A 72089-nucleotide genomic window follows, 5' to 3' on the forward strand; every position below is an offset into this window, starting at 1 on the left:
ACATTTTTTCCGAACAAATTAGTTTCCATAACTTGCCTGATAGAGGGGGCAGATGCAATTCCTCCTCACCATATCAATTTTAAAAATAAAATGTAGGATTTTACAACAACAACAAAAAAGGGCCTCAGGGTCTGGGTATCCCTACCCTGCTCCCATGTGTCCTTTTTGAAAACATTTTCAGGACAGTGGACAAGGTCACCAGATCCTGTAATGAATGCTAGAATATTTCTCTTCAAGTTGTGGCTAGCCAATCAGAGCACTCGCTTAAAAAAATGCTATCAGCCATTCGGGAGCCTTGAAGTTTTAGCCCAACTGCCAGTAAATCAATACATTTTAAATTCTTCAAAACTACTGAACAGATTTTCACCAATTTACAAAAAGCACAATTTCTGGATAAAGAGCTAACTTTCTGCCAGATTTGATGCAATTGCATTCATATGTTTTTACTGTAAGGCCATCTAGAATTTGCTATTGAAATTGCACTGAAAAATTGTGCATTGGGCCCTCCCATTTTTCTTGGCCCCTTGTTGATTGATCAACCCAAATCATTCCAGGAAAGAGCTGAGGTGGATGCACTTTTTTGGGGAAAAGTTTCATGAAGAGTCATCAAATCAAAACAACGTGTTTAGCAAAACAAAAACACTCTTACCTATGGAAAGACTGACCTATCTATAACTACACAGTAGTAACTAATTGTATATGAATACTCTCTGAACATTCCCATTTTAGTCCTATTTCAAATTTTTGAGGGGTAATTCATAAAGGTAGGTAAGAGCAAGTAAATGAGTACCTTTGGATTATTACTTAACATAGTCCAAAGTGCCTTCTTACTTAACATAGTCTAAAGTGTCTCAATTATTGAGAGAATTTCTAGGATTTGGACCAGTTGTGTTCTGTGAGGCCACAGCAAGTTCATTTCAGAAAATCTTAGGTTGCATAAAAAAGTTAGGGGCATATTTACAAGCCCCTAACTTGGGGTGGCGGTGGTGCAATTTGTGCTCCCTATTTACAAGGACACATAACGCCACCCTGTGTGTCTCGTCGTAAATACAGTCTCTTTTCAAGCAACACTTTGTGTGAAAGGGGCTTGCTGTGGGTGTTGCGACAGAATCCTACACCTCCTCAGGCGAGGCGTATGGTGGTGCAACATGGAGAAATACTTTTATTTCTCCTCAATGTTTCCTCTTTCTATGCATGCGGCATTTTGCAGCATGCATAGAAAGAGGAAAACACCTCCCATGATTGTTTTTGTGCAGGGTGGTGTCCCTCCGTGCACAAAAACAATCATGCCCGCCATACAGGCACCCTTGCGACATGGTACAAGGGTGCCTGCATTGGTGCATGGCAGCCATTTGTGCGCCAGCACAGTGGTAAAAGGTGGTAAATAATGTATTTCTACTCAGGTCCTTTCATTTAGGGCAGATTCAGATTACATGGATGATATCTTCCTTGCCAGCTTTGCACAAGCAACAATGTTGCAGGAGTTTTTTCTTTCCCAAGGCGGCAGATGAGGGGCAGCTGAAATTACACCAAGGCGTAATTTTAAAAACTTTTATTTTGTCTTTAGATTCATTCCAACGCTAAGATACTCTTGAGATTGCAGTGTTACATAGTCGCTGAGTGTAATCCAGCCGTGCGCTCTTTTGGACAGTGTCTTCTTGTCTTCAATAGAGGAAATGATTTGTGCTGATTTTTTCGAGATCTTTTTAAAAGACAAAAGATCAGTGAGGGTGAGGGTGCCCCAGAGGTCTGACAGTCCCAAGATTTGGAGTGATCAACTAAATAGTCTCTGGCAGAGAATTTTCAATGGTGGAGCAGCTCTTCACATAAATTTGAGTTTAAACAACCAACCTCGATGCTGTGAATCTTGTGCCAGGTAGTGACATACACGCTCCGTCTTTCCGGTGTTTGTTTTAACAGACCAAATGCAAGCCGAATTTCTGCTGGAGAAACGTATCTTTGCAAATTGAAGATTGCCCTATATGAGTTTGCTATCACTATATCCAATAGCGTTGCATCCTTTCCTTGAAGGGGTTTAATCCCATATGTAAGGGTCGGCTGTAGCTTTGCTTGCAGGACCTGGAGCAAGGGGTTAAGCGTTAAGTTGTGAAGATTGACCTTTAAAGATTGAACGAGTTCTTGTGGTCCAAAATTACTCTTAGGTATTTATAGGTGGTTAGCAAATACAGCCCTTGTCCATTTAGATGCCAATTGTTTTTCCTTTTTTTCCGATATTTCAGTGCCATGACTTTAGATTTGGCTAAATTTATTTGCAAGTGGTTCCTTTCCGAGAAGGTGTGAGTTACATTCAAGAGATGTTGAAGGCCGAAATGGAGTTTGACTGATTAAAACCAGGTTGTTCGCGTACAACAGATTGGACAATAGAGTTTGCCTTAGTTTTGGTGCATGACAGGGGCAATGATCAAGTTCCCCTGACAGGTCTGCAAGAAAAACATTAAATAAAAATGGCGCTAGTACACAGCCCTGTTTTAGCCCTTTTGTAGTAGGAATCGGTTTGGAGAGATGTGTTCCTGCTCCTAGTTTAACCTTGATCCAGGTGTTTGTGTATAGTGATATCAGTTGATCTAAGAGTCGTTTTGGTATACCCCAGTTTTCCAGTTTCCGCTAGAGTTCATTTTGATCGACGTGATCAAAAGCGGAAGTATAATCAATGAAACACAGGAAAAGGGGAGTTTTGGTCTCTTTTACTGCATCCATCAACAGGGTCAATGTCACGATGTTTGTAACAGTCCCTTGACCCTGGCAGAAGCCTGTTTGATTAAGAGGGAGGATGGAATTTTTGGGCGCCCATGTTGTTAACTCCTCCAATACGGTTCATTCAAAATACTTGGCCTCCACATCTCTGAGGGCAATAAGCTGGTAGTGATTTGAAGGTTTCCTGCTGCCCTGTTTAAAAATTGGGCTTAATACTGATCCAAACCAAGACTCCGGAAATGTCAATGTGTCTTTTATGTTTTTAAAAACCGGTGTTAGTGCTACACTCCAAAACTCAACATCTGATTTATATAACATTGGTGGGATGCCTGGTAGTATGCCCCTAGCTATTTGCCTCTTGATTTCCACTGATGCTTGAGTGGAATGTTCAATCTCAACAGAGGCAGAAGAACTTAAATCTAGCTTTAAATTACCTATGCAGGAAGATAACATGGATCCTTTTGGGTCTGGGTCTTAAAAAGTTCTCATTGTGCAGCAGTTGCTTGTTTTTTCTACTTTACTGGGCCCTTTTGTCCCTACTTCTTCAAGACACTCAGCGAATGTGTTGTTAAAATGCTTGAAGAGGTAACTTGTTCATGCTTCCTCCGATATATTCGAATGTAGGTCAAGATGATCTGGATTCTTTAGTCTTTTGATCATATGTCAAAACCATGAACTATTTTTCCTTTTAGCTTCATACAGGAGCTTGGCCCATAATTCTTCATTTTTTCAATTCTTTTTTCCATTTCATCCTTTTGAGCAGTTGTGTTGCTTCCTGTAAAACTTTTTGTAAATCTTGATTTTATGGATCTTTCCTCATCTGTCTCAAAAGTTCAGTTTAAGATCTGCTTTTGGATTTCTATTTCTGGAGTGGGTTGCATTTTGGTCAATGTTCCCGTTGGATGTGTTAATCTATTTTATGATTCTTTCAATATTTTCTCATCTACAGCTAGGATGAAGTTTTGCCATGCTTCTACCGGTTTTCTCATGAGTATTTCCACTTGAGTGTAAAGAGTTTTTGCCTTAAGACATATAGTACTGATATTACTGGGATTGCATCAAAGCCGCTTAAGATTTGCGTCCACTTCAATATTAATGCCTATGAATAGTTCTTAGGGAGTGAGTTGACTTTTATTGCTACTTCTTGAGGCAAGTGGTCGCTATGTACGCTGGTCTGAAACTTAAACGCCATTACGGTACCAAGCATATTTAGGGATGTGAATGTATAATCCAAATGGGAAGATTGCTGTTTTGAGCAAAATGTTGCGATTGGTGGGTCACTCTTGGAATCACCCATTCAAGGCTCTTAAGTTAAGATGTTCTAGCTGCTGTAATAGGTGATTTGAGCAATTTGTGGATTTCTTAGTGTTTAGGGAGCCCTGGCTTGGCACTTCCCATGCAAAACAAGGGAACCCGAAGGTAGTACACTAGGGACCTTGGGCGTTTCACTTATTACAAAAAACAGTGGACCCTAGTAGTTTGGGGGATCAGGGTAAGAATAGACACAAACTTGAATAGTATTTATGTCCTTTGTCCAGCCGGACAGGAATTTATTTGGCGATGCACACAATCAGAAAGTAATGTCAAGGGGGCACAGCCCGTGACCTACAGTGAACAAGACAAAACAACAAGTACAGGCAAGAGCGAGCAAATCGGTCTGTATACTTGTAATCAGTGAACAGACTCGATTGTAGTTTGAGTGACCATTGTACATAACATTCACAAGCATATTCAGTACATATGATCCTATTGTGTAGACGACGTTTCGATGCCGAAAAACAAGATAAATGGCATCATCTTCAGGACAAGTATATAAATCCTGTTTGTCTTGGAATTATAAACAATTGCCTTTCATGCTACATACAATTGACATAAGTGGGAAAAAAATTAGGGAGAGAAGGAAAAAAAACAATGTGAATACGTGGCCAGGCATGTTGAAAACAAGAAAACATATGGTGGTGCATTTTACTGTTCGCACCTCAAGGACGGTTCTTTGCTGGCATGCTTAGTGCTCGTGCAACAATGTAATACTGTACACTTAAACATCGGTGCAGTGATTTTGGATAGTGAAGTCTGCTAGGCGCAGGCGGCAAAAATAGAAGGAGAAGTGACGGCGCAATGCGAAATGGTGTTGTAATTAAAAGCCAGAGTTCAAATCGGGAACTAGTTCAGAGAAAGGGCGATTAAAACAAAACGTTACATATGGCGCACTGCGAGACAGTATCCAGAATAGAAGTGAGAGGGTCCAGAGTGACTGGTGCACTCTCGATGACTACACAGTGTTGGGTACAAGGTTGACTATACAGTGAGCAGTTTTGTGTAACCCGCATGGTGACATATGAAGGTATTATCACGGCAGATCTTAACCAGGTATACAATTGTCTATACAGTGAACAGTTTTGTGTGACTGACGCGGTGGTATTCAGGGAGAAAGTTAATATCAAGGCTAATCCTTAAGGCGGGGACAATTATCTCTACAGTGAGCAATTTTGTGTAAACGGCTCAGTGATATTAGAGGAGAAGGGTATTACCAAGACAGATCCTTAGGCGGGGAAGTAGTACAGTTTGAGAGGAGGGGTTCGATTAGGACCTATGGAGAAGGTGGCCGTGAAAAGTATTGTGCAGTCATGGCAGATTGGGGGTAAGAAAAAAGGGCAGAGTATAGTTACCAATGATAGCGTGGATTTCAGGATATCCTGCTTTTGAGTCAAATAGACCGTCTAGATCATGGCTCGCTGGGGAAAGGAAGCACGGGCTCAGTCAAAAATGTGTGACAGTGGGGCTGGAGTAAGGTTAAGCGGGTTAGGGTGGGTGTACTTATAGTTGTGCCTGTTGCAGAATCGCAGGACGTGGCATCTCTGGCGGCGATCGCTGTCGGGCTGTTCTATGGGAGCTGCCTAAAAAGGCATGTGGTCTGGAAAAATAAAGGAGGGACTAACGCTGACTGTGTGGTGGCCATATTGGAATGGCAGTCATGCAATTAGTACGCAGTAGCCATCTTGGAGTGGAGAAGGAGATAGCACAGGGCATATGGTTAAAATTAACAATAAAGGAGGGACTAACGCTTAACTAAGCGGTTCAAAGGTTAGGCCATCTTGGAGTGGAGAGTGAAAGGTTGTGAAGTGATAGTGGTGGTGACATAAGTGAAAATCAAGACTTTAAAACAATGTACATTCAAATTATCAAAAGGAGAGACAGATGATCACATTTGAGAGAATATTTTCTATCCAAGGACGGAGACAGAACATTTCTTTGACACAGTAATTTTTCTTTGACACAGTAATTTCTAACCAGGCATATCGTGGGGATGTTTGCACCTTCAGTTAGAGGAGGGTTGTCCGGTAGAGGCACATATGGATACTGTTGGTCCTTAGTATCCAATGGAGCTCCTCCTTGTTAAGTAGTTGTGACACATCCGCACCACGTGGTGGTGGTTTGATCTGTGTAATAATTGTCCAAGTCAAGTCTCTTTCATTGTGTGCCTTTTCCACAAAGTGTTCCGCCAAGGGGGCGTTATCCGTGTTGCATTTAATTCTGCTCCGGTGTTGCCCAATGCTTTATTTTCTGAGTGGTTTGACCTATATATATTTTCATGCATGGGCAAAAGATCGCATACATCACATTTGATGAATTACAATTGGTAAAATGTTTTCTTTTAAACTTGATTGAGCCGGGGATAGGAGAAGCAAGATGGCGGCCGCTACTGCAGCCGTGTGAGGAGCTGCTCGTGTTCTCTCCGGGGATCTGACCCAGCCTGGCGTGAGCGTGGTGCTTGCTGCCGATCGTCTGTGAGCTGAGAGCTGGAGGCTACGCGGTCTTTACCGAGGCACCAAGGAGAAAAGATCGATTTGTTCCCCGTTTGTTTTCACACAATATTGGAGCCGTTGGTCCGAGTTGCAGGACCGAGCTGACTTTTCCCCATTTGTCGGCGGGGGCCCAGGTGCTTCTGAGCGTCCGCGGCGCTTCAACCGCGGTGCTCCAACCGCGACTTATTGCAAATTCGAGTCTGCTGTGAGGCGAGGCGAGGTGAGCTGCTGCGAGGCGTGTGGAGGACGCAGCTTGGGCGTCTGTGTTGGCGGTGTGCTTTGCCTAGCTACACTGTTGCAATTTCGTCTCGAAGGGTACTTCCGGTGCTTCGGACACATTGTGAAGTTCAAGGACGCGACTAAAGGCGTTATCAGCGGTGCTCAAACAAACGGCTGCATTTCCAAATCGCTTGCAGCTAGCAACTGTAGCAGTTTTTTTCTTCCTGGTGCAACGCTCAATGAAAGACACCTTTGGTGAGTGGAGAACATATCTTTTTTTTTTAATCTGCTGCATTGTGGTGCTTGAAAACTTTCGCTTAGCAGCCAGCAAACCAGAAAGTATCGAACTCTCAGAGGTGATTTAAGTGACTGGAAAAAATTCCTCCTATTCTTATTTTTTTTGGTATATTATATGGGATATATCGTTATCCATTTAACATGGCTCCCAAAGGCAGAGTAACAAAAAAAATACCACTAATCTAGCCAACTCCACAAATGCTGCGAATCCTGCAAATGCTGCAAACACTATCACAACAGCAGACCTAGAAAACCGCAATTCACAAACAAATGGAGTTTCTAAAGAGCCCACAATACCTGAGTTATTCAAGAAAAAGCCTACAATTATCCCTAATAAAAGCACTACAATTGAATTGACTCCATCAAAGGCTACAGTACACTCTAACCCTGATAAAACCAATTTAAACCAATTAGCTAAAACTGATGCTGCTTTAGCTCCAGCTGATGAAGATGTTGGTGTAAGAGGGGAAGTCAACGACGATGATGCAGTATCTGAGCTTTGCCTTGCTGTAGAGGGAGTTAGAGTTTCACCTAGACCGAATGACCTACAACAACAACATGATGCAGAATCTGTAGAGTCTGGGGGCCAATTATTTTCAATGTCGGATTTATCAGTTGCATCAGAAGGTGATCTTGAGGAGGAGCTCCTAAATGAGGAACACTCTCAGGTAAAAGATTGGGCGGAGGAGTGTAATCAAATCACAGAGGAAGACATGCTCGGCCCTGACTTTCTAACTAATGAAGGAGCTTCAAATACAGTCTGTAAGGTCATAGAGGAAAAATCTAAGGAGAATATAACAGCAATGAATCAACCTCAATGGGATGGGGCCGGTGTAAATAATGAATTTGATCATGAAAATTCTGAAACTCCTGAGTTATTAGAGGAAACTGAGAAGATCACCTTAAAGTCCATATAAGAGTTACAGGCCTCAATGTATCGTATGATTCTAACTCACAGAGAAGAAACCAAGGCAGAGGGCCTTCGGACTCAGGGAGCAGTACGTAAACTCCAAAATGTTGTTCGACGATTGGCCAAGTCTAGTACGGACACTAACTTGAGAGTGCAAGAGACTGAAACACGTATATCGCCGGTAGAGGATGAGTTAACGCTACAAAAGAACTCAATCAAAGACTTGGACAGTACTAGGCAAGATGTGGACTGGAAGCTAACGGATTTAGAGAATCGTGCTCGGCGCAATAATCTGCGTATCTTGGGAGTTGGGGAAAAATCAGAAGGAAAAGACACTCGACGCTTTGTAATAGACTTGTTTTCGGATGCTTTTCAGGATCTCACTGGATGGGACTGGGATAAGAAAAATTATAAGAGCCCATTGGTTCCCATTTAATCAAAAAACAGACCAGGAAGGGAGGAACAAACATCCAAGAGCTATTCTCATCTGTGTGCAGAACTATCTTCTCAGCGAGATCCTTTATGATTTGGCAAGACCTTCTAAACCCAGAAAAGGTCTGGGGCACAAATTCTTTGTTAGACCAGATTTTTGTGCTGCAACTGTTCAACAACGTTGGAGACTAAAACAGCTTATGGCACCAATGCAAGCTAAGGGGGGTCAAACCTTCTTACTTAACCCTGCTAAACTTAAAGTTGTGCATAAAGGAAGAACCTTATTTTTTGTAGCGGAGATAAAAGCGCAACAATACTTAGAGACTATGTAAGAAGTGTTATAGGAACAAGGTTATGTTCAACATTGCAGTTAGTTTGAATAGGCTGACCCCCTTAGCAATATGCTTTGCTACTTAACTGCTCTCCTTTTTTTTTATATTTGCTGTTTTTTCTAGTCCCAGATGCACTCTATTTTCTTTTGCTATTTTGTCAGGAGTGTCAGACCCGGGTGGAACTCACAGCTGATACTCACATACCATCAATGAGGGCAATAGCCCTTACGCTTCTGGTGGGGGGGTGGTGGGGGAAGGGAGGGGTGGGGGGGAACAAAGGGGTTGGTGGGTGGGAAGAAGCTCTTCTTTTGGGGTGCAAGGTCATACAGCTGGAAGACGTATTTGTTTTTTGTTTAAGATTCATTTTTGGTAGATATCGAATTTCGGCAGTTGTTGCTCATATGTTTGTGTTTAGTCAAGTCCATTTAAAAATGCTTTATAATGGCTAAATTATCGATATATTCTATCAATGTATGTGTTTTTTTTTTTTTTTTAAATGTTTTATTGCGAGATGATCAGGTTTACAAGCAAATAATATTCACAACATGAAAAGAAGATGAAAAACATAATAAAGAAAGAAAGATCGATAAGAAGGAGATGCTTCAAATATACAACAAAGATTATATGTGGAGTACACAATACTATTCATGAATAACGTTGACAAACTGGCCTTCTTAACCAGTTCCTCCCTCCATCCATTGCTCTATCGGTTCCCAAATTTTAATTCCCATTTTCCTCCTTTTACTGCCTTTTGTCCTATATATTGCTCGCTCCATAATATATCTTGCCAGCAAGCGAGCTTGCCATGAAACAAAGGAGGGTGGGTCTGGGCTTATCCAGTCTTGCGTCACACAGGAACGAAAGATCCCAACAGAAATAAATAACAATTTTTTATGATCATCTGTCATAGCTATGTCAGTGGTTCCTATCAGTACAAGTTCAGACGTGAGTATTACAGGTATTCCAAATAACAAAGAAAAAAAATGTTGCATTTCTGATAAGATTCTACTTAAATGTGGGCAAGAAAAAAACATATGTACAGAGTCAGCTGCATGTAAGCCACATCTACTACAAGCGACACCCACTGAGGAACCCCATTTAGCAATTTTGGCTGGTGAGTAATAGAGATCATATAACACCATATAGTGTTGAGTTCTGCTTCTACCCGATAGCAAGATGGAGTTAGCCAAATAGATAGATTCTTCCATTTTAATTGAATTAATACCTAGTTTCTCCACCCATAAGTTTTGCCTAAACAGAATATCATCTGGTTGTTTTGATATCAACTGATTATAAAAGTAGCCAATTTTCCTCCTTTGATACAAAGAGTCGATCAAAAAAATTCGTTGTAGCGACATACGATCCCGATCTGAAAGTGTATAAAAGTAACTATGCCATTGTAAATATTTGAAATAATCAGCATTGGTAAGTTTATATTTTGTTTGAAGTTCGGTAAATGATTTAAGTTTATTATTCTGTAAGAGATCCCCGAGCTGGCTAATGCCAAGGTTATGCCATCTTCTCCCAGTGCTATCCATACCCATAAATGGGAAAATATGAGAGGAGGTCAAGGGGGTGTATCTCGTGATTCTGGGAATGTCAAAGACTCTCTTGATAGCTTTCCAGGCCCTAAAAGCAGCTTTCACAATTTTAAATTTTGTTTTTTTGTAATAGCTGGGCTCGACAAGTTTTAGTAAGCAGCCCCTGGCCTCTGTCCCTAGAACCAGTTCGTAGATAGATGGAGAGTGCGAGTCTAAAATCGGAGCCTCATCACTGACAATTAAGGGAGCGATGAACTGCAGTACTGATGATAGGTAATAAAAAAAGAAATATGGTGTACCCCAGCCCCCCCTTTCTTTTGAGATTATCATTTTTTGATAGGCTCTACGAGGTCGTTTATACCCCCATAGGAATCTTCCTGTCATTTTCTCCAGCTGTTTAAAAATAAGTGTAGAGAATTCTAAAGGAATACAACGAAATAGATATAAAAACTTAGGGAGAATCATCATCTTCAAAACATTATTTCTACCATATAAAGAAAGATGTAGATGATTAATGCGCTCTAGTAAAGTATTAGATTCCTTTATCATGGGTAAGATGTTTATTTCTGGAATCTGTGAGACTGGCGATGTGATTTTAATACCCAGATATGTTGCAACGGAGACTATGTTATTATGTGCTGGGGGATTTACACCTGTACATAGGATTTGTGTCTTAGCCATGTTTAATTTATACCCTGAAAAGGCGCCGAAACAACTAGCCAGGTCTTCTATCCTTGGCATAGCTTTGCTTATATCTGTAGTAAGGACCACCACATCGTCAGCATATGCAAGTGCTCTATAATGTATATCTGCTGCTACTACCGGTGTAATATCATATTCTTGATTCAATTTGTTTAAAAAAACATCGATGGAGATTGCAAAGAGCAAAGGAGAAGCAGGACACCCCTGCCTTGTACCCCGGCAAATTGGAAAGGTGGTCGACTTATTTATTCCAATTTTGATGGATGAGATCGGAGTATTATACAAAGCTTTCAATGCTCTAATCATACTTGGACCAACCCCCTTAAATGCAAGTAATTCCCATAGATAGGGCCAGGCCACTCGATCAAACGCCTTCTCGGCATCTAAAAGAATTACTCCCATTGATGTGTTTGTACCTTCAGCCCGATCAAGCAAGGAGATTACTCTCCGAACATGATCAGTAGTATCCCTTTTGGGTATAAACCCATGTTGCCACCGTGATACTATAGTTGAGATTATCACAGATATCTGACTTGCTAGGATTTTTGAAAAAAACTTGCTATCGGCATTTATAAGTGAAATTTGCCTATATGAAGCTGGATCTAAGGGAGGTTTATCCTTCTTTATAAATGCCATAATGGTCGATTCCGCCCAGGATGGTGGTGTTTCTCCTTTCTGTGCTGTCATGAATGTTGTTAATAGATCTTGTTTTATCAGATTTCTAAACATCCGATAAAATTCTAACGGAATTTCATCTGGACCCATGGCTTTTCCACTAGCAAGGGATAGAAGCGCCAAATTTATCTCTTCCCAAGTAATATCCTGTTCTAAAAACTGAAACTGCTCCATAGAGAGTTTAGACACATTGTCATTTTGAATGAAATTTAACATTGTTTCGCTAGTATGGTCTAAGAAATCTTGGGTATATAGCTTGAGGTAAAATTGTCGAAAGACCTCTAGAATTTCATCAGGTTTAGTATGTATTAGGCCAAGCTCATCTTTAATTGCGCCGATAAAGGTTGATGCCATCTTTTGTCTTGTTCTTTTTGCCAATATTTTGCCAGATTGCTCTCCGAGCTCAAATATCTGTGCTCTCATGACTGCAGATTCTTCTGCTAATTTAACTGCAAACACTTCATAAAGCTTTGCTTTATGAATAGCTAGTGAGGATTTTATGGGTTCAATATTTTGGCTGTTCTTTATAGCGTTTATTAATTTCTGTTCCCAATCGCTAACTAGCTTGTATAACCGATCCATTTTATCCCGGATACTTTTTTGTTTGTTTATTGAATATGAAAGAGTCTCCCCTCTCACACCCGCTTTAAATGTATCCCATACAATTTTCGGGGGGGCAGTACCCCTATTGAATTCAAAAAATTCCGTAATCCAGTTACCCATGTGTTCTATATATTTTGTATCCGCCAATAACTTTCGATCAAATGACCACTGCCTTACATTGATGATAGAATATGATGTTAGCTCTATCATAATTGGGTTATGATCCGATATTACTCGGGGGAATATCTCAAATGTGACATTATCGATGAGTGAGGCTTCAATGAAAAAATAATCAAGCCTCACCATCTTCTGATGAGGAGCAGAAAAAAAGGTATAATCTGGTGAGTGAGGATTCTTGGCAAATGCTACATCCAACAGCCCATATTCTACTATTAAGCCTTTTAAAGCTTTATAAGTCTTTTTCTTTAAGCCCGTATAACCAGCACTGCCATAGAGATCCAGGCCCTTATGTAAATGAATATTGAGATCACCACAGAATATCAGAGGAGATGGCCATTGAGCTAACTCTAAACTTAAAAAATTCAGACTTTCAGGATCATCTATATTAGGCGCATATATTGAGCAAATGGTATAGGTTTTATTATGGATATTAATTTCTAGAATAATCCATCTGCCATATGGATCAGCCTTACTGCGCTTAAGAGAACCCAAACCTCTTCTCATAAGTATAGCTACACCCTTTGTAGTGGTTCCTTGACGGGTACAATCCAGTAGATGCATGCCTAAATCGCTAAAGCAATGCCGGTCATTCCAGGTCAAGTGTGATTCTTGTATACATAGCAGGTCTATTCGCATAGCCTGTATCATCTGTGCACAAATCCCCCTCTTCCTTTTGTTATTTAGCCCACACAAATTCCAAGAACAAATCCTCAATTTACCCAGCATATCCTTTCAAAAAGATAAACCATAAAACAGGAGAAAACAGAAAAAGCTATAATGCACCAATTATTTTCTTGACAATTCCAAAAACCTTTAAAGTTAAGACTGAACTTCAAAACAATGATTATCACATCAAACGTTATAGTCTCTTTTTCCTTTTTAGGAAATTCGCTCTTCACCTGATCAAACTCGCACCCTTTCCCTCCCATTCCCCCCCTCTTGACCCCACCCCTCCCCCATCCCCACCCCCACCCATGTGAAGGCAGAGGGACTACATAGTCCCTCATCATGATGATAATGTGAGATGCAGCTTCATGGATCTCACCACTTATCTTCAGCAAACCATCAGTGTGTGCAAGATCCCACTTTCTAAAGAAAAAAAAACCAAGAGGAGAAAAACGTTAGCTAATATACTAGAGAGCCTAGAGGCCTAAAAGTCTAAAGAGAAAAAAAAAAAAAAAGAAAAAGAAAAATAGCCATGGGTGATCTTACCAAATGACTAAATGTTGCTATCTATGGCACTCTATGCTGGTTGAGTATTTCATGAGGGAGAACTAAATTTGATCATATTAAATCATGTTAAATCACATTGATAGCAATAGCTCTTTAGCTGCTCCCTCTGTAGTTAAGAAATGTGTTTTCTCCTTAAAAATAACCTTTAATTTAGCAGGATTAAGAAGAAAAACCTGTGCTCCCTTTGCCTGAAATGTTGGGATTAGTTGTCGCAGTTGCCATCTAAGTTGTACAGTGGAACGGCAATAGTCGGGGCGAACGAAGAACTCATGACCCTTCCCCTTGCGCTTTCTATCCGGTCTGGCTAAATCATAAAGGGCTTCTCTTGCCAAAAAATTATTTAGACAAATAAGGATAGCCCTGGGTTTAGAATTGGGACCACTTCTAGGATGTTTTTGGAAGGGGAATCGATGCGCCCTTTGAAGCTCTATATCCCACTTCCATTGTATGAGCTCCGGAAAGGCTTCAGTAAACAGTTCCACTACAAATTTTCTGATATCATTCCCCTCGCTAGCCTCCGGAATACCTAAGATTCGCAGGTTATTCCTGCGTGATCTATTTTCCAAGTCAACAAGCTTCCAATTGATCTCTTCTTTTAACCCCTCTAGTGATGACAACTGTTTATTCTGATGTGACATTGAGTCCTCAATTGCTGATATCCGAGCTTCTGCTTCTACCACTCTTGCTGATGTCTCCGTACACGTTTTACCAACACGTCGAAGATTATTTTGGAGACGGCGGACTGCACCTTGAGTGCGTAAGTTCTCAGTTCTGGTCTCTTCACGATGCTGGAGCATAACTTGATATAGCATAGCTAATGTCACTTCAGATGTCTCAGGCATATCAGATGGTAATACCACAGGATTAGGGGCAGGAGATAGCTCAGTGGATATGCCTTGTATTGTGATAACTGTGTGTTCATCATCCCCCCACTCAGGTCTCTCTGGAGATTTATCGTTATCATTGTCAGAATCTTGAGGGGAACTATACACACTTTTTCCACTCTCATCATCTTCCCACTCACCGCCTCCTTCTGCTCCATCCTCATTACAGCTGCCGCCGGCTTCCAGTGCACTTGATAAATCAGACATCGAGTAAAATTGTCCTGCTGAGTCCAATGATTCCGCTTCTACATGCGGGTTGACTGTCCCTGTAGTACCCATTACGTCTTGGATAGTAATAACTGGCAATGGAGGCAATTCCTCAGGAATCTGCTGTGCTGTGTCAACCGATCTAGCTGTAGAGAGTAGAGAGTCATTATTAACTGGAGTAGAAGCTGGGGTAGAAATTGTCTCTTGCTCCCCTTTACCTTTGTTGATTTTATTTGGTTTTCTAAATATTCCATGTAATTTCGGGGTTGTAGCTAGGTTGGGACTGCCACTCCCAGAATGCACCATTGAGACATCTGTTTGATCCCGATCTGGAGCAGAAGCGGGAGCGCTCATGTTTTGCTTTGTGATACCTCCCGGATTGCTTTTTTGAGCCGTTGCGGGTCCTGTGTTTTCGCCAGTAAACTCTGCTTCCTGACCTTGAGCTGCCGCGGCTGTCACAGCGCGGGTCTTGGGTTTCGGCTTCGTTTTTGTCTTTACCGGCATATTTTGCATGCCGGATAGAGCGCCAAGCTCTGTTGCAGCTGTCCGCTGTGGCCGGTAATTGAAGCTGGAAACTGGCCGAGGTCCGTGACAAGGGCTCCGGGTAATGCTCTCGTGGAAGTCGCACGCTCCTCCTCTCCTTACAGGACGCCAGACCGCTAAACAAACCCGGTAGAGACTTCGATGAACATCTCTCTGCATCTCCGCATCCCCGACTCCCGCCTGCGTTAATTGCCGGTGAAGCTGATATCTTTAGCACGCCATAGCAGGTTAGTCGATGAAGATAGTGGTGAGGCCACTAACGCCGCTGCTCACACAGGCGTCCTCACGCCCGCCATCTTGCCCGCAGGGCGTTTTAGTTCCTACTTCCCCAATGTATGTGGTTTGAATGATAAAAGAAAAAGAGGTATAATGGCCCAGATGTTATTAACTATGCGGGTGGATGTAGTTTGCATTCAAGAGACCCACATTGCCTGGTCTAACAGAGGGACCCTAAGAGATCTTGGGTTGGAAGTGGTAGGGTGCTCTCGCCAGGGTTCCACAACACGAGGGGTCGCAATACTCAAGAGGCGTGGAATGGGGGAAGTCAAAAGAGTTATAGAGGATTTATCTGGACGGTGGGTGATTGCTGAACTTAAAGTTGGAGGACTAGTAGTTACCATATGTTCCTTGTATGGATCTATATTGGATGACTCTGGTGCACTTGATTTTCTAAGTGTAGAGTTGGCACAATGGTCACCCAATATTATTTTTTGTGGAGATTTTAATCTACATTTGGAAGAAACATTTGATATTCATAGCAGGATTCCATACAAGGGTAGGAAGAAGAAGGTATTTACAGCACTTAAAGGGATCATCGAAGAGTACAGACTAACTGATGTAGGCCATGAGAAAAGAGGAGGTATGTTTGGGCACACTTTTTTTTCTGCACCGCACCAAAGATTGTTTAGATTAGATTATTTTTTTGTATATAAGGGATTATATAATGATTTAGCACAAGTAGAATATGAGGTCCTTCCAAAAGTTATCTCAGACCATAATCCTTAAATACTCAAGTTTGCACTGAATATCGTTAATACTACCCGCTCATGGTCTTTTGACCGTAAACTACTGTATGACCCAGCCTATGTTGATCGCATGAATGCTTGGATTCTGGAATTCTTTCTTAATATTAAAGGCACTGCATCACCAGAAATAGTTTGGGATGCTTTCAAATGTGGGGTTCGGGGTGAAACACTTAGTTACTCATTAAGCAAACAAAAAGAAACCCGAGTCCAGGTAACTTCTAAACTTAAAAATCTTAGATCTTTAGAGGTCCAACTTATGCAGTCATATAAGCGAGGATTACCTACGGAAACCATTATAAAGAAACTAGCAGCTCTAAAAAATACGATTTACCAACGTTTTGCTACGAAATTTGCACAACAAGTCTCTGCATTCAGGACAGAGTTATATGAAGTTGGAGAAAATTCGGGCAAAATATTGGCAAAGAGGGCAAGACAGAAAGCAGCTTTTGCTAGTATTAACAAAATAGATAACCATTTAGGGATGACAGTTAGCAAAATGGAAGATATTCTGAGAGTCTTTAGTGATTTTTATTCCAAACTGTATGCGGATGATGATCGTCCTGATTGTTTAGACCAGATTAATCAGTTTGTTGATCCAGTATTGAATACTATTCTATCTACTGAAGAGAAGGAGAAACTAGATCTACCATTCACCTGGGAGGAGATCGAACTCTCCCTAATGTCCCTAGCCTCAGGCAAAGCTGCAGGACCTGATGCCATTCCGTTAGAATTTTACAAACTTTTTAGGAATGCATTAAAAGCAGAATTATTGGATTTATGTTTAAATTCACAGCAAGGTAACTCCCCTCAATCATGGCACGATTCTATTATTACGGTGTTTCTTAAAAAAGGTAAACCTCCGTTATTACCCTCATCTTTTCGCCCTATTTCACTCATAAATTCTGATAGCAAAATTTTTTCTAAAATCTTAGCGGTTAGACTTTCTAATATTATTTCCCCTTTAGTCTCTAAATACCAACATGGGTTTATCCCAGCTAGAGACACCGCCGATCACATTCGACGTGTGATTTCCTTTTTGGATTGGTCCCAAGCAACTCGGTCTAATATTGGACTCGTATTTTTGGACGCTGAAAAAGCTTTTGACCGGGTTGCTTGGGATTATCTTTGGGAAATTCTGCTCAGGAAGGGATTAGGTCAGGGGATCATTAAAGCTTTGAAAACTTTGTATATTACCCCCAAAGCATATATTCGAATCAACAGACAATTATCTTCACCTTTATTAATCTCTAGGGGTACCCGTCAGGGATGTCCCTGTTCTCCCCTACTTTTTGCTTTTTATATTGACCCCTTAATCAATCGGTTTTTTTCGGAAGCCAATATCAAACCCATACATTTAGCTAATATTAATTATCGAGTCCTTGCTTATGCCGATGATATCGTGATTACTACAGCAGATGTCCAAACAGCCTTACCTATTATTGACCAGATTGCTAAACAGTTCGGGTTCTTTTCGGGTTACAAACTTAATTTGGAAAAGACTCAAGTTTTGTGTTCAGGAGAAAACCGACCAGCAAATATCCCTACCACTTCAGAAGTCACATATTTAGGAATTAAAATGTTGCTACCTATAGAAAAGATACCAGAGCGCAACTTAAACCCTATTATCACCCAAATCAACACTTCATTACAGCGTCTTGATCATTTACGGTTGTCTCTCTTTGGCCGAACCAACATCTTAAAAATGCTGGTTTTACCGAAGGTCTTATACCTATTCCACACAATTCCTCTGGATTTCCAATTACATTCCTTCAAAAACTTAGAAAGAACCACATTTCGTTTTCTTTGGGGCTATAAACGTCACAGAAAAGCTGCCAAAAAAATGATTCCTAGCAAGGAATGCGGCGGATGGAATGTACCGTATTTTCTTTTTTATTACTTTTCTGCTGTCTTACAATACCTTGGCCCCTTAATTTTGGGTGAAAGAATTGAACTTGTAGAATGTCAGACTCCATCAATTTACCAAATGATTTTGGGCGAGAAAGTTAAGGGTAGCTTTTTGAGAATAGTAGAACCCAGCTATCACAAAAAAAACAAATATAAGACGCTGAAATCAGCTTTTGGAGCCTGGCAGAAAATTTGAAAACATATTAAATTAGTGAAATTAAATTTCTACACTCCTCTTATATCAATGGAGCTATTTCGAGAATTTTTTTAGGATTTAATTATGTATAGGTGGCAGCAGAAAGGAATAAAGCACCTGGGTGATTTATTTTGTAATGGGCAAATGATTTCGTTTCAGGATTTAATGACCAACTTTTCTGTGGGAAGAAATTATTTTTTTAAATACCTACAACTTCGTAGCTTCCTACAGGGCCATCCTTACAAAAAAAAACTCCGATAGGTGCTATATACTCAAGCCTAATGCAGGAATACGGGAATGATTTAGGCCAATGTCAGATTAAATGGGCTAACAGTCTAGGTATAGTAGACGTCGATAATAAACTACTTTGGATGACTTATCAAATTGGATTTGTGGATTTCTACACAACAGTGGATCTACCATTTTTGATATTCGTTTGAGTATCTATTGAGTAGAACTTTAAAAATGTTTCTAGTTGGCATTTTATAAAAAAAATCACAAAAAATACAAAATATTTAAAAAGTTGCTGAAAAGTCACAAAAAACTACTACTTTTTTAGTTTAAGAAAAGGAAAACTGCATGTGGCATGAGTATGAGTGAATTCCTATATTAGTGGGTGAGTGAGTAATTATGTAGACGTGTGAATGTTTGAGTGAGTGGTTGTATTGGTGAGTTAGTGCATGTGTGAGTGGTTGTATGGCTGATTGAGTGGATGTGACAGTGCGTGTGTGGGCGAGTGAGTGCATGTGTTTGTAGCTCTATGAATGAAAGAGTGGGTATGTGAATAGCTGTTTGGGTGACTGAGTGGATGTGTGAGTAGGTGCATGGGTGAGTGAAATGGGATGTGAGTGGCTGTATGGGTGAGTGAGTAGGTTTGTTAGTAGTTGTATGGGTGAGTGAGTGGTTGTGTTAGGGGCTACATGGGTAAGTGAGTAGATGTGTGAGTAGTTGTATGAGTGAATGAGTGGCTGAGTAGGTGCGTGAAGGGATGCACAAGTGGCTGTATATGTGAGTAAGTGAGGGGATGCAAGAGTGGCTGTATAGGTGAGTGAGTGGCTATGTTAGTGCTGTATGTGTGAGTGACTGTGTGAGTGGTAGTATGTAAGCATCTGCATGGGTGAGTAATTGAGTGTGTCAGTCATTACATGTCAGAGTGATTGGCTTTGTTAGTGATTGTATTGGTGAGTGATTGGGTGTATGAGTGGCTATATGGCTGAAAGAGTAGATGTCAGTGACTGTATAGACGAGGGAGTCTATGTGTTAGCGTCCGTATGAGTAAGTGAGTGGGTGTGTGAGTATCTGTATTTGCAGATGAGTGCATAAAGTAGTAGCTGTATTGGTAAGTGAGTCTGTGTGTTACTGACTGTATGGGTGAGTAAGCGAATATGTGAATCTCTGTAGGGGTCATTAAGAGGATATGTGATTCGCTATATGAGTGAGTGAGTGGGTGCATGAGTGGCTGGGTATGCGCATAGCTGTATGGGCATATGAGTAGCTGTGTCAGTGACTGAAGGGATGAGTAAGTGACTATGTGAGTGTCTGAATGAGTGATTTAGTGAATGTGTAAGTAGCTGCATGGGTAAGTGAATAGGTGTGTCAGTGACTATATGGGTGAGTGACTGGGTATATGAGTGGCTATATGGCTGAAAGAGTGGATGTGTCGGTAGCTGTATGTATCTTATTTATTTTCTTCTATAGCGCACAGCTACTCCCAAGAGCATCCCGGCGCTTTGGCGAAGAGATCTGAGTACAGAGTAACAACACAACAGCTAAAAACTGAGGGAGATCTAGCGCTACTATTGGACAAAAAGCCAGGTCTTCAGTGCTTTCCTAAAAGCTAGAAGACTGTTTGCCAGTCTCAAAGACAAAGGTAGCTCATTCCAGGCCCGAGGAGCCAAGTAGCGAAAGGACCGACCACCTATTCTGGAACGCTTGATGGAAGGCACTACCGCCTTGGCCAAAGAGGCTGACCGCAAAGCCCTGTTAGGCAGGTAGAAAGAAAGACGTTTCCCAATATACTTGGGGCCTACACCATGCAGGGCTTTAAAAGCCAAGGTCAGGCTTTTGAATAGGATTCTCTTGGGAATGGGCAACCAGTGCAATGCTTTAAGCAACTCAGTAGCACTGGCCTGTCTCGGGAGCCCAAAGATAGCACGAGCTGCCGAATTTTGTACCACCTGTAGGCGGGTCAAAAGGTATTTGGGTAGGCCCAAATACAGGGCGTTCGCGTAATCCAAACGCGACCCTATAAGTGCCTGTACGATGTTTTTTTTGTGTTGGAGCGACAGCAGAGGGAGAAACTTTCTGAGCATCCTCAGGATACCAAAGCATTTCCCAGAGAGCCCTATAATCTGGGGTCTGAAAGAGAGGTCGCAGTCAATCACAATTCCAAGGTTTTTCGCTTTGGAAGAGACATTGTCCGGGGGAAACATGTCCTGCGGCCATCAGGCCTTCCAACTGGGGTCCGGTGTACAGCCAAAGAAGAGCAGCTCCGATTTATCGGAGTTGCATTTTAGGCCATGTTGCCGGGACCACTCAAAAACCGCATCCAGACAGTCCCTAATCCGTATGCCGTCGAAGGCCCCACCCCTGTCACAAGAGAACAGAAGCTGGGTGTTGTCAGCATAGGATATAATCCGGGTGCCAAAGGATTCTGCCACCGCCGCCAGAGGGGCCATAAAGATGTTAAAAAGCATGGGGCTAAGAATGGAACCTTGAGGAACCCCCACCTCTAGCGGCGTCATATCGGTGGAAAAAGGGGGTGCCCAGATCGTTTGCCGGCGGCCGGTAAAAAAGGATTGAATCCATTTCAACACCGTCCCTCGTAGGCCAATTTCCCAGAGTCGTAAAAGGAGACCATCGTGGGGGACGGTGTCGAAAGCCGCCAGCAAATCCAACATAACCAACATGGCCTTGCCTCCTGAGTCTAACACTTCCCTGATGGCGTCTGTGAACTCGAGCAGGGCCATCTCCGTGCTAAAATTAGCACGGAAGCCAGATTGAGACATGTGTAAAAGGTCGTTCTCCTCGATGAAATTGGAGATCGACTGATGTACATGCCTCTCGGTCACTTTCGCCAGAGCAAGGAGAAGGGAGATTGGCCTATAGTTGGCATGCAAGAGGGGATCCAAATTAGGCTTTTTAATCAGCGGTAGGATCATGGCACATTTCCAGGCCTGAGGGACCACACCGGTGGACAGAGAAGAATTAAGAAGTGGATTGAAAAGAATGTTAAGCACAGGGGCCACTTTCCCCAGACATTTCGCCGGGCAGGGATCCAATGGCGAGCCGGATTTCAACCGTGACAAAAGGTCCAAAGAGGTGGTAATAGACATAGGGGGAAATTCACAGAGATAGGGGCGAGATCCATCCATAGAAGGCAGGAGGGACAGACCGCCAACATCCGGCAAGGGACAGGCAGGAAGAAAAGAGTCATGGATGGACTTGATTTTATTTACAAAGAACTCGGCTAATTGCTTTACCCAGAGCTCTGAATGCATGTGAGAAGGAATGTTTAAGGAGGGGGAGGTAAAATCCTTTACAATTCTAAAGATCTCTTTACTAGCGTTTTTTGCCACCTCTATTCTACGCTCCAAATAAACTTTTTTTCCCTCCCAGATCTGCCTGTGATAAAAACTAATCGCCGCTCTATATTTCAATCTCTCAGCTGGATCATAGACACGCCGCGAGGCCCTTTCCGCCTTCATGCAATCCTGGCAAAGGGCCCTTAAATGAGGAGTAAACCAGGGGGCGGATGTACGCCTCTCCATGGACTTGGTCATCTTCTCAGGAGCCAAAACCTCTAATCTGGCTGTGAGCCATTTGTGGAAGAGGATAAGATTCTCCTCCAGATTACCTGACAGTTGACAGGGGAAACTATGGAGGGCATCGGACAGCATATCAGCAGAGACCAGATGAAAAGGCCGAGAGGCCCTAGAGGAATCTCTCTGAGGCCTCGTCCGAGTTGTAGCAATAGAGACCAACGCAAAGTTAATTAAAAAATGGTCGGACCACAGAACGGGCTGCGGTAGAGACACAATAAGCGGTCTCGTAGAAAAAACCTGGTCCAAAGTGTGACCTTTGTTGTGAGACGGGCCATGAATAAAAGGGAGAAGCCCAAACGGGGCCGTAATGTCAACAAGTTTTATAACATCGGGATCCAGATTGTTGTCCATGTGCAAATTAAGGTCGCCTAATAGAATACAGTGCTCTGACCTAAGGCATGGTACAGAAAGTGCCACTTGAAGTTCGTCAAAGAAAGACCCAAGAGGTCCCGGCGCTCTGTAAATAAGAAGCCCAGTACAAGCTTGTAAGGGAGAAAGGTGAAAAGTAAAACCTAAGGCCTCGCAGCCCTGAATGTCATCTACCGGAAAGGTAGTGCAGGAAATGTGTTTGTCCACAATTAGCGCCACACCTCCGCCTCTGCCAGTCACTCTGTCCCTCCTAAAGATATTATACTCTGGAGGAATGGAATTGGCCAAATCCGGGGCAGAGCCTTCCCCCAGCCAAGTCTCAGTAAGGAATAAACAGGATATATTGGACTCCCGCAGCAGGTTCCAGATGTTCAGGGAGTGACAACTCAGTGACCTGGTATTGAGAAGCTGACAATGGTAGTGGACCAAGGGAATGTCCGGTAAGGATCCCTTCAGAAGTGGGGGACGCCAACCACATTCCGAACATCCTTTTCCAAGAGCCGGACCCCCAGGAAAGACTGGATGGCAAGAAGATCTGCCGAGGAGTAGGAGAGCATACTTACACAGGCTGTAAGAGGAGTCGCAATGCCGGAAGTACAAGAGTCTGCCGTTCTGCCCCGGCCGCCTCCGAGACGCAGACGAGCGCAGACGGGCAGGACTCTGGCACGACTCAGGTGCAGGGAAGGCGCGCCCGCTGCGCGTCACCGCTGTGCGTATGAAAGTGGAGCTTTAAGTAGGCCAACACTGCCTGATTGCACGAGCGCCGAGCCGCACCAAGATGGCGGCCAATAGCTTCAATTAGCTATCCTAAGATGGCGCTCCCCCACACCTCCCCAGAACCGGACCCGCAAAGCTGCGGTGGTTAGGATGAATTATGGTGCAAGTAAGAGGCTAAAGCAGCGCAATTTAAAAACAAGGTAAAAGAAACATAAAATAAATCAAATACTAAACAGGTACTTTAAAATTACAGGTAAGCACTCTAAATGCGCGTGACTAGCCAGCAATAGCGCTGAGCACCACTCTGACCGAGGACACCTTCTCCAGGCAGGCCTCGCCGAAAGTTCCGCATTAAGGTATGTGATTGGATGTGTCAGTGGGTATATAGAGAGTGACTGGGTGTATTAGTGATTTTTTGGTTAAGTGATTGAGTATATGAGTGATTATATGGGTGAATGAGTGCTTGTTTCAGTGACTGTATATGTGAATGAGTGCATGTATTAGCATGAGTAAGTGAGTGGATGTGTGAGTATCTTTATCAACAAGTGAGTGTGTGTGTAAGTAGATGTATGGGTAAGAGTATGGGTATGTTAGTGACTGTATTGATGAGTGACTGGGTGTGTGAGTGGCTGTATGGGTGAATGAGTGGCTGTGTCAGTGACTGCATGGGAGACCAAGTGTGTGTGTCAGTAGCTTTAAGGGTGACTGACTGGCTGATTAAGTCACTGTAAAGGTGGTAAGTGAATGGCTTTGTCAGTGACTTTATGGTTGAGTGAATGGGTATGTTAGTAGATGTATGGGTAAGTGATCGGGTGTGTCAGTGGTTACGTGGGAGAGTGACTGGCTATGTTACTGATTGCATGGGTGAAAGAGTGGGTATATAAGTGGCTGGATGAGTGAGTGACTGGGTGGGTCAGTGACTGTTGTATGGGAGAGTGATTGGATATGGCAGTTGTTACATGGGAGAGTGACTGGGTATGTTAGTGATTATATGGATGAGTGACTGGGTATATGAGTGGTTGAATGGGTAGGTGAATGCTTATGCCAGTGGCTGTATGGGTGAGTGTGTATGTCTGTTACAATCTGAATGAGTAATTGAGTGGGTGTGTGAGTATCTGTATGGGTGAGTGAATGCATATGGTAGTTGCTGTATTGTTGAGTGTGGTGATGTGTTACTGACTATGGGTGAATGAGTGGATATGTGAGTGGCTATATGGGTAAGTGAAGGGGTGTGTGAGTGGCTGTATCGATGTGTGTCTAGATATCTCAGTGACTATATCTGTATCTCCCTTTAATTGTGTACCTTGACAATATCACTTTGTTGAAATACACAGAAAGTGGAAATTACTTTATCCCAATAGATGTGTCATTGATCTATTTAAAAAGAAAATGAACATAAATATAAGTTAGTATTACATTTGACAAAATTCCACAATAAACCTTTAGTTTCTGCAATACATAAGTTCATATTATAAACAAAACAGCAAACATTTCTTATGCTGTAATATTTCATATTATAGTAAAGCATTTTATTTTCTGTTTTATACTCTTCTCAGCTTTTATACTTGCACACCATAATCAATGTACTGTATACAGTTTCATCCTTGAACAGAAGGAAGAAAACAATCACAATGATTGTAAAACACCTCCCCAGAACTTTCCAGTATATCACTACGAATAAGTTACACTATGCATTGCACTCACTACTATTATTGAATCAATTGTTTTACCTATAGCTACTGAACTAATCTAAACAAACATATCTTAAAAATAACTCCTTTATTATTAGAAGTGGTGCAATACTACTAATATATATAAAGGACAATTGAATTGTGGATACGCTTTTGAAGACATCACCCTGGTAGGTCAAATGTTGTGATGAACATAACAAGCCACTTAAAGAAAATATCGTATATTAATTTTTAACCGTAATCCTCCTTAGAACTTAGGTTGAAGAAAAAAAATTGGTAGCTTGAAAGGCAGTTTTTGTTTGAATTTAAGGTTGCTATCATTGCATTCCAACCATCGAGTTTCACTCTTCAATAGACAGTGTAGTGTTCAGAATTTACACAATGTTCTTACTGAAAGATGATAGCCATAGTAGTTAAGTTCTTCCTAGAAGTGATATTTGTCTAGGGTTCAAGTTTGAAATATCTGTTTCCAGTTTACTTCCATCTGCTCTTGCATTAGCATAAGGTATTTTCCATTTCTTCTTATTTGTAATGTAGACATAACATTCGATCAATAACTTGGGCAGGTATTATTTTCATCAATCTGACAAAATACACAGTTCTGGAATCTGTTAGTGTGAAGCACAGAAATCACTTAGAATCGATGTGAGTGGTAGACATAAAAGATCAATCCTCACACTCATGGTTCCATATGCCATTCAGTCAAAATAAATAATCAATACTTATTTCTTCTTCTTCTATAACCCCGAAGATGATCATTGTAAATTCCTGTGCTTCTTGTTGACTGTTATGAGTAAATAGTACTGATGCACTACATAAATCTACTAAATCTCAAATGCTTGAAGCTAAGTGTAATACATTCCGATCACTATGTAAATTTTTCAGCAAACCACACAGTGCAGGACATAATCTCTTCTGTAGTTTCCGTTCAATTGCATTTATATAATTTGGTCAAAGAAAGAGTGCATTGAGAACAACATTTGCATAGCTGTTGACACCAGAAGGGTTTGACAACTGATAACCCACAATACCTCCCTCAGTCTCCAGTTTTACTTCTTAAAACCTTTATTGTTGTCCTTCTTTTCCTTCTTTTCAACAACATCTGTAGATACTTCTGCAAGCTTTCACTTTGGATAGATTATCCATTTTTCATAAATAGGTTAATGTCCTAAATATGGAGCATATACACTTCTTAATTGATTGTACTCTTTGATACAATTTGCATCAGCACTTACTTTACTATCATCAAAATCAACCAAAAACAAACTAGACAAAGTTCTAACTTGAGACAGTGCTACATATGACATACCTTCTTTAAACACCATACTACTAAGATTGAAAAAATCTGCATCTACACTTAAACCTTGAGATTTAGGTATCGTTATATTGTATTCAAGAGAGATTTGGAACTGCTGCATCCGGACAAACAAATCTTTTATAAACACAAAACATGCACTACACCTACCAATTTGTTGCCCGCCATCAGTCTGATCAAAGTTTTTTGCTAAGTATTCAAACTTATTCCTATTTTAAAAGTTAATGAAATCAATCACTTTACCTATAGCACCATGTACTGTTCCTTTCTCAACATTTAAATTATGTGTCAAAATTACTCTACAGTTTTTGCATGCGCATAAATACTTTTCTAATCCTACAGTTCTGGAAACAGATTTCTCAAATGAATCCAATGTTGCTTGTAGTTTTTCACTTAGCAGTACTGCCACCCCTGGTGTTTCATTTTGGTGATTTCTGTAATTTCCAAAATGCCTTCTTTCTCTAGTTTTAGTAATTGCTTATTAAAATTAGAGCCCTTCTGAAGTGTAGGTATTAGGCAGGCGATGGGTTTCCCTTCTTCAATGAAATTGCACATTAACTGTGCTGCTGTCTTGTTTGAGTAAAAATGCTCTTGATGTTTCTAAGCAATGTTTCCCCTCCTCTGCAGACCTCCTAATATAATATCCTTCAGAATATTTCTGTAGTTCACATCAGATGCTTGACACATATTCTTAAGTATTTCCTTGAATTCAAAGTTTAGTCAAATGTTTACATTTCCAATACTTCCCTAACAATTCTGAGTTTCATTATGGAAAGGTATCTTCAACACAGGCTGTCTTTTGGTGGAGGTAAGCTGTACTCGGTCACCAAAGACAGTTAAGTGCTTTCCTCCAAACAGCACGTCATACTCAGTTTTTAAAATCTGTTGCATCCTCAATTTTATGGAGGCAAGCACTAAGTTTAAGACAATTCTCACCTCATTGATGACTCAAAGTTTCGCTTTCTTTAGTTCTCTTGAGACTTCATGACAAGTTTCACCAGATAACTTTAGGTACTCCAGTTAATTGTTATGTTCAACAGGTAGCATAACAAGTGGATGTAAAGTAATTCCTTTAATGTTGTGTGCAGCTCATCCAGTTGCCACACATGACCCATTTGATTCTGTAGTCTTCTGCAGGTAAGCAGTGAGAAATTCAATTAAAAGGCTTTTCTCGGTGCCAGCTTGACCACCGACGAATAATAATATTGGCTTAAATGATGACCATTTACATTCATTCTTCTCTTGGGGGAATCCATGGTCTTTTTTCTTTTTTACATCCATATACATTTCTTTCTGTTCGTTTTCCAACTAACTGTTCGAAATCAACACTTTCCTGTCTCGTTTATTGCATTGCACTTTCTACCTCATTTATGTCTATTGAAGCTTCATTTTCAGTCATTGGTTTTCCAAGAGGATCTTGACTGAGTGGGGCTGCATTTTGGCTGTTTTGTGTACACTCCTCAGCTATCTCAGCTGCAATTCATTCTCCCTATTCAATCTCATCATTTAAAATTCTTGTTCAGAAACGCTAAAAACTGTCCCACACAGTGCTGAAAGAATCTTCGTGGCAGTCTAAGTCTCTGAGTATGCCACGGCTTGAAGATTTGTACAAGTGGAAAATAGAAAAACTTTCTTTAGTCTGAAGTGTGGCAGTAAGTTTTCTGCGGTTAATTAGATTTCCTTTTGTGTTTCGGATCAAACAACCATCCCAACCAACTATTGTATATTTTCTTTCATCTATGTTTTCTGTTATACTGCTTCTGTAGTTTTGAAGTAGTTCATATAGATCAATTTTTCAAGATGTGTACTCATTCTTGGATAGTATGTGTACAACATATTTGATTTAACAATGCCTATACTTTCTGGGTTGATCTCTGCTAGGTACTGAATATCAGGGAAAGACTTCAACACATTTTGCATGCTTGCTCGGCCTAGATTTACCCAAACAATTCAACTTGACTTTGCGTACAAATTAGCTAAGCTCAACTCATCACATCATTCCTATAAACCTATCTCTCTATGTGAAAGTATTTTCATGCTGAAGTTGTACAATTTCTAGGATAATCTTTTCTGAAGAATTCTCCTCCTTCATCTCTGTCTTCTCTAATTTTGTAATGTATAAAGTCACATAACCAGCAACAGAGATGGAGTTGTCTGCAACAAATTGTATATCCATATTTGCATTTCACATTTTCAGAATCACAGGGTTATAGTCATTAATATAGATGGAGGCCTCTGTTCTTCAAAGGTTGTATATATTTTTGAATGATTTTCGTATTAGTGTATGCTGACTGCAGATACAATGCTGTTCACTCTTCCGTAGGAAAGACATGTTCTGGAAATCCAAAACGACATCTTGTGTAAAATGTTCATTTACATCAGAATTTTTGGTGACAGTACTTGCCATATCTTTGTGTTTGAAAATGCAAAACCTTTACTCTGAGTCCTTTTTCATTATTGTTTTTCAGGATGGCGCATTTCACTTACTGTTCTATGAGAAAGTACTGAGTGATCACTATCTGTTCCAAATTTCGGTGCATCTTTTATCCATAACAGCATGGGAATATGAGGAGCACCTCTTGCTTGAAACTCTTTATGCCAAAAGAAAACCGTAACTCCAGCAAGAAGAGGATTTCTTTTGTTGCACATGAAAGCCAGCATAGCTTGAAACCTGTGGTTAAAATATCTACAAACATTAGCAGGATTCAAAGAGCAAAGTTCTCCTGCTGTCTTCACTTTGATGTCCTTAATGTTTGAATTTGCTTCTCTCAAAAATGTAAAGAAGTCATCCCACGCGTACTCTGCACAACTCAGTGTCACAAACCAATTAGGTGCACCTAGGTTTCTCAACATACATTGCTGTTCTCCATGGCGACTTTACCAATACTCATTGATGCCACGTTGGCATGCCATCAAATTAATCAAGTTGTATTCCAACTTCTCATTCTTCCCATGAACTTTGTCAATGAATTACTTTGCAGAGAGATTATGTAGGCTAACTCTCGTCTTCAGTATGTGGTTCACAGCATATGATAGACCAGACACTGGTGAAATCTAGGATCCTCTGAATATAACCTTATGACTTGTATTCAGCTATTGGTAATTGTAAGGGGTGGTCATCATACCGGCCACCTGCTCCAGTGGGAAATAGCTGTGAAAAAACTGGAAGCCTCTAAACTTTGCCCCATACACTCATGGGAAATCCTTTTGCTTGTTTAATTTATAAGAGAACAACAGCATAACCAATAACTTCTTTATAATTGAGTGGATGGATGCCACAGTGTATATATTCTTCTGATTTGGATCAATCTACTTTTTCCACCTGATGGTAATGTTTCAGCTTCCATACAAGTTACATCTTGAACAGCATCAACATTATTGTAATAAATATTATTTCCTACCAGGTATATTGGTGTTTCTATTTTACTTTATTAACATCCACTAACTCCTGCCAAATTGTTTTGCTCTTGGTAGGCACGGCATTTACTAGAATGATAAGTGGTTCATTCCTACCTCTTGTTACACATATTGTTTCAATAGTCTGTTTAAAATCTAAAGGTAATTAGACAACTCTTCCTTTAAGGCCTTTTTGTAGATCAGTTGATGGCAGCTTCCCGGTCTTTGTTTCCATACAAACTACTGCTTGGAAGGGTGTATATATTATATGAGAATTGATTCATAAACATTTAATTCTCAAAGTTGTTCTGGAATTGATACTAATTCTAAGTTGTTATGTGTTGCTGTGGCTGGCATTTTGTTGTCCTCTTACTTATCATAGCACTACTTTCATAATATTTGTCATGTGAACAAATCAAAGCGTTCCTCTACAAATACATATACAGAACATTCTTGTCACATATCTCGGTTCTCTCGTTCAATTTTTGAGTACAGAAGAACATTGCTAGGTTGGTTTTAGTAGTGAGTGCATAAACAGCAAATACATACATAGTTGGTTTGTCTGAAGAAACTGTGTAAAAGTTTGCAATCTCTTGTGTAAAGTTATCAATATTAATACATGTGTCCTGTTCCAGTTAAAAGTTCTTCTCACATGAAGAGGCTAAGCAGAGAGGAACACGAGGCAACGCTTTAAATCGCGAAGGGCACACGTGTTTTACAATCGTCAAGAAAAACACGTTGCTTTCAAGGGAGCACTGCATGTGTAGAAGCATTCCCTGTGCATGCAGCAAAATTTACATTTATTATGGAGCATACGACATTTATCTGCTATCTAGAGGACATGCCAACAGTCTTTCAGCCTATTGTGTATGCTATTAGTGTTGTAAATGATACCTGGGATGCAAGAGCCTTTTAATACAAATGATGCATGATGTAATCATTCCATGGTACAGAAATGACAATATAATGATGGTAAACACATTCATGCACATATTTTACCATACTGATTTTCTGCTGGTGAGTCCCGCAATAATGAATTGCCACAATGACGCAGACAATGGCGCATGGCAGCATTGCGAGGGACCCATGACAATACCTACTATAAGGCGGTTACTTTTCATGTTTAAATCAGCATGTACCTGGCTGCGTCAGCGTATGATTTAGTGTGTGTTTGGCTGTGTTATTGTATGCATGAGAGTGTGCCTGGGTGTGTCAGTGTATGCATCAAGGTATGCCTGGGCGTGTCAGCATATGCATCAGTGTGGGCCTGGGTGTGTTAGTGCATGCATCAGTGAGTGACTGGATGTGTCAGTGTATGCATAAATGTGTCATTTGGTGTGTTAGCATTTAAATGAGTGTGTCTGTGTGTGTCAGTATATTCAATCCTCTCTGACTGGGTGCATAGCATATGTGTATATATCAATGAGTGCCTGTATGCACTACTGTATGCATCAGAGTGTATCTGGGTGTGCTAGTATATGCATCATTCTTTACTTGGGTGTTCCAGTGTACGAATCAGTGTATGGCTAGGTTTCTTACTCAATGGGTCAGTCTGTCGCTGGGTGTGCCGGTATATGCAACAATATGTGCCTGTATGTCAGTGTATGCATCAGTGTGTGCCTGCCTCTATTAGTGTAAGTATGAGAGTGTGCCTGGGTGTGTCGGTGTATGAATAATGTGTGCCTTGTTATGTTCTTAGCTATGTCAGTGTATGCATAAATGTGTATCTGGGTGTATGCATTAGTGTATGTCTATCTAAGGCCTATCTTCTATGCACAAACGAAGGTGTTAAGGCTTAGCAAGCTATTTTAAATGCCTATTCAACCTGGCAGTAATATTGCACACACAGCTGGTGTTGTAGCAGACCTGAGGCATATTTAAAGGGCTACGTATCTGGATAGGTGACTTAGAGTATCACTACTTGTGTACATATCAAAATAAATGTATGAGTCCCTCTCTGATTGTCTCACTGGATGTGTAAGCAACTATATCTCTATATGACTGACTGTCTTAGTATGTATATATAGGTCTCTACATATATATGTAAGTGGCGTTATGGATTGCTTGCTGGATGTATTAGTGAGTGTTGGAGTATATAAATGTGTGTGGAACTGGCTCTATTAGTACTGGATATATAAGCGATGTATGCGCATGTGACTAAATGTGTGTGTGTCTCTTTGTCTAATTGGGTGTGTATTTGGTTCTATGCTTTTGTTAATAGGTATGTCAGTAACAGTATGGATGGAAGATTCAATGTATAACTGTGCATATAGGTCTGGAAGCATCATGTTACTCACAGAAACGCCAAACTACATGTCTTACCTGTAAGCTCATAGCATCCTGCTCTATGGAGATCATACACCCTACCTTAGGGTTGGCTTATATGTAGTAGAAGGGAAGTTTAAAGCTTGCCAATGAGTGTTAAATGGCAACTCCACCTGACAGTACAACTGTACTCACAGGCTCTGTATAACTGTGTATGCAACTGGCTCTGTTACTGATGAATACATAAGAGCTGTCTGAGCACATCTGTGAATAGGTTTCCGAGTGGGACAGGGTACGAGCGCACAAGTCTCTATGTGGGTCTCTAAGTGGGTGCATTACCTTTTGCGGCAGTGAGTGATGAGATACACAACTGTCTGAGTGGGTCTATGAGTGGCTGTATGAGTGTCTGAGTAGGTCAATGAGTGGGTGCATAGTGTCTGAGTGGTTTGTGAGTTAGTGTGTCAGTCTCTGTGTGGGTGGGTCAATATGTGCATCAGTGTCTGAGTGAGTGTCTGAGTGGGTATATAAGTGTCTGAATGGGTCTGTCAGTGAGTGCCTATGTCTTTGAGTGGGTCTATGAGTGATTACATGAATATCTGAATGGCTCTCTGAGTGAGAATCTTAGTGAATTGGTGAGCAGCTGCTGCAGTGTCTCAGTGGGTATGTGAGTGGATACATGAGTGTCTGAGTAGCTGTGCAAGTGGGTACGCAAGTGTCTGAGTGGGTGAGTGAGTGGGTGCATGAGTCATTAAGTGGATCTGTGAAAGGGTGTGTAAGTGTCTGTGTGGGTCTGTGAATGCGTACATGAGTGTCTGACTGGGTCTGTTACTGGAAGCGTGAGTTTATGACTAGGTCTCAGAGTGGGTGTGTGAGTTTCTCAGTCAGTCTGTGAGTGTGTGCATCAGTTTCTGACTGGGTGAGTGAGTGGGTGTGTGAGTGTCTGAGTGAGTCTGTGAGTAGGAGCATGGGTCTCTGAGTAGATCCATGAGTGGGAATGGGTGAGTCTGAGTGAGGGCATGTGAGTGTCTGAATGAGTCTGTGCATGGGTGACTGAGTATATGAAGGAGTCCATGAGTGGGTACATAAGTGTTCAAATGGGTCTGTGAGTGTGTGCATTAGTGTCAGAGTTGGTCTGTGAGTAGGTGCATTTGTCTCTGAGTGGATCTGTGAGTGAGTGTAAGAGAGTGTGAGTGGGTCTGTGAGTGGGAGCAGGAGTGTCCAAATATTTCTATGAGTGAGTGCATTAGTGTCTGAGCAGGTCTGTGGGTTGGTGCGCAAGTCTCTGAGTGCGTGCCTTATTGTCTGAGTGAGTGTGAATGTATATACATTTTTAGATTTTTAGCAGAATTGGCCCTGTAGTTAACAGAGGGGCTGCGCTGAGCATTACGATTCAGAAAAGGGGGTGGTGATGGACAGAGTTTCTGAATAAGCAGAATACTCCTACCCAGTCAACAGATCAGGGCTTGATCCATCACCGTTTTTTAGCTCACTGCACCATCCCAGCTCAGAACCTGGCTACATGCAAATTAGTCTGTCCCTGTCCCAGTGCATCATGGGAACAGGGCAAACCAAACTACCAAGCCAATTCTTTCACTAGGAAGGAAACAAGCTTCCGGGGACCGGTTTCTGGCATTACAGCCGTCATCGGCCCGGCTTGCTTGAATCCTGATGGTGCAATGAGCAAGGGACTCACATCTGAGCATTCCCTTCCACGCTTATGGTGGACAAAATGATTCAGAAAAGGGGGTGGTGATGGACAGAGTTTCTGAATTAAGCAGAATACTCCTACCCAGTCAACAGATCAGGGCTTGATCCATCACCGTTTTTTAGCTCACTGCACCATCCCAGCTCAGATCCTGGCTACATGCAAATTAGTCTGTCCCCGTCCCAGTGCATGATGGGAACAGGGCAAACCAAACTACCAAGCCAATTCTTTCACTGGGAAGGAAATAAGCTTCCGGGGACCGGTTTCTGGCATTACAGCCGTCATCGGCCCGGCTTGCTTGAATCCTGATGGTGCAATGAGCAAGGGACTCACATCTGAGCATACCCTTCCACGCTTATGGTGGACAAAACGATTCAGAAAAGGGGGTGGTGATGGACAGAGTTTCTGAATTAAGCAGAATACTCCTACCTAGTCAACAGATCAGGGCTTGATCCATCACCGTTTTTTAGCTCACTGCACCATCCCAGCTCAGAACCTGGCTACATGCAAATTAGTCTGTCCCTGTCCCAGTGCATCATGGGAACAGGGCAAACCAAACTACCAAGCCAATTCTTTTACTGGGAAGGAAACAAGCTTCCGGGGACCGGTTTCTGGCATTACAGCTGTCATCGGCCCGGCTTGCTTGAATCCTGATGGTGCAATGAGCCAGGGACTCACATCTGAGCATACCCTTCCACGCTTATGGTGGACAAAACGATTCAGAAAAGGGGGTGGTGATGGACAGAGTTTTTGAATTAAGCAGAATACTCCTACCCAGTCAACAGATCAGGGCTTGATCCATCACCGTTTTTTAGCTCACTGCACCATCCCAGCTCAGAACCTGGCTACATGCAAATTAGTCTGTCCCTGTCCCAGTGCATCATGGGAACAGGGCTAACCAAACTACCAAGCCAATTCTTTCACTGGGAAGGAAACAAGCTTCCGGGGACCGGTTTCTAGCATTACAGCCGTCATCGGCCCGGCTTGCTTGAATCCTGATGGTGCAATGAGCAAGGGACTCACATCTGAGCATACCCTTCCACGCTTATGGTAGACAAAACGATTCAGAAAAGGGGGTGGTGATGGATAGAGTTTCTGAATTAAGCAGAATACTCCTACCCAGTCAACAGATCAGGGCTTGATCCATCACCGTTTTTTAGCTCACTGCACCATCCCAGCTCAGAACCTGGCTACATGTAAATTAGTCTGTCCCTGTCCCAGTGCATCATGGGAACAGGGCAAACCAAACTACCAAGCCAATTCTTTCACTGGGAAGGAAACAAGCTTCCGGGGACCGGTTTCTGGCATTACAGCCGACATCGGCCCGGCTTGCTTGAATCCTGATGGTGCAATGAGCAAGGGACTCACATCTGAGCATACCCTTCCACGCTTATGGTGGACAAAACGATTCAGAAAAGGGGGTGGTGATGGACAGAGTTTCTGAATTAAGCAGAATACTCCTACCCAGTCAACAGATCAGGGCTTGATCCATCACAGTTTTTTAGCTCACTGCACCATCCCAGCTCAGAACCTTGCTACATGCAAATTAGTCTGTCCCTGTCCCAGTGCATCATGGGAACAGGGCAAACCAAACTACCAAGCCAATTCTTTCACTGGGAATGAAACAAGCTTCCGGGGACCGGTTTCTGGCATTACAGCCGTCATCGGCCCGGCTTGCTTGAATCCTGATGGTGCAATGAGCAAGGGACTCACATCTGAGCATACCCTTCCACGCTTATGGTGGCCAAAACGATTCAGAAAAGGGGGTGGTGATGGACAGAGTTTCTGAATTAAGCAGAATACTCCTACCCAGTCAACAGATCAGGGCTTGATCCATCACCGTTTTTTAGCTCACTGCACCATCCCAGCTCAGAACCTGGCTACATGCAAATGAGTCTGTCCCTGTCCCAGTGCATCATGGGAACAGGGCAAACCAAACTACCAAGCCAATTCTTTCACTGGGAAGGAAACAAGCTTCCGGGGACCAGTTTCTGGCATTACAGCCGTCATCGGCCCGGCTTGCTTGAATCCTGATGGTGCAATGAGCAAGGGACTCACATCTGAGCATACCCTTCCACGGTTATGGTGGACAAAACGATTCAGAAAAGGGGGGTGGTGATGGACAGAGTTTCTGAATTAAGCAGAATACTCCTACCCAGTCAACAGATCAGGGCTTGATCCATCACCGTTTTTTAGCTCACTGCACCATCCCAGCTCAGAACCTGGCTACATGCAAATTAGTCTGTCCCTGTCCCAGTTCATCATGGGAACAGGGCAAACCAAACTACCAAGCCAATTCTTTCACTGGGAAGGAAACAAGCTTCCGGGGACTGGTTTCTGGCATTACAGCCGTCATCGGCCCGGCTTGCTTGAATCCTGATGGTGCAATGAGCAAGGGACTCACATCTGAGCATACCCTTCCACGCTTATGGTGGACAAAACGATTCAGAAAAGGGGGTGGTGATGGACAGAGTTTCTGAATTAAGCAGAATACTCCTACCCAGTCAACAGATCAGGGCTTGATCCATCACCGTTTTTTAGCTCACTGCACCATCCCTGAGCATTACAACAGGTTCACAAATATTATCTCAAAAACTGCTGAACGGATTTACACCAAATAAAAAATAAGGCTCCTTCTAGACCAAGAACGAACTTTCTGCTAAATTTGGTGTAAGTCCGTCCAGCAGTTCGGGTTGTAGTCATGTCTTAAATCCCTATGGGAAATTGCATGAGGAAAATATGTTTTGGAACCCCACCTTTTCCCTGCCCCTGCTTGACGAATTGCTCAGAAACTTTCAACACAGCAGCTGAGTATTGAACTCATTTTGAAGAGTTTGTGAAGTTCACCAAACGGAATCACAAGTTCTGGCTGACCGAGATGGAGTGAAGCCCGGCTACAGAGACCCATTTAGGCTTGCTGAACAAAGTACCTCACATCTTGGTTGCAGAGCATTGCGTGGATTAGGGTTAAAGAAGTATCTATTAGCTGGGGCAATACTTTTGTTCTTAGAGGTGATGAGGCTGTGGTGCGATGCCTTATTGCATTTTTGTTGAGGATCTCATCAACGTGGTTTGTGATGTGAAGTTCTGGCATTAGAGGATGCAGCATGAAGCTGGTGAAGTATCTTTTCTGAAGAGCTGGAAGGCTGCGATATGGAGTCCGGCATCTTCATTGAGACTGCCGTTGACGAGAGATGCAACAAACTGGGCCAGATATGCGATGCGCCTTAGACAATGCATCGGTACCATGGACTGCAAAGGCAATGCATACCGTCTGCACCGGGCACAATCCATGCAGCTGCAGCAATGTGTCTGTTCTGCTCGAGGATTTGCCTCCCAGCAAAGGGGATGCATTGATTCCTTTGGTAAGCACCTTCCAAGGGTCATGAACTGGGGTGGCACCACTTGGCAGGTAATACTCACAAATGGCAGATCCCAGGCATGGATGAAAGCTTGTTGGAAGCCTTTTATGTTCCCCCAGATTCAGATCAGGAGGTTAGTCAACTAGCACTTGGAGGCACTCTGTGTTCTGGGGTCATGAGATGCAGGCCCAGTCCTTATCACCCAGGCAAGAGGACAGCACAGCGAAGCAGACATCCAGCAGAGTAGCAGCCCATCAGAGTGACAGTTTTTAAAGCAGCACAGTGGTCCTTCTTCCTGGCAGAGTATCCAGAGGTCCAGAAAAGTAGTGAAGTAGTGGTGTCGGAGGTCCTTCTTTTATACACAGTTGTGCCTTTAAAGTAGGAAGAATCTTTTTTGAGGCATGACTTTGAAGTGCATAGAATTTCTGCCCGGCCAGCCCTGGCCTCAGACTAACTACCTAACTACAGTGGTGACAGGACACAGCCTATTCAGATGTAAGTGGGATTTGGTCCAGCTACTTCCTCCCATCCTATGAGTGATAACTTACTCAGTCATACCCAAACACATTGTTTGGCTGTCTAAGGGTAATGCACAAAGCCCATATGCCAACTACACCCAATCATGTGACCAGAGACAGACTGCAGATTTCAAATGACTGAGGCAAGAAAAAATACCATCTTTCTAAAAGTTGTTACTAAAGGGAGGCTTGGGTCTTTTGTGCAAGGTAGATTAGACCACTTCTATTGTATATATAGGCTTTACTGTTTTCAATTTCTATTTTTGGTAAATTTAGGTGGGTTTTTTCAGTGTTTCCAAGTGATTTCAATTCCTTAAAAAAACAGTGGTTACCAGTGGTTACACATTTTCGCGACTTTAAAAACTACAAAAACAGTATTTCCGGTGTTTATGGAACATTTTGCTTTTATTATTGCTTGCTTTCTGCGCTGATAGCTCATGGTATATAGATAGTGTAAGTGTAGTGTATTTGAGGTCCAAATAGATGTTTGCAAATTAAACCTTTTGTAGGACGCCATACAATACTTTTTCAGTGAGTTTTGGTCATGTGCGCTTGCTCTTTCCTTCCCATGTACAATTCTGTGAAAAGGGCCTCTCAAGTTTGGCACTTGAGATGGGCAACGCTAAAACAGCCAGTACACAATTTGTTAACTCTGGCCACTGACATAGCTTTCCATGCCAATACTGGTTCACTTGAAGATTGCGGTTCTCAGGGCAGGTTCTGCAACATTTGCGCTGATCTGGGTGCTTATGCCCTCAGAGTTATTGAAGCGGTCAAAAATGATGCAGCACTTTTGAAACTACGGAGGAAATTCCCCTTTACGGAAGGGATCTAAAACAGAGTAAAACAGTGAGGTTTCATTGACTTCAAATGCCATTGGTGATGAAGGGATATTGATATGCATCATTGTAAGCCATTTCTCATACATTGTAAAATAAAAGTTCCTGAATTGCTCTTCACCATTGCTTTGCTTACCAAGTGGCAAGGACTTTAAAATGGAACATGTTGCAGTGCCAAAGTCACTAAAGGTGTTACCAAGCCTTCTCTCCATTATGCTGAACACTTGGCAGTCAAGGGTCTTTTCAGACTCTAGTATTTTTATAGTGTCCACTGCAGCAGTTAGGTTTTCCTGTAAAAATGCAGTAGAGTGTACTTTTGTTCACATCACTATCAAGATGTGACCAAATATCCTCACATTTCTTGCCTTTGGCATCATCCCTCAGCAAAAAATCTGCAAACGGTTGCCACATGGATAATATTAGCATTCATAGCCCCTAGGACTGAGAACCATCAGTTAAGGGACACAGTTGGGATGATTTTATCTTTGATACCACACAAAGCGAGAAATGATAAATATTTGAGTTTTAGTTTCTGTGCATAAGAAAACAGTGCACCAGAATGGACTAAAAAGTCAATAGCATTCCTCATTTACTCTAAAGATTGTAAAGATGCTTTCAGCATACCACTAACAAGTGGCTATGACCTCTTAAAAGGAAGCACTTGAGCTCAGGTTTCAATTTTAACAGACTTTAAGTCAAAAAGGAAATTCCCTTTGGGCACCTTAATAGAGAGACACCAATTCTTACTACTTACATTCACAACTCAAACATAAACAATTATCTATTAAAACAATATCATAATCATAGTAACATAACTCTATAACACCAAATAGATTTGATCTGGGCAGTTTATTCAAGTATCTTTTTTCTAAAAAACATTTAAAATGGAGACATAATTAAAATTGGGAATATAGACAATATATAAAGGAACAAGAATGTACAAAGAGGGGTTAATAGCCTCCTTTCTAGATAAAAAGCCACGAACAATGTAGTCCCCAGTGAAAGAAACGATTTACACAAGAGTGTCTTGATCGTGGTTCCAGAAAGTATCTGTTAAGGAATATTTCCAGCCACTATAGGATGGGAAGATCCTTATTAATAAAAGCTACTTGGAGTTAGTGTTCGGAAATCCGAAGCCTATGTATGTTCTGTGGTTCTATGAAAATAGGAACTTTAAAAAGCATAATGCTGTGATCCGAATGCACACTGTAAAAGAAAGGAGGCTACTAACCCCTTACCATAAGTCAATCTTGTGTTTAAGAGTTTCTTTGGGAAGACAGCCAATATATCCCTGATGAAGGCGGCTACTATACATATGTCCGTCGAAAGGCGTTGAAACAAAAAAAAGGAGAAGTACAGTGTACATTAAATAAGGATTATTCTGACAGCTGCGGAATATTAATTCTTATGTTGTACCTCCTTTTCTAGCAATAGGAAGTGTTCATGGTCTTTGTACATTCTTGTTCCTTTATATATTGTCTATGTTCCCAATTTTAATTATGTCTCCATTTTAAATGTTTTTTAGAAAAAAGATACTTGAATAAACTGTCCAGATCAAATCTATTTGGTGTTATAGAGTTATGTTACTATGATTATGATATTGTTTTAATAGATAATTGTTTATGTTTGAGTTGTGCATGTAAGTAGTAAGAATTGGTGTCTCTCTATTAAGGTGCCCAAAGGAAATTTTCTTTTTGACTTAAAGTCAGTACTGGTACCCTATCCCTTTGGTTTTGGGGTCCCTCTCTCTTTTATTAGAGAATCAATTTTAACAAGTCATCACACACCTTTTTTGCAGAGCATTCCAAGTGACACTGCGTTCCATTTTTTCCATAAATCTAGCGTCATGTTTTAACCACTATCCCAGATGCTTGGTGATAGTGCTCCTTTCACATTTACTTGTCACTATACCTTGCATTGAATGTTTAAAACCTGAGGTGTTGGCAATTTGCCTACTATCAATCCTGACTCATTAGAAACTGGGGACTGACGTATTAAGGGTTTTTACCCATTCTCTTTGGGTAAATGTGATGACACATATTAGGAAATATTCTTATGAAACCAGCCATATTACCTATCAGTGACAGAATCAAATGCAGCCAAAATATCGAATATGATTTTTATATTTCCTGATTCTCTACAGTATATAAAATAATTGAACAAGTCCTAAAACATGCTTCTAAACCCTGCATCCTTAGACCTTAGACCAAAGACCAAAGACTACAAAAATAGAAAAAACAGAAGGAATAAGAAAGAATATTTTAGTGGCATCCCTAAACAGCAAAACTCAAGCAGAATAATGTTAGCTCAGACTTTCTTACTGCTAGCTTGTGTAACAAAGTTACATTGTATTGGCCCTTTCAGGAAGAAAGAAAATTATTCTTTCACTCTCTTTTTCCTTTCTTTGAATGGCATTTAGTTTGTGGTTGTGCAGATGTTTTTTCAGTGTTTATATGTTTTCACTGGTGAGGGCTATTTCAGTGGGGTGTTATCAGTTATTATAGGTTTAAACCTTAAACCAGACAGCCTATGTATGTATATACTAACAACGTATCTAGCTACTCATTTCTCGATATTTTCAAGAGTAAATGAACCAATGCCCATCATTCATTGAACCTTGTGATTTATTTCACTTTTCTTTTTCAGCAAAACATTTGTTGCATTTTTAACATCACAACATGAAGGGCAACACAACATTTTGTGAAAACACTCAGAGCAAACATGCATGAACCACAGTTGTGTTTAAATTAATAACATATACAAACTTACTGACACATTTTTAACAAAACCTATTTGACCAGTCCTTAACTGACACATCAAACATTTGGCGGAAAGTCATTTTTTGAAAGAACTTATGGCATATCCTGCCATTGTGTAAACCCTGGGTACCCTGGCTTAAATTGGTTACAGTACCAAATGTTTTCCAGACACTAATTTTTCAGGGGTTCTCCTGATGTTCTGGACCTGGTCACCTGTGTTAAGAGTAAAAGAAACAGATATTTGTAAACTGACCAGAGTGCTCAATTTCCCTGTTATATTATTTCTCACTCATTAGTTTTGCAGCATACCTTAAGTCATTGCGAAATGGAAAAATCAGATCTCAGCTTATGTCACTTGTCTTATTGAGGGAAGTAGACTTCGTGCTGATAAAATATAAGGATATGTATCAATACATCTGAGGTTACTTGTGGAAAACTGGTTCACCGCAATCACTGATTTAAAAAAATATTAGACTTGCCTTTTGGTTAGGGGCGTACTGTTGATCTTTTGTATTCTTTTGATTGAAAAATATTGCCTGGAGGATGCGAAGCTGATCGCTTTAAAAGAAAGTTAATCGCTCACATGTTGTCTCAAACACGCTGAGTGTGCTCAGCTATAAAGTCTGGCAATTGAAAAAACGGTTCCCCATAATCACTGTTTAAAAGGAGGTGGGACTTGCTTTTCAAATTGACGGCGCACAGTTAATCTTTTCTGTTCTTTTCGCTTTGTACTTTTTTTGCGCTGTCCCTATTGAAAAACAGAGTCTGGAGGGTAAAAAATTAATCGCTTTTCAAGAAAGTTGTACTTTCGCCTTGTATCTCAAACACGTGGCGTGTGCTCAGCTCCTAAGTATGATGCTGACAAATTAAATTGTATCTGCTGTTCTCAGTAAGGACCCTTTGTTCTGAGGCCCCCTATGTGATAACTTGTCACTTGCCTTCAATTCATCAATCGGTAGTGTCCATTTTCTTGAATTTTCGCTTCGCTCATTGTTGCTCCATTGAGAGGTGACTCGCTATCCTGGTGATTTAAGGAACTGCAGTCAATACTGAGATTGAGACAACCAACTTGGATTAATTTTCCTGTTGCTGTGGAATTGCATGATGGACTATGAAGTGCAAAGTTTCTATGCTTATTTATGTTTTTGTTTACAGTGAAGTTGAATTGCATAGTGGGCTATGAACTTTTTTGTCACAATTCAATAACCATGAGTTTTGCGATTTCAGTAATTTCATTTAACCCTCTCATGACTGTGTTGACTTTCTCAGTAGCAGGATTTCTGGATCACCTCCTCTAGGGTTCGGCATGATGGCACAAAGTACAGTCCACTTGAAATCTTTTTCAGTATGGTTATTTCCACAAAATACTTGACCAGTGAGGATTTCATTTTTTTGTCTTGAGCGTTGTTGCACAATCCTTTGTTTGACTTCCTGGTTTGTTTTGCCAATTTAAACTTTATGGCATGGGCATATTATGGCATACACCACGTTTTTTATTTTACAGTCAGTAAATTGGGTATGTCTCCATTCCGTGTGGGCATCCATGAAGGTAGACCCCCTTAATGGTAGAGTTGCAAGCAGAGATATTACCACACTTGTGGTGTCCTTGAATTGGTTTCAGGTTGAACATAGTACGTAGAGTGCCCAATATTTTTGCTTGGACTTCACTGGCACAAATTATTTGTTGGTCAATATTCCGATTCTTCTTTAATTCAAACAATGGTGGCCTATGTTTTGCATAGATCCTTCAATCAGATGCCAGTTGGGAATGTAGTTCGTAATTTTCTTTACGTGAACAATTTCGCCTAATACGCAAAAATTGTCCGTATGGCAAATTCTGTTTTAAATTTCTAGGATGATGACTGAGATAATCTAAGGCATTATTCTTATCTGTTGCTTTAGTGTGTAGAGTAGAGATCAAACCATTCTGTGATGTTTTCACCTCCACATCCAAAAACTCAAATTTTTTGTGTTGCGGGACAAACTTCATTTGATGTCTGGACATCGGTTTTTCAACCCTGCATGGAATTCAATCAGGGATGACTTGTTCTCTTCCCAAATGCACCGGATGTCATCTATTTATCAATACCATTGCACTATATGTTCAATGAAAGGGTTGTTGTTGTAGATGTATTTGTGTTCGTGTCGGGCCATGTATAGTACTGCCATTTCTGGGGCGAAGGGACAACCCATCACAATCCCCTTTACTTGTAGAAAGAAATCCTCTTCAAATTTGAAAAATTCTTACGCAAGAATAGTGAGGCCAAACTTAGAATGAACTGGGTGGGTACTTGGTGTGGTCTTGATCTTTGCTCCAAATAATATTCTATTGCTTCCAAGGCATCTTCCTGAGGAATTTGTGTGTATAGAGATGCAACGTCCAATGTTGCCAGGATGATCCATGTAGAGTCAAAGTTTTAGCCCTCTACTTTATTGATGAATTCCATTGTATCATGAGGGGGTAGAAATGGTTTTAAAAATGTGTCCACGTACTTTGAGAGTGGCTCTAGAATGTATTGACATCCAGAGACTATCGGTCTTCCAGGAGGGTGCAAGGCGTCCTTGTGGACCTTCGGTAAAAAGTACATTACCGGAGTTCTTGGATGTTTATTGATGAGGTAGTCAAACTCTCTGGGGCCCAAAATCTCCATATCCAATCCTTCTTTGACAATCTTTGCTATGTCATTGTGAATGGCTTTTGTAGGGTCTTGAGGAATGCGTCAATACCAAAGAGGGTTCAATACATGACTCTTTCCTTCCGTTAGGTATGCTTCTTATGACCAGATGACAATGACACCACCTTTGCCAGCCATCTTAATGATGATTAACTTGTCCTCTTTTAATGATTGAATGGCCAACCTGTGTTCACGTGATATGTTGTTTTTCACAAAGACTTTTTTATTCTCAAGTGTATTGAGGGACGAAAGTACTGCTTGTTCAAATGCTACCACCCCTATGGAGATACAGTAAATAGGAGGACAGAAGTTTGATTTATTACATAGGCCAGAGGCTTCAATTCTTGTTGTGTCTTCTTTGTCCTTGAAGAAAGAGTTTGTAGTGATTAACTACAGGAAGGTTGTAGTACTTCAGGAGTATTTATTGAAGTAGTTACAAGTTCAGATATTCAGTCAAAGACTAGCCCCACCAGGAGCACCCAGCATGCTGCTCAGCCCTTCTCCAACTGAAGTCTTTGACCACCAAAATTTCAAACACATCATTCTAGGAGGAACTCACTGGCAGAGCATGAACACATAGAAACCAGGAAACAACATACCCTCCTTTCTTCCAAAAGATGAAGAGGAAAAGAGAAAAGCAGAAACAAGATGCAGAAGCTAGATGAATAAAAGAGAGAACCAAAGAATGACAAGAAGAGCAGTGAGAGAAACAGAGCAAGAAGAGCAATGAGGAACGACAAGACGAGCAGTGAGAGAAACAGAGCAAGAAGAGCAATGAGAGAGACAAAGGAAATATTAAATCAGATAAACATAATACACTACCCTTCCTCCCTTCTTGAAATAACTAAAAAAAAGAAAATTATAAGGACAAACCATCAATGACTACCACCTGCACACCTACTGGCCAGACAGGTATGCCAGGAAGCAAGTCAGAGCAGTAGTAAACAAAAAGACAGAGAAGACGAGAAATACAAATGATTACAGATACTTCTCCATCACATATTAAAGACCGAATCAAAATAGAGCACAGCTCTAGCAATGCTCTGGAGGGGCCCTATCTTTGCAATGCTGCGTCAATCCTACTCCTGCTTCAAGCAGGCGCTGAGTTTTGACGCAGCATGGGCTCAAAAGTGACTGAGTGAAATCTTTTAGATTTCACTTAGCAATTTTGGAAGGCGTTCCTGCGCCGGAACGCCCCCCCCCGCACAGGAACGCCTACTTCCGGCGCAAGGCTTTACAACGTTACACATCTCCCAGACGTGTCACATTCTAAATACCACACAGCATGACGCATCTTTTGCGCCGCCGCTGTGTCACAAAACGCAATGGCGGTGTTAGAGAGGCGCAAGGGGCTTGTAAATCCCGTCTAAGGGTCGAGTGCACCTTACTGATACTCCTCTGTCTGATGCCCAGGGATGATTGTATGTAGATGGGTCTTGTTTTAAATTGCATGATGGCACTACGACTGCAGCTTATGCTATCACTACACTGCACATAATTGTGGAGACGGCTTGAATCACCTACAAGTCTGCACAAGCTGCCAAACTTATTGCACTACTTAGAGCTTGTGAGCTTAGTCAAGGACTGGCTGTAAATATCTATACAGACAGTCAGTATGCCTCTGAAGTTGCAAATAACTTTGGATGCTTGTGGCAGGAGAGGGGGATTCTGACGTCACACGGAACGAGGATGCAACGTGGAGAATTAATTAATACAGAATTTATTGACTGCATTAACGTTACCAAAGCAGGTGTCTATTGTTAAGTGTAGTGCACACCAAAAAGTAGTAGATGATGTCGGAAGTGGCAATGCTTTTGCAGACAGTACAGAAAACGAAACAGCACATAGCCAACAAGGGAAAATGTATGTTATGTATTCTTCTGCAGAATTTTTTTTATAATATAAATGAAGAGATTAGAGAGTTTTAACAGATGGTAACAAAGGAGGAAAAAAGAACAATGGGAAAAGACAGGAATATTGTACAGTGAAAATTGTTGGAGAAAAGGGCCAGATGGAGACAGGTTGATATTGCCCTGATCTTATGTACTACTCTATGTCACTATGGCAAATGGCCTAGCACATTTTAGTGCAACAAGTGTAGTCACAGCTAGAGCAAGTATGGGAGCATCCAGATATAAGAAAAACAGCTGAACATCATGTCAAACATTGTATGGTTTCTTTGCAACACTATCCGGGAAAGGTAGTGGCTACCCCAAAAGGAGGGTTCTCTCCACCTAGTATGCCATTTGCAGTCCTGTAGTTGGATTTCATTGAACTGGAAAGGTGCAATAACCGTAGGTATGCCTTAGTTATAGTATGTGCCTTTAGTAAGTGGGTGGAGGCATATCCTACAAAAGATAATATTGCACTCACCACAGCTAAGATTCTTTTGAAAGAATATTTCCCTAGATTTGGGATTTGAAGAATCTTATTGAGTGATAATGGACCTCATTTTATTGCACATGTTATTAAATTGATTACTGAAAGTTTGGCCATACGTAAGAAATTTCAGGCTGCTAATCATCCACAATCTGCCGGTTTGGTGCAATGCTATAATGGGACTTTGAAACTAAAATTAGCTAAGATGCAGACCTCGACAGGGCTTAAATGGCCTGATGCTTTGCCATTACCCCTTATGTCCACATGAGCAGTGGCACATAGCAAGTCCGTCCTTACACCCTATGAGGTGGTATTTGGGAGAACCCTTAATGTATGGGGTCCCCCACATCCTAGGGAAATGAGAGATATTGAGTATCCTATTTTGTTAGATTACATGAAGGAACTTACAGACAATCTCTCTTTGATTCACCAACAGGTGCGAGACTCACTTCCTGACTATCCTGAAGGTCCTGGGCACTCATTACAACCTAGTGATTGGGTTGTAACAAAGAATTTTCAGCGTTCAAAGAACTTGGAACCTCGCTGGAAGGGACCAGACTGGTCCTCTTGGCAACACGAACAGCAGTCTGAGTTGCGAACAGAAGGAATTGGATCCATTACTCGCACTGCAAAAAAGTGCCAGACGATCTGACGCAGGAAAAGATGGACCATTATTTTGCCACACCTGAAAAATTGCTTTTTACTGATCCAATGATAGCTGGAAGAAAGAGGCCTTGTGTTACCCACTGAACGAAGACTTTGAGAAGAGGGTGCAACGTGTCTGGTCCGGTTAGGCGGCCTACTTGGCAGGAGACTCTGTGCTGCAGGAGACTCTGTGCTGCAGAAGCGGCTGAAGTAGGTTTGGTGCAGTTTGTGGCGTGGATATCCAGAATCCGTGGAAGAACCCAAACTTCTGAACTACAAATTGATTTGAGGCTAAATCATCCATCCCACAGTATTTAAATAGAGAACATTTGAAGGTTTTTGGTGCAGAAAACTCCTGATACTATTTGAGTGTTTATCAATCTACTTTGCCCAGGACTGGAGATAGAGTCAGAAATTTACACTTTTTGGCCAAGAAATCCGGTCAGAAGTAAGATAGCAGTTTTTTGCCTTGGCCCAGAGCTTCAGTTCCCTGGCTTTTCCCCAACAGGATTTTTTAGGGTACCCACATTGCATCCTTTGAAAGAGGCAGTATATCTAACGATCCTTGAGGCTCTAGGGGATGAACTTGTGGATTTGTCATGAGTACTTGTTATATTGGTTTTCTTTTTAACTGCTAACATTGAACTACAACCTTTCAACAATTTTTGTTTCTACTTTATTTTTTACTTTGGACTTTGTTAAGGTGAACAAGTGTTGTTTGATTCAAAAGTGTGTTTTTTCTCTGAAATTCCCCATTGACTGATACATGCTTTGGACATAAACTATAGAACCTTTTGGAAAAGATCCTTTTTGTGCAGCTTTCTTAAGAGACAATACAGTTAAAGACATTGTTGATTTTTGGTTGCTAAATAGGGAGGAAGAACACCAGGATATTCAGCACCTTAGTTTGAGAGCAAGAGAGAAAGACCGAAAATGGATGTCCATCTGTTTAGCAGCAAGTTTAATTAGTGTTATAGGAATGTATGCCATAGCTTGGTTTTTACATGTGAAATTTCCTGTGCATACGCATGTACTTCCAACACCCACAACATCCGAACATTACCATATTATGCTGTCACTATTAGATGAAAGGCAAAGACTCTCCTACAAGAATAATTCATTTATTCGAATGTTACATTATACACATAGCATTACTAATGTTTCTAATTGCTGGGTTTGCAGACTTTTACCTGTACACCAGGGTGCAGGGGGAACACCTCTCATCCCGCTCCCATTCTCCTGCAATGGTTCTTGTTTTGCTTGGTTAGCACTTTTGTGGGCTGCAGTAATTCGGGGCGTTTTTAAAGCTGATGTAGTGGGTCTTAATAAGATATTGAATACAGTATGTTACCCGGATGATGATGGTAATCTGCAAGCAAAGGGATCAGAATGGGAAACTGAGGAATATGCTAGAGGTACCTCTGCCATGAGAAATGTTTCCTGCAAGGACACAGACTAAACAATAGAAGGGATTCCCTATTATAACAGTAACAGGCACACAAGCCCCCCTATGCGTAAAAAGCTTTGGTTCCATCTTTGTAGGTTATAGTGATTGTAATGCTATATGGACTATAACTGGTCCGACTCTTAGTAGTTTTCTAGCATCCCATAATACATATTGTATCTGCAGGAATAAGGGTTATTTCTATCTACCTCCAGGATGGTCAGGAATATCTTACATATCTTTCCTCTTCCCCTCCACTTATTTAGCTCCAGCTTCTTATCATAAGACTGGATTATCACCTCACAATCCTTTATTAGCTCGGACCAAGAGAAGTATACATATTAAGGCAGTGGATCAGACTGACACCCTTTGCAAGAATACGTTGTGGTGAACTTGGGTATGTTTTTCTTCGTTGGTCCACCTCTTAACAGTAGGAACATACAAAGACTCACTAGAGTAGTTTAGGCAGTAGTTAATCAGACTACGACAGCTATAGGTAACATCACTGAGGAACTCCAGGTGGCAAGACTTGTAGTATTACAGAACTGTATGGTTCTAGATGTTATTCTTGCAGATCGTGGAGGTGCATGCAGCATTATCTTTGCCTTCCGTTTATCAGGTCATTTCCAAATTACATAAGATAGCAGGTGAGATACACAAAGACACTAAAACATGGACCTGGTCTAGTTGGTTTTGTGGCATTGTTATGTCATGGGGATGGAAATAACGTGTTGTTGCACCCTGTATAGTAGGTGCTATTCTAGGTTGTTGCCTTTGTATTCAATGTATGCCTATTATATGCCCCCTCTGTACTTCTTTATGCATGCCTGTGTCCCTAAGAAAGTGGAGATTCATGATGTTAATAAGCAGCTTATGCTTAGGCAACAGATGAATTTATGAAAATAGAAATAGGAAGCTTGAACAATGCAGACAAAGTACCCTCAGCTGTAATGGTATAACATTGATTTGATTTATTATGTATTTTCATTGAAAAGTAATTTTTATGTGTTTAAAATATACTCTCAATTGGACAAAATTTATTTAGCAGAGGCTAAAAGGAGGGACTGTTAAACAGTAAAAGAATTGTATTTTGTTACATTAGTCTCTGCTCTCAGCCATTTTGCCTATCAGTCCCATTTAGTGTTTCTGTGGGGACTTTCCTAAAGTTAGAACTTGCGTGCTCACTGAAAGCTGGTCATACTGATAATGCTTCCGTGTCAGAGTAAACAGCCCTGCTCTGCCGAAGGGCCTACGTGCACAGATGTCTAATCTGTTTGCCCACTAATGCCTGTAATCTCCCTTGCCTATCTACAAAGATGATGTGGGTAAGGGTTTATCAGGATTCCACAGTTCAGCATGTAAGCATTGGGTAAAGAGTTGCGTAAGGGGTTGTGTAAGGGGTTTTGTAAGTGTTATGTAAAAATGCTAAAGAGAGTTATGTGAAGAGGGATGTAACCATGACAAAGGGTTTTTTAATGGATTCCTATGGTATCCAAAATGTATAAAAGCCAGGTTTGGAACTGTTCTAGTTTGTTCCTTCTCAGGGACTTATAGTGTCTATATGACGGAGCCACGTCATGAGATATAATAAACTTGGGTTTTATTCCAATCCAGAGGTAATCCAGAGTTAATCCTCATATATGAACCCATAGACAAGGGGTGGCCCTGCACCAGTGTGACAGATAAAATATCTCACTTCTACATCAGTGTTGCCCTCCTGTATGTCCTCTAAGGCATGGTAAATTTTAATCCCTAGGTAGATTCATCTGCAGTCCAGATATCTCTTCAAACGTGCCTAAGAGAATTGACATGAATGGTACATCTGTGTCCATGTAGAGACACCTACACTAACAGTTAGCGGCATATAGTGATATCAAATGTTCAGTGCCAGCCCCCCGGGTACCCTTTCCCCTCCCCGCAATCTACACGCATCTGCCAATGGCTCAATAGGAAGGGCGAACAAGAGTGAGGACAACAGGCAACCCTGTCTGGTACCCTGACAAATGTCATATGAGTCTAACATGATCTGGCCTGTTCGGGCCCTGGCAGTAGGGTAGGTATACAGTAGACACACCCATGCTACCCATGAGGCCCTTGACTGCATCTGGCTGGTATATGCTTCCAGCTAGGCCCAGCTGATGTGTCAAAAGCCTTTTCCAGGTCTACAGCCATCAGTCCTGCCCTGGCTTCTCCATCCTGCCAGGGAGCAAACACTACTGAGTACAAGGGTGTAGATTAAGAGAGGGTTTACATTGTGGAATAAACCTCCACTGGTCAGGGTGGACCAATGCTTGCATGGGCGGAAGTATGCGCATTACCAATATCTTGCAGGAGATCTTAAAATCCATTTTTAACATGGACAGTGGGTGGTATGCTGTGTAGGGTGCCATTTGTGCGGTCCTCTTTGGGAAGGGAATAACCAACATGTCCCTGGTGGTAGCCAGCTGCTCCTTCTGTTCCAGTGCTTTATAATACATGCCAGCCAGGCATGGGACCAGCGACCATGCGTTCCTGTTGCCTTCCACCGTGTCATGTCCCGAAGGCCCCTGTTGATTTCTTGAGGGGTAATGGAACTTCCCAGCTTCTCCATGGCAATCAGAGCTATGTCCTGTAGTGCCAGGGGAGCCAGGAAGGCTTCCACATGTTCTCTTGGTCCCTCAGATTGTCTCTTGTAGAGTTCAGTATAGGACTTCCGAAAGACATTGTTGATCTTCACTTGGGAGTGCACCCATCACCAATCAAGCCAGATCAGGCAACTAATCAGGACCTATTTATGTAAGGGTGTACCAGCCAGACCAGCAGTCCTCCGGCATTGCCACAACTATCATGCAACCTAATCATGTAGTCTTTCTAGTTATGTTAGTTTCATCTCTTCCATCAATCATACTCCCAAAGCAGGGTCAGTATCCACGTGATTACCCAGATCGATTATGTATGGCCCCATCTAGTGACACCTGTTTGAGCTCAGCCATCCCCGAATCCCTAACTGGTCACACAGGCTCAAAACCCCTTTGTAGTCCTATTTGCTGGAACTTCCAGAAGCTGAGGGGTAGAGTGGTCAAGGGTGGTGTTAGCCAAACAGTTAATGTCCCCCCCAATAATCATGTCCCTTCCAGGGAGTGAACCCAACTGGCAGACCAGTGGTTCATAAATGGCAGTTGGTCTTGGTTAGAGATGTACACAAACCCAAATATCAGGGGTTTACCATCTAACCTCCCATCCACTATGGCATTTACCTTCTCTGAGTACTTGTGCGGCCTAGAATGGGACGCCTGCCCGAATCCAGATCAAGGCTCCCCAAGCCTATGCAGAGTAGCCTATTTTGAATACTTGTCCATCTTGACGCCTCGGAAGTCCCTGTGACTCTACAGTGGTTAGATGTGTCTCCTGAAAAAGAGCTATAGGCACTGTCCTGCACTTCAGGAACATCTATATTTTGTGGTATAGAGCTGCCGCTCCTATACCTCTAATATTTCAGGTCAATAATTTAAACTTAGCATGTGTCATGGCCATAGGACTCCAGTGCAAGCCGGTACAGTACCCCACATCCCCCCATCCACATTCCATAGAGCCGAGAGAATGACCGCACCGACTCTGGAACCCACATAACAGGTACATAAACCTCCAACTCCCCAACCCCAGAGCAGTTTGGCAACAATGTGTGTTGTTCCATCTAACAAAACCGACAGTTTAGAAGGAAATAGGATGGAGTATTTGAGGCCGATTTCCCCACAATTCTCCCTTAACCTCCAGGAACCGAGCACTTTTAGCCTGCACTGTCACAGTGAAGCCAGGCAACAAGGTTGCCACTGCATTATTGACTCAGAATGGGCTACCCATATGGGCCTTTGAAAGCAAGAAATCGCGATCCAGTTAATGCATCTGTTTGACCACCATGGGCCTCAGTGGACATCCTGGGGCAGCAAGCTTCACAGCAACTCAGGGGCATATTTAAAAGCCCCTAGTTTCACCAGAGCATCATTTTTTTGAAGTTCCATTGGTGCTCTAAGCAAGCCTATATTTACAAGGTGCACAACGCCACTTCGCGTGGCTTAACACAGTCTTGTAAATATGGTCCATTGCAAATCAGCTTTCTAAGCAAAGGGGCATGCACTCGGTGTTGCTGTGAGCATTCCCAGCAACAACCATGGTTTTTTGACACTCCTCCAGATTTACAAGGATCTGCCTTTCAAAAGGAGTGTTCATGTGGTGCAAGGAGGCTAAATACGTTTATTTCTTCCAATTTCTGTCCCTTCCTGCACAAACACAATCATCCCTGCAAAAGCAGCCACCCTTGCACAATAGTGCAAGAGTGCCTGCATTGGTGCTAGGCATTTTTTTTTAGCCATGGTGCACGGGTGAGCACGGGGATGTGCTGTATTCTTGTTAGTACTGTGCATCCCTGCATTTTGAAGATGACACAGCTTGATACTTCAAAATCGCTTGCGGCACCATGCTGCGCGATTTTCATGTAAACTTACCCCTCAGTGCGCACAGTTGATGGCAAAGCAGGGGGTAGGTTCAGTCGGGGTCACTTGAGTTTTTGTTGCTTGAAGTAATTTTCCTTAAAAAACAGAAGACAAAAGATGTTTGGCAAATCAGGAACAGTTTGTTTAATTAAACTGTTAGGCCGGGAGAATAGTTATAGGCATGAGGTCTGAGAACTGTCTCAATTTACATTTGGTTGGCATCCTTCTTATATACAAAATACAATAGGTAATAAAAAGTTTCCTGTGTACCATAAATAGTGAAAAATGTTGGTCAGTGGTTACTAAAGGTGAGTATCGACCTTGCGTGTGCACAGTGTGGCCAGTGGGGAATGTGTCCGGATGACTGGCATGGGCTTATGATCACTACGTGGGCTAGGTCCTGATTGGCTATGTGTCCTTATCTCACGTGGCACCACACCTAATGATGTTTTTGAGGAGTAGGCATATTCCCTCTGGCCAGGTGTGATTTATTGGGGCAATCTACCCTGAGCTTTGTAATGTTGCTGTGCCTATCTGTGGGATTGGTCATGTTTGCCTGCTAGCTAAGCACCCTCCCACCTGTGATCTATTGATCAGCAATCCCTGGGTCTAGGCATCAGATCCTGTATAACTCCATATTTGCAATCAAGGTTTATGTAGAGATCACAATGGGCGAATCTGTTAATAGAGCCAATGTTTAGGTTTCATTGATTTGTGCATCCTTTTCCATATTAACACTCCCCCCTCTAGTTGATTTTTCAAAGACACTACCTAACTCATGCATTTCGATAATTACTGTACTTGGGGCCAATTGTTCTTTAAAGGTTCTACTGACAATCACTGCATCCCTATTTACCTGAATTCTACCCAATTTGAGGACTGCATTTTTACAGCAGGTGATCCATCGTGGGAGCCAGGAGAACCAATTCAAAAACCATTCCGGCTCAGGGGCACCTCCAACATGCTTTTCTGTAGATAATGTAGTCACTGGATGGTAAGTGTCAATGTTCCATTGTCCATATTGTTCCCTGGGATGAACATGCAGCAGGCAGTGCCAATCTTGGCACAGACCCCCGTCCTTCTTTGTGGTCATTAATTCCAGCACATAACGGTGCTGCTTTACCATGAGGCAGATGACTTGCATTTCTTCATTGATCAAATTGAGGCCAAGTTCGGTGGTGTTCAATATTTTGAGCATTTCCCACATGGGGCTTTGGAGCCAATGAGCATTAGCTTTTGTCTGCCCGGTAAAGAAGGGTATCAAACCCCCTGTGCCCAGCTGTGTGCCCGCAAACAGCCTAAATTCTTTTGGAATGCCTTTGAACTGAGCCCAGCCAAAATAGTCCACAGCTCTCCTTTCACAAGCTTCGTGCAGCAAGGTGGTCTTTTTCTTTAACAGTTGTTGGTAGAAATCTTTTTGCTCTTCTCCAGGAATGAAGAGGGTTGGGGTGTGCACGGTTACCAGGGGACATAAACCTCTCCATCCAGGAATCAACTTAGTATAGGCAAGCTCACAGCACTGCCGATAAAAATCCATACGCATGGAGGTGCCCAATTGCGTATCTGGAATATATAAAATCACCCCACAGTTAGCATTTGTGCCCATTGGAAGCATCCCTTTTCCTCTAAAACGTAAGTAAGTTTCCATGCAATCAGGGGTTGACCTTTCCCTTCTAATCAAAAGTATCCACCTTCCTACATTTCCTGACATGGGTTAGCCTTACTTTCATTAAACCCATTGAACCCATTGAACCCATGTGCCTCTTCCCCTTTTTGTTCCCCAGGGTCGACAGCCCTACACAGGAATTCCATATTGGGACACCACTTGTTGTTTAAGAAGACCATCCAGAACACACTAAGAGTCACTCTCGGTCTACAGATTGATGCTGGAGTCTCTTCTCCGGGAAACCTTTGGCCAGGTAATATCATCCCCTATTGTACACTTCTATAGTAAACCTTGTTTTGGATATCAGTGGGTTCAGTGAAGATGGATAGCGCTGGTCGGTTGGTACTGTATCGGGTTACGTCCACAATTACCCTCTGTGGTTTTATCTTGGCCTTATCCTACACAAGTATAAGTGCATTCAGCACTTTTCTTTCTCAAGGTCTACCTTTTGGAGCAGGTAAATCATATCTGCTCCAACTTCATGTGGGATAGCACACATAACATGACCTGGCTGATGCTTCGGATCCAACTGTGGTCATATGTTGGTGTTATGTAAAAGGGTGCAGTGCATGTTGGATTTTAGTGTTCTGTCTAGTGTAATTGTAGTTGACATACAAAAAAAAGTTGTGCTATTGCAATTCGAGGTCTGGGTCCACTGGGAGTTCTCTGTCCCCCTCCAGTGCCTGTATTTCATCTGTCCATCTCTGAAATGTTTGCTATAATTAGTCCAAAGGTGTCATCGCCATGGAAGGGTTTAATTGTAAGTTGAGACAGGGCACCCACGGGGGTGTTAAGCAGATCCCGCTCTGAGGGCCTGTAGGTTATTCCTCCTTCCATTTGTGCAAGTTCAAAAATGTCCTTTTTCTGTTGTGGTTGTATGTCGGGCTGATGAGAATTTGGCATTGGCGCACTCGTTGATTTTGTTGTTTCCTGTTTTGAAAGAACTTTGTTGTTTGTTAATTCAGATAGTCAAATATGCCCCGCTAATAATGGTTTCGGAGACCCTGCATTTTACTACAGGGGTGTGATCCTCTCATCCTATTAGTTGTGATCTAATGAGGTATCGGAAGGCAACCTCTGTTAGAAAGGTTCTGTAGTGATTTGGGGAGTGAGGGGGATTATTAGTCTTTAGACCAAACTTATTTTTATAAGTGGTTGAGCCCCCCACAAATCTTATTTCGATGACTTTCGAGCCTTCAACATTTCGATTCTGAGTGATCAGATCGTTGCTAGGTATGATTGTGAGATGGTCTCATACGTACATTGAGGGAAACAATTGTGGCTTTTTAGCAGGAGTCCTATGGATATGCTAGGCTTGCCTAGAGGGCTTTGCCCAGTGCATGCCTAAGTGCATGGTTGCTGTGTGGCCCCTTCAGAGGCTATTTTCCTGCTGGGGACTACCATTTTTTGATATTAACCCCTATTGTGCTTGTTATGCGTTATGTAGTTCACTGCCACTATATGTGTTTGGAAATACAGGAAGAGGGTGTGTGTTGCTGCTCAGTGTTGCTGCTATCTTCTACCTGCGCTGTGAGCACGGTTTGGTGCATCTTCCTGTTCCTGGCACGTGGCGTGAACCGTGGTCCTCCCCCACGGCCTCAGATACCTAGTTTTGCTAATCTCGACCCCACCTTTTTTTTTAAATCTTCCTTTTGGGTGATTTTACTTTTAGTTTTTGGCGTTTTCCTTGAGCCGCATCATTAATTGTTTCTCTTGTACTAAGGGGAGAGGGTCAGAGGTTGTTCTGTGGTTCTTCACCCTCCCCACACTGGCCTGAGAGGTCGGAGGTTAGGGCCGACAGTTTCCTGAATGTGCCTGTAAGGTTGGAGCAACGTTAGCAGACTATGCTTGGAAGTGGGTTGAACCTGTAAGTGGGTGCACCCGGTGCCCTGCGATCTGACGTAAATAATTAATTTACTCTCTTAATTTCTATGCAGGTAAGTACTTATCAATAATAACTCAGATCGGATGAAAAAAGACAGAGTCCGTGGTGTTAGAGTTTCTAAGGGTTTTATTCCTCATAAAGGAATGGTCGTGACCAAGATATCGGATTCTGAACACCACAGGGGTGTCAGAAGGGATAGATGAGCGCGCTACAGTTTATTAACAATACATAGCTTCTATACTTAATTCACATCATAAGTAATAGTGCAGGAGGCGTAACAGTTGAGAGAAGACAAGATATCAGTATACACGTGGTACTAGTACGTAATCAAGAGGCGTGAACTAGGCGTGAACTGGAGGTGTGTGCTAGAAACGTCACTGATAGGTGACGCAAGTGGGTGGCACCAAGGGGTGGTGCTAACAGAATTGTTGCAATGTCAGCAGAAATCGGAAGCTTGGATGACGTGTGATTGACGGGGTGCAGGGGACTTGACATTTACACTGACGGAAAGAGACAGAAGTCTGGCATGTCAGATCAACTTGTACTTCTATCATATCTGATATCTGATGTTTAGGAACCATATTATCTGGGCGGAAAGGTCTCTAGGGCAGAAGCTATTCTATGCTAACTGTGGATGCGTGTATAAGCGCCTAAGTGTCTGCATGAGAAGCGTGGGGGCACGGGGCCTTCCATGGAAGCATGGTAACAGAGGCTATGAATTACTTGCACTGAGACAGGTCGGCCCTTTGGCTCTGCAGCTGGGAAGGATGTTTACTGAAGCTAGTAGGCAGGAATGCATTTTCGTGGAGCGGAACAGATAACTCGAAGGTTATAGTCAGTCTTGGCAGAAAGCAGGCTGAGCTGAGCGCGAGGGGCCGCGCTGAAAGTAAGTCAGAGTTCACGGGTACAGAAGCAACCTGGGCTGAGGCTGTCAGAGTCGAAAGCCAGGAAAGAGGCTCAATGGCAGGAATTCAGGGCCTACTCTGTCAGAGCAGGAAAAACATGTAAAGTACACTACAAAAAGACGTTGGCATAGCATACTTAGGAACGGACTATTTAACCCATTCAGGGTGGATCTGAAAGAGGACAAGTTAACGTTGGACGCAAATGTATTTGCGTCTTCATAGCTGGCACAGGAGGGAAGTTACATGCACTTTAAGCTGGTACATGGAGTCGGTGGGGTACGCGCTAGGGAACATAACATGACCAAAAATTTATATTTCCTCATTCCCTCCTTGTTCCCTACGGACCCTTCATGATATATCGATCCTCATAAATCGATCAGTTTGTTCTTGTAACATCATTTGTTCTTCTTTCTTTCGTTTACGTTTTGAGAGAAAACTGGAATGTTCAATACAAGAGGTGGCACACAGTCCACAAATCGCTGGCCCACACTGTAGGCACAGGCAGCAACTGAATACTAGGACTAGGCCAATGCCTAGGAAGGATAGGATCTTCCATCCCCAAGCGGTTAACGTTGTCCAGAACCAACCGGACCAAGTCCAGGTGCCTGGATTCTGATGTATCTGATTTGCAATTTTATGGAGACGTGTAATAGCTTGATATACAGATGGTGCGTTTTGTGGTATGAAAACAGTAAGAATCATGAGGCTAATTGTATAGTTACCTAGTCCATACACTTCATTTTCTAGATCAGTTCCTATTCTAGTGGGGAGTCCCTCCTTATCAGGGTAACAGACGTCGAGCAGGACTAAGTTCAGGTTTCCCCAAACCCAGCCCCCATCGAAAACAGCAATATCAGGATCTAAGGAATTAATTATTTTGAACCATGCTCCGCAGGAGCCATTGTGAGTGAATGGGTACGGAAAGAGGGGCAGAGCTCCCTTGTAGTTCTGGTAGGGAGGGAGTCGGCCACATATCCAGCAATTTGTAGCATTGTTAGTTTGATGAGAATGGTGTAGCATACTAATGAATGTGTTGTTGCGCAGCGCAAGTCTGTAGGAAAGCTCGTGTGGAGGTAACTCACTAAAAGTGTGTTCAGCAGAGACATTGTAGGCAGATTGTTCACGCTTGAAAATAGGGTAGTAGATAGGTAAAAGGATGCTCGCAACAATAATTAAGATACTCAGAATAAACATGATTAACAGTGTCACTATACAGTGACTACGAAGTGATTTACAGTATGTACGTTTCTTGGCTTCTCTCTCTCTCTCTCTATCTCGATCTAGGGGATACATGTCAGAAACTATTTAACCGATTCACCTAGGGGAGGACTTAAACAATTAAACTGTCTGACTTGCTAGATCGGAGTTTCATGCGATAATCTTCTTGGGGAGTCTTTTCTCGTTCAGATTCTGTAAAGTCTTTAGGCTCAACACAGTCTTTGGTGGGGGTGGACGAGTCTCGATCAGGTTTCAGTCCAAAAAATTTTTTCACATGACTCGTGTGAACCCACCCCTTTCTTCCTTCGATTTTCACGGCCGTCCTCGTGGTGAGAAGAACGGTCTTCGGGGACTTCCAGCGGGGCTCCAACGGACTCTTTCTATCAAAATTGCGCACTAGTACAATGTCGCCAGGACGGACGTCGTGTGGCTTTACATCAGTGTTGTCAGGGAAGGCTGCGGCAACCTGTGAACGACATGATTGGAGTGCAGACATCAAGGAGGCAAGGTAATCTGTCAACATATTACAATCAACATCAGTAATCTTTTTCGGAATGGGCGTCCCCCACATATTCGGTGGTCTGCCAAAGACCACCTCGTACGGAGATAGCCCTGATCTCGAATGGGCAACCATTCTCATGTAGAATAGTGCCACTGGCAGGGCGACTATCCAGTCGACCCCTTTCTCCTGACATATTTTGGCAAGGCGGATCTTTAGTGTCTGGTTATGCCTCTCTACAAGGCCTGCGGCTTCGGGATGTCGGACACAATGGAACTTCCACTGGTATCCCAGTAATAAAGAAACTTCTTTCATTAATGCAGATGAGAATGGCTGACCGTTATCTGAGTACACGACACGAGGCAAGCCGTATCGTGGGAAGAATTCACGAACCAACTGCTTGGCAGTGGTCGGAGCAGTGTAATCTGGGACTGGGTATGCTTCGGTCCAGCGGGACAGAGCACAGACAACTACGAGAACATATTTAAATCCTCGACAACGGTCCATCTGGATATAATCCATCTGGAGGACTTCAAAAGGGTGATCGGGAGGATGAAATCCACCTTGCTCTACAGGGACACTTTTACCTGGATTGAACTGACAACAGATCATGCAAGTACGCACTTTCTGTTTCGCTGCTGCTCGTAAGTGTTTATTGTTCCAAAGATTTTGTAAACTGTCTAACATCGCTTTCTCTCCTAGGTGTGCTGGGCTATGTGCTGTATTTATCATAACTTGAACCATAGAGTCAGGGAGAAACCATGTAGATTTTCCCTTCGTCATCCAACCTTGATCTGTCTGGATCCCTCCTAGTTCAATCCATTTCTTTATTTCTTCTGGAGTAGCGTGTGTCTGAATATCAATAACATCTAGTGCGGGATCCCTGACTGTCATGCAATTTGTCGGTCCTATTGTCTTTGTTGCGTCAGTTGTCTGAGTGTGAGTCAGTGCTGTATGTTTTGCTGTCTGGTCTGCCAGGTCGTTACCCTGGGAAACAGAATCCGTGACTTTAGTATGTGCTTTACACTTCATGACGGATATGCCTGAAGGCAGATGTATTGCTTCTAACAGTGCTTGAATGAGGGGACCATGTTGAATCTTGGCACCATGAGAGGTCAGAAAACCTCGTTCTTGCCATAGCATGCCGAAGTCGTGTACAACTCCGAACGCATAACGGGAATCAGTGTATACATTGACATTTCTGTTCTTGGCTAGAATACAGGCTCGGGTCAGAGCGATGAGCTCTGCCGCTTGAGCAGACAGTGTGTCAATACGATGTGTTTCTTTAACTTCAGTTTCAGTGGTCACTGCATACGCGGCCACTAATTTTCCTGTACTTGTTCTCATACATGAACCATCCACATAAAGTGTCAGGTCTGGATTTGTCAATGGAACATCTGTCAAGTCTCGTCGGGGCTTTGTTACTGCATTAATGATCTCTATACAATCATGCGGGGCTGGATCTGTCATAATGGTAGGTAACAGTGTTGCTGGGTTCAGGATACTGCAGCGTCTGATTTCTATGTGTGGCTGGAATAGTGTCAATTCGTAACCTGTCAGTCGTGCTATAGTCAAGTGTTGAGTTTGGGTTCGGTTTAAAAGAACCTCTACAGAGTGTGAAACTTGTACTGTTAACTGATGGCCTAAAACAATTGAATCGCTCTGTCTTATTGCTAACGCTGTTGCTGCTACTGACTTTAAGCACGCAGGGAGTGCCTGGGCTACTGAATCCAATGTACTTGAAAAATAAGCGCAAGGCTTATGTGAACCTGCTTGATCTTGAGTGAGGACAGACAATGCTGTACCATCACGTTCTGTAACAAAAAGAGTAAACGGTTTGCTGTAACATGGTGTCGCTAAAACTGGTGCTTGGCATAATGCTTTCTTTAATTCCTCAAAGGCTTGTGTATGTTCCTGAGTCCAAGGGAGGACAGTCGAAGTTGCTGCCTCCTGTGTCGTTAACTGGATGAGTGGTTTAGCTAGAAATGCATATTGAGGAATCCATTGTCTGCAGTACGAGGTGAGGCCTATAAAGGCCCGCACTTCTTTTTGTGTCTGGGGTCGTGGCATATTTACAATTAACTGAATGCGATCGGGAGTGAGCTGTCTCCCCACTTTGGACAGCAAGTGACCCAAGTATACAACTTGCTGAACACAGAATTGTAGCTTCGAAGGAGACACCTTGTGTCCCTTGTCTGCCAGAAAATGTAAAACTGTCAATGATGCTTGTTCACATTCGGGCTCACTTCGTGCGGTGATCAGTAGATCATCGACGTATTGCAGTAAAGCGGTGTTAACTGGCATTTGAATACAATCTAGTTGTCTTTTCAGTGCTTGACTATAGATGCTGGGGCTTTCTGTGAATCCTTGAGGTGCGCGGGAAAATTTGAAACTTCGTCCATTTAAACTGAATCCGAAGAGATATTGGCTCTCCGGATCAATAGGTACACTGAAGAAAGCGTTCTTGAGATCAATTACAGTAAAGAACGTTGCTTCTGAATCAATAGCAGTCAATAGGGAAGAGATATCGGGGACCACAGGGTACTGTGGTACAATACATTTGTTCAGTTCTCGAAGATCAATCACCAGCCGATATACTGGCGGTGCATTGGGGTCAGTACGTTTAAGAATTGGAATGATGGGTGAATTACAGATATTAGAGTCGGTCTCTACGACCACTCCCTGGGCAATGAGCTCTTCAATGATTTTCAGTAAAGCCACTACAGCATCGGGTGGTAACTTGTATTGTCTGATTCTGGGTAGAACAACTCCTGTCTTGAGTGTAACACGGTATGGAGTGATATGCATACAACCTACGTCAGCTGGGCCTTTTGCCCATAGGTGATCTGGTACATTTTTCAATCTGACATCAAAATCTCGTAAAACATAATGACCCTTGAAATCCCGTAGAAAGAGTCTAACTCCCTCCGGGGAACAGCATATTATAGCTCCTAGAGCCTTCAGTGTTTTAATTCCTAACAAGTTTTCTGGGCATGAGTTCGTAAGTAATAAATCTGTAACTCGTGATAATGGACCCACAGCCAAGGGTACTGGTTCCGATACTTCATTTACAATAGGCTGTCCTGAAAAACCAAGGGAAACATTCTGCGAGCCTGAGAGGGGTGCCCCTGGGACTTCATTATGACTGATTGTGGTGCGGCTTGCCCCTGTGTCAATTAAAAACTTTCTGTCTTTTCCCAATACGTGACTGTGTACATAAGGACCTTCTTGATCTACAGGAATTTCAATAAGAGGCAAACCACCTTCCCTCTCTAGGCTGTTTCATGTATATCGGGGGTAATCTGGATATGCAGATTGGGCATACTGGTACATCTGTTGTGAAACTTGTTGAGTCGCAGCAATGGGCTGTGGCTGTGGTACTGCTACTGTCTGTGCTGTATGGGATGGAGCATGCAAAGCATGCTCCATGTCCCTGTTCGGGCGCCAAAATGACGTAAATAATTAATTTACTCTCTTAATTTCTATGCAGGTAAGTACTTATCAATAATAACTCAGATCGGATGAAAAAAGACAGAGTCCGTGGTGTTAGAGTTTCTAAGGGTTTTATTCCTCATAAAGGAATGGTCGTGACCAAGATATCGGATTCTGAACACCACAGGGGTGTCAGAAGGGATAGATGAGCGCGCTACAGTTTATTAACAATACATAGCTTATATACTTAATTCACATCATAAGTAATAGTGCAGGAGGCGTAACAGTTGAGAGAAGACAAGATAACAGTATACACGTGGTACTAGTACGTAATCAAGAGGCGTGAACTAGGCGTGAACTGGAGGTGTGTGCTAGAAACGTCACTGATAGGTGACGCAAGTGGGTGGCACCAAGGGGTGGTGCTAACAGAATTGTTGCAATGTCAGCAGAAATCAGAAGCTTGGATGCGCGCGCAGCTGCATGACGTGTGATTGACGGGGTGCAGGGGACTTGACATTTACACTGACGGAAAGAGACAGAAGTCTGGCATGTCAGATCAACTTGTACTTCTATCATATCTGATATCTGATGTTTAGGAACCATATTATCTGGGCGGAAAGGTCTCTAGGGCAGAAGCTATTCTATGCTAACTGTGGATGCGTGTATAAGCGCCTAAGTGTCTGCATGAGAAGCGTGGGGGCACGGGGCCTTCCATGGAAGCATGGTAACAGAGGCTATGAATTACTTGCACTGAGACAGGTCGGCCCTTTGGCTCTGCAGCTGGGGAGGATGTTTACTGAAGCTAGTAGGCAGGAATGCATTTTCGTGGAGCGGAACAGATAACTCGAAGGTTATAGTCAGTCTTGGCAGAAAGCAGGCTGAGCTGAGCGCGAGGGGCCGCGCTGAAAGTAAGTCAGAGTTCACGGGTACAGAAGCAACCTGGGCTGAGGCTGTCAGAGTCGAAAGCCAGGAAAGAGGCTCAATGGCAGGAATTCAGGGCCTACTCTGTCAGAGCAGGAAAAACATGTAAAGTACACTACAAAAAGACGTTGGCATAGCATACTTAGGAACGGACTATTTAACCCATTCAGGGTGGATCTGAAAGAGGACAAGTTAACGTTGGACGCAAATGTATTTGCGTCTTCATAGCTGGCACAGGAGGGAAGTTACATGCACTTTAAGCTGGTACATGGAGTCGGTGGGGTACGCGCTAGGGAACATAACATGACCAAAAATTTATATTTCCTCAGATCCATCTGGAGACTTGGAACCCTCCGTCCTCAGAAACCCCCTCTTCCTCGGGCCACACCCCTCCTTACAAGGTTCACTCTCGACCTCATCATTAGGCTGGAGTAGGGTGGCTAAATTTCTCAAGCCCATTACACAAAAATAGGAGTAGGACTATAATTTAGTGTTGCAGAGGGGTGTAGAATGCCTAGAAGATGTCGCTCATCAACCGAGCCAATACAGATCCCTAGGCACTACCGCCCATAGACATATGCCGGGACAGATGAACAAAAAACTGGGACTGTCCAGGCAAATCTAAAATGTCTGGTCACCTTACACCAAGGCCACTAGACTTATTGACTCCTGCCTGTGGGGGGCCTGTGGAGTTTTAGGATCTTACCATCCTAGGCGCGATAAGAATATTGGTTTCTGTCACTGAGGATGGCTTCATTCATAAATGAACTAGAGCCTCTATTAGAGGTCTTTGGAGCATTTTGGGAGTGCTGTTGGCTCTACACACCATGAAGGAATTGACAAGGGTGAGCATGATGCCTGGGAATGGGGACCTTTTGACTTGGTAATTGGAGTGCTTCCCATTAGACTTTGTCTGCGGGATCTGGTTGTTGTTTTCAAAACAGTTTCCTATCCCGCCCCCTCGTCAGACTGCCCTGTCCCTGTGGTGTGGCTGATGAACCAAGACCTGTGGAATCAGCAGCAAAGTTGGGCTTAGTTTCAGTAGGCACTTGATAATTTTTTGCTTCCACAGACTCACCAATGATGTTGAACATAGTGTGAACATTTGATTGACACAGCCCATACCAAGCCTGAATTCCTGGAAGCAAATAAAAACCTTTTGGACCCCCAATACTCTCTGTAGTCCTTTCTGTTCAGAAAAAGAGGGATGCTATTTGTTTTTACTATTAGAGGTGAACTACTCGGGGTTGGGTAGTTGGCATTATTATTTACTACCTTTATTTACTGTGGGGGCCTATTTTACTATGTCTTTTAGCTCTGTGATTGCTTGAAGGAGCCACCTCCCCACAATATCACCACTCCTTGCTCGGGTTGTGCCCCCTGTGCCTGTTTTGCTGGGTTCCTTCTCAGTAGCTGCTGCTGCCACATGCTCACCAAATTACTTGATCCCTGGTGTGGTTGTGTAGCGACTGGCAGACTGCCCTGTGGCTAAGCATATGGTACAATCTGATTACCTTGTGCTTGGTGCTGAGGAGGGATGTTCATGGGGGTTTGTGGTGGCTGGCCATGGTTCACTAACCTCTGCTGCTTTTGCCTTCATCCAGCACTCTCTATCAGGTGACCCAGCCTTTAGCAATAGTAGTACTCTCCAGGGTCTGGTTGCAACCATCCTTCCTGGCCTCAAATTCTCCCTAACTTGGTCATGCAACAGGACTGCCTGTTTGTAACCGTTTTGTGGTGGATCCCTCATTGTGACTGGTGCCATCTGCATGGTTGCAACAATCGCTGCCCCCTTGAGGACAGTCTTTTCTAACTTATGTATCTCTTTGGGGCTGCTCACGCTTATCCCTATCCTTTTCTTGCATTTTCCTATGGTAGTGGAGTATATGAGCTTGTATCTTCCCCTACGGCTTGATATCTAAACCAACTACGCTGTCCAGCCTCCTCTGTATCTGGGTGGGCAGGGCTGTCTTAACAGCATTATAGGCACCCTAGCAAAGCAGTGCACTGGGCCCTGCCTACACAACCAAAAAGAACAATTGATGGACAGAATGTTGTACAATGTCAAACATTCACCCCAGTACAGAGATCTGGGCATACATCCATCATTTACTTTGCTCCCCATGACTTTCCAGTGTAAACCTGCCAGATACAAATTAGTCTTGACCCTGTTTCCCATTATAATAGTCTAGCCCAACCTGCCAGGCCAGGATCCCTGGACTTAAAACAAGCATCCTGAGGCCGGTTTCGGGGTTTCACCCTTCCTTAGCCAAGGTAATATTCGCACCACTTGCCCACTAAATTTTTGTTTTACAAGGTGCAATCTCTTTTTTCTACTACCTTGTTTTGAAGTCAATGGTCTTCAGGACGTCATTATCCATACACATGAGTGAAAGCCAGTTTAAATGCTGCTGCCCCATTGTGCTGCCAATCAGGTTTTTTATAAGTCCCAGTCTTGAAAATGAAGGTTCTCCTGCACAGTTGGTCACCATCATGCACATGAACTCTCTGAGTGCAATGTCAACATTGGGAAACACCGATGTCAAGTTGTCTGAAATTAATTTTCTGTACAATGCAGGGAGAGTATCACAATTTTCATCAAAAACGATGTATTGCTTGAGATGCTCACATTCATTTAAAGGTCACCATAATCAAGGGGCCCGATTCACAAAAGTAATCTGAGACAAAATCCGAACTTTACGACTTTTGGTATTCACAGAAGTTATTGAGGAGTACTAAAGTTAGGTTTTTTTCTCGGTTAATCTTACATATTGGTCGTAAGTTAAACTTAAGACAAACTTAAGTTTAACTGAGACAAAATTCTAACTTTACGACTAGGATTTTGTCTCAGTTAAACTTAAGTTTGTTTTAAGTTTAACTTAAGACCAAATCTTAAGTTTAACTGAGACAAAATTCTAACTTTAGTACTCCTAAATGTCTTCTGTTAAGACCGAAAGTCGTAAAGTTAGGATTTTGTCTCAGATTATTTTTCTGACTCCTTATATACATTAGCCAGATGTTCCAATTTTTTTAAGCTCATCAGAACCTATTGTTTTCAATTCACTGAAGAAGGAAAACAGATTTAAAAACATTTAAAAAGCTTCTGCACATTTGTCAGTTCAGGAATTAGAGAGTCCAGGGCAGGAAGGAATGTTTGCACCTTGAACTTATCACTTTTACCTAAAAGTACGTCTTGTAAGACGTACACTTCACTTCCGTTCCCATTTTTTCACATCCCTATAAACTACTTTTGGCTTTAAATTCATATTCACAAAATTTGTCTCTGATTTTGCGAAGATCGGCTTTTAGAGACTCAAGAAGATTCATGGCAACAAGTATGTTCACATCCTCTGACTGCCAGCCCTTACTTGTTTTTTCCATCCTTTAAAAAATGTAATTTCGAAGAATTGTGAGGTAGATCGTTTTCAAGTTCTCTACTTTGTCACTCAATCCTTCTCCCTCTCGCCTTGTGTTGATTTCCTGTTCAGTGTCAGCAGATACAGAATGCAGTGCATTTTAAATTTTCTCGAAACTGCCAGATAAAGCATAAACAGCATTAATGTATGATGACCATCTCGTGACAGATGGTTGCCCACAACATTGTCTCCAAAAGATGATGCTGGAACGTTCCATCAATATATAGGAGCAGAGAAAAAGGAATACAGACTCTGAACAAAGTCAAAGAATTTGGCAGTCCGCCACTTTTATTCCCACCAGGTTCAAGCTGTGTCATGCACAGAGCACATACATGGCAAACACATTCAGTTGATTAATCCGCGCTTGCAACTCAGTATAGCATCCAGACATATTTGAGGAATTGTGATACGACTGACCACAGCAGTTTAGTAGTGACATTTTGTTCTCATTAAGGAAATCCACGAGAGTGTCTGCGAGATTTTTTGCTCCATGAGAAAAGAGAGGGATGACTTTAAGAAGACATTCCACCAGCTTAAACCCTTGAATATACCGGAGAGTAAACGTCAGTTGGTCAATGTGTGAGATGTCTGGAGTGGAATCCACACTTATTGAATAATACTTGGATTTTTTTATTTCCTCAAGAACAGCACAAAGTACGTGTTACCCCATTAATTCAATACATTCCTCACAGATGTTCACAGATAAATACAATGGGTTCCCTTTTCCATGATTCCCATGCAGTTTGAGATGTTCTTCCAAAGAAGGGTCAAATTTCATTCAACAGCTCTAGAATACCTAAATAGTTTCCATTCTTTTGCTGACCCAATTGTTTGTTTTTGCCACAAGCTGGCAAACCTCTGGATGCATGAAAGCGAATTACAAAAACCACATGTGTCAACACTTTATTTTCATACTCTTGCTCTGAACGATGATGTTGAAGTAATAAGGAATCTGTATTTCCAGTTCCTTTATGCCATTTCAAATATGCTGTCTTGCACTTGCGATGATCTTCTCAATTTTCGTGGTGTACAATAACATTGCTGTGATTCCAGTCATTGAATCCTGATGTTACAAAGGGAGAATCAGTCTTGGAAAATAGGCAACATACAATGCAGTATAAAGAACCTTGAGATGGTGAAGAGTAGCCATTCATGCTTTACACTCTCCACTTCAGCAGCTCATATTTGAACACATAATTTGATGAATACCTTGTCTGAATATTCTCCCCTCCACCTTCTTTATACACTCTGCGTGAGTTTGAGAGGTTGCTGTCATGATTTTGGCCTGATGTCGGCCCGCTTCGAATGCTGTAATCAACCGTGTTAGTATTGCTAATGTCTCAAATCCAAGACAAAGTCTCTGTGTCTTGGATTGTCAAATTCCTTTACAGTTTCACATTTGGGCATTTCCTCTTGTGGAATGTCAACAGCTGCAGGAACAGGTAATGATACCATTGGTATGTCTTCTCGAACTGGATGATTGGGTGCAGTAGTGGATGTAGATGTGGATGACATAATTGAAGGAGCAGTACTAGTGGCTGACATTGCACTTGGATTGAACCAAGATGTTAACTTTGGAAGTTTTGCTCATTTTCTCTTTCCCCTCTGCAGCTCGTTTACTCTTCTGAGCTCCACTCAAAACATACGTTTCATTTGTGCTCAAAGGGTTATTTACAAATTTCACTAACACGTAATAAGTCTATAGTTTATTTTTCCTCACTTAACTTTTTAACACTTCACCACACAAATTGGGTTCTTGGAACACAAAGAGCGGAGGCTCTGCTTCCGATAATAGAAATGCACAGTCAGCAATTGTTGTCTCCAGCCGGTAATTGCCTCCCGCAAATCCGTTACAATATTCTGCTTCCATAACATTGCAAGCAATAAAAAGGCAACATTTTTCTCGCCAATGTGACATGCCAACTCTCTGCTACAAGTCGTAATTTTTCTCCTTCTACAGAGTTAGAGGGAGATTTGAATGTTAAGGCGGGTGATCGGAAAATTCAGTGGTGGCTGACACTGATTTATAGAAGTAGCGACGGTGAAGAGGGTGTGGGGGGAGAGATGGGTGTGGGGGAGCATGCACCGGGAGCGCACAGGGGGGTTAATAATAAAAAAAACGACCTGGTGCTGCCGGCTGCCTTGTCCTCCTCTGCAGCAGTCCCCGGGCCAGCAGCCCATATTCCCCATCCAATCCCTGTGCTGCTCTCAAGCATGAGCGCAGTGTGAGGATTGGTCTGAGTGGGCAGGATCAATGCTCACTCAGGCACTGGGTGTCTGTGCTGTTTCTCTAACCCTGCTTTATGCACAGCCAGGTTGGAGAAACCTAACTGCGCATGTCAGTTTGGCAGGCCTGAGATGGCCGGCCAAACTGACATGTGCACTTAAGAGTGAGCATTTATCCCTCCTCCTTCCCTTTCACCTGCCATTTCCCTGCCTCACACCTCGCTGAACACGCTTGCTCATAGCCAGCAGCTGAAAAAAAAACCATATTCCAATATTGTAATATTTTTAAACTGCTGACTCTGAGCCAGTGGGGTGATGCTCCTCCGCCATTGTGGTGGAGCCGCCCATTGTTAAATATGGTCTATGCATAGATTAGCATTGGGACCCAATGCTCATGGGCGCCTATGCAATTGCCCAGTGTGCCCATGCGTTAAGGCGGCACTGTTGGTAGGTAATCATTTCTTAAGAATATTGTAAAAATGTGACTTCTGGGCTTGTATCGGTCCATGGCTTTCTGGTTTCTTGTCCACATCTTTCCCTCATTCTATTAAGGAAATCGTTTATGCTTTCCTCTGGCTTCATGGTCTCTGGCATTAGCCCTTCTACATCTTGGTGTTTAGGGAATATTTCTCTCAGGGCAGTCCAGATCCAGCGTCACTGCATATTAAATGCAGCTCATCATGCTGGGTATCTGTCAGTATGATTGCTGGAATGCGAGCTTTGGTGAACACCATGTTAGTCTGATCCCCAACTAGACTGCTTAGCAAAGTCTTAATGTCTCCCATTGCTAGATTGATATCTGCTGTGTTTTTCTTGAAACGTGTAAGCCATTTCCCTACACGATCCGACAATGATGGTAACTTTGACCTCAACCTCTTTTTCTCCATCTGGGTCCATGGCATGTATATAATCCCCACTGTGCCCTTCTGTGGTAACAAGCACATTCTGACACTGGAAGACTCTACCGGTTTCTCCTCAGCATAGCATTCCCATCTCGAGAGGTATTGCTGCATGAAGAGGAAGTCACAATTAGGGCTACCTCCTTCATGCCTGATGCAGTCCTCTACCACTGCCATGTTCTCTGGCTCAAATCATCTTCGCCTTGACCAAGACCTGTCATATGCATTACTCTCCTCAGTTCAATATGCTAATAGGTCACAAAATGGGTGCACAAAGGTCTTGCCTTCACTTTTAGCAATTATATCCCTTGGGGTGTCTCTATCTTTGTTGTGCACACGTGAGGAGCAAAGCATATCCTTGTCACTGCTTCCCTCATGTGCACGCACTGCTGTCATTTTGCCCCTCTCCTACGTCGACCTAATGATGTGATGTGGCTCTGAGCCCACCTAGTAGTCTTTCACTGACCTCTGAATCTTCCCAGCGCAGCACCCTGTACCTATCTTCGCTTTTCTCATGAGGAGAGTGCGCTGTCCTATACTCTTCTTCTAACTCCTAGTTGTACATCCTCAATCTCTCTCGAGCCTCCATTTATGCCTCTCTTCCTCATTCCATCTAGCCTGCCCGTTTTTATTAGAGCTCTGCTCTGCTTTAGTTAGGCTGGCTTCACCCTCAAATTCACTCTCCTCCTCAGCTACCTGGGCAAACCCTGTAGCCCCACCCATGTCATCGGTTCCCAGGGGACTGGAGCTCCCTTCATCAGCTCACTGAGTCGCTATCGAGAGCTGCCACAAACTTCCTTGACACACGTTTGCACTTGACTGACCCATTTGGAATGTGTATTTTACCCACCTTTGAGGTGTCACGTGTTGAGTGTGGTGGACAGGGAGTTGTGCTTTTGAGGGCCATTCCCTAGGAACGTGGGGTGTGCTAATGACATCTGGGCTTGCTTGCTTTTAGATTTCTTGCACTTAGACCTGACTGAAAATCTTTTGGTGGGGCTCGTCGGCTTCTTCTATTATTTGGTTCGAATATCCTAATTATGAGGGAGCTGATGTAAGTACATCCTTCACTGCATATAGTGGGGGAGGTGCCGATGCCCGCTCGATATTGGCACCATGGGGCTAACTGATTGAACCTCTTCAAAGATAGCCCACAATTCTAATACTGACTCCCTTTTGTCTGTCTTCTGTCCTGTATGTTTGATTCTTATATGTTTGTGCAATCAATTATATGTGTGTCAAATGTTCACTCCTTAGGCCAAGGAAATGTGTGTGGCTTCATGTGTAAATGCCACTTTTGGCAAACTTATTAAATCTTTTTATCCATTTGGGGAACCTAGACACCATGTGCTTTAGGGGGGAATTTATGGCAATTTTTGTAGTTTGGCTAATACATTTCAAATGATGTTTTCCTAGTGCTGTTTATTGAATTGTAGATGCAAATTGTACTTGGTGCACTCTTACATATTAAGTACTATGAGCTCAGTGCTTACAAATTTTACATCAAACAGTTTGAACAAAAATTTCAATAAAACACGCTAATACTGCATATGTAGTATTGTAACAGAAGGCGAATATACAATATGCTAGAATGGCTTCTGCTCAAGCTACAATGTTCACACAAATACAGTTTTCAAAGATAATCAATGCAATATCATTACATACAATAATACCTTCCAATAATGATTGACAGAAATAATTACTTTGTCAAAAAAATTATTTGTATGGTCATCACATCCTCTAGTAAGAGAAGACTAGTGTGAAATACATTCCTAACTGAGCTAGTTAGTCTAAGACTATCTACTCCTATACAATCATAAAAGTAATTTAGTAATAACTCCGGAATCATCTGTCACTCCTGGCCACACATGAGTTATGCCCATTTTCCTATTTTCAAGATTTCCTTATACAAATTCTGCCCTGCCAAGGACAAGCTATATGCACCTCCCACACTCCTTCTACATACTATGTGTGTTAAGAAACCCCTTTAGCACTGGGAAACTGTTGAGCTGTGTCAACTATACCCAATCAGGATAGCTATGTCACAAAAATCAGCATCCTGGGAGTTATCAAGGGCTGTACACATTATACACTATATTCACGCTAGGTAGCATCAGCTGTCAACACAAAGGTGTCTTCCATGGGAACGCCTCTGAGGTTGCCTTACAACTGATACAGTTAGGACATAAAATAGGTAATATGCTAGACCCTGTCAGTGGCAGTGTGCTCAAGTTATTTTTTTACG

This window comes from Lissotriton vulgaris, chromosome 3_1, assembly GCF_964263255.1.
Source record: "Lissotriton vulgaris chromosome 3_1, aLisVul1.2, whole genome shotgun sequence".
Classification (NCBI taxonomy): Eukaryota; Metazoa; Chordata; class Amphibia; order Caudata; family Salamandridae; genus Lissotriton; species Lissotriton vulgaris.